Genomic DNA, 72089 nt, shown 5'->3' with positions numbered 1-72089 from the left:
ACAGGTATCTCAGAGTCTAAAAAGTAAACATTTCATGAACTTAAAATTGTCAGACCTATTTATTCTATATTTAGTCACCAGTGTTTGTTCATAATGCATTCCCAAGGGAAGGGGGAGGGAAAAGAAGCACGTTCTAAAGTAGAATTGTGAAAACTGGGCACTATTCCCAGAGAGCTAATTAAAAAATGCTAAAAGTTCTTAATTACCTCTCACTTAGAAACTCAATTTTTATTATAATATTATGGGATGTTTAGTGAGACTTTTCCTGTTACCCCAGAATGACAACCTTGTAGGCTATAACAGAGGACACTTTGGCAGTAAGAAGACCATATTCGTAAGAAGCCTGCCAACAATTGTAGCCAGACACTACTTAAGGGCTTACTAAACTTACCAAGAAGTAACATGTCTGGCCCTGGTACCTCCAACCTAACCCAACACCTAACCTCACCTAGCTTCTAGTATGTGTAAGGAAACTACAAAGGAAAGTCAGAACAACTGTTATAGGGGTGATTGGTCTTGTATGCAGGCATCACCCAAACAGCATAAACTCTGGCCTTGGCACTAAATCAAGGTCCTGTACACTCCACCCCATCCCACCATGCCAGACTTTATTACTATATTTGTTCATTCATGGATGACATAGGGGTGAGAGATTGAGCTGACCAGGGTAGAGAAGCACTGGTGAGGGAAGCGGGTCAAATTAAGTGGCTATTAGCCAACAAGTAAGGAAGTATTTTAATATTTCAACAGTGTTTATCAAAGTGAGAAGAATACTGGAATTTGGAATACCACAATTCTTCAGAAATTGTCAGTGTATTGCAGGACATTTAATATCTCCCTTCCCTGGATACTAAGTCAACATGACTACCAAAATTGCCTGCACACATTTTTAAAGCCTCCAGGTTGGCAAGGTAGTACTAAACGCCTTGAAAACCAATTCCCCATTCCCCCACACAAAGGAGATATATAATAAACAAATCCATTGGGTTTGTAAAATTAAAATACAGACCAGAAGGGAACCTGTATTTTGATGCCTTCCTTGAAGAGACTCTTGATGGCCAGGAAAGGGCCTTGAAGGAGTAGAAGTAGTACCTCTGCCAGTTCCTGCCCTGCCACTCCTAAAATACCAGGGTCCCAGCTTAAGTTGGTGCTGAAGGGGACAAAAAGGGCACTGATAGCTAAATAACAGTTGAGGTCAAAACTATAGACTGGATTGAGTAGTGATAACCAAAAGTCACCAGAGTTATAGAATCTGTCCAAGACCTCATTAAGGAACAAGAAAAGGAAGATTCAATAGAGGATGTTTGAAGGAAATGACTGAAGAAAACATAAAAACCATTTCATGTTTATATCTCAATGAGTTCAGACTTCTCAATAAACTGATTGCAATGCACCTTTAACATTTCATTTATTCCTTTAACTTGGCTCTTTGCCTACAGATTTAAATATATTATTAGACTGAAATGTGATTGAAACTAAAGATTTATAGCTTTTGAGAGGCTGCCATTTTTCTTTTCTCTCAGTGGTATTAAGTTTTTGAGACTTATACATCTTATCAGTATCAGCATCAGCATCAGCATGCTTGACTTTCTGTTTTCCTCTCATTGTGTTAGCTAATAAGGTTAAATAAAGTAAATGTAAAGAATTCAAATAGCTCTACAATGAAACCCAATGGTTCACTAAGAATTGCAACACTGCTCAAATTGAACTGACATTTGGTTGTAAACGCCACTGTGGAATATCTTAAAATATATTGTAAAGTATTTGTTTTTTGACTGTTTTACTTCACCTAAAAATTTGATAGGGATTTAAGATTAGAATTTGTTAAAGTATAAATTAGGAAAATGGTGAGCTATAAAAAGTGAAGACCATGTACTGTTATTAATGTACCCCCCTGGTGTGATTAAGGGGAGAGAACAAAGACCCCACCAGCTAACTCAACCAGCAATAGTTACCCAATAAGATGAATCTGAAAATCCACCTGCAGGGCTTTATTCCTATAAATTAATATTTGAATCTCCTTACTATTCAACTCCCATTAATTCAAATATGTGACATTAAATTAATAGTCATTTTTATTTTGAAGCAGTACTTTAAAAAACATGTTTTTGGTCATAGAACTCCATTGTGGATCTGATTAAAATCCTCGCCTCAAAAGAATGGGCACAAATACAATTTGGTTGCAGTTTAAATTCATGATTAGTCCCCAGACTATTCAATAACCTCAATATGACATACTGTATTTTCCAAATATGGCTGCAATGATAAATAAATCATCCTGCTTGTTCTTACAATGTGTGGTTCACACTCCTCCATTGAGAGGATCTATGTTCCCTTCCCTGAAATCTGGGCGGACTGTGTAATGGTTTTGACCAATAGAATGTGATACTGCCTGACTTCCAAGGTTCAGTCATAAAAAGTGATGCAATTTCTATCCAGTTTTCTCTTTCTTCAGATACTCAGCTAAGAATGCAGTCACGATACTGTAGAGAAATCAGTTTACCAAAGAGAAAAGGCACAGAGTGAAGTCCATGTGGAGAGGAACTGAAGCCTCCAGAAAATAGCCAGCATCAACCCCAAGTCATGTAAATGAAGAAGTCTACAGATGGCTCTCCCTCCCAACCTTCCAGTCTTCCAGGTGAGTCTAGTCATTGTGGAACAGGGACAAGTGGTTTCCACTGTGCCCTATCTGAATTCTCGTCCCACACATGTTGCTACAGATAATAAATTATTGTTACCTTAAACCACTAAGTTTTGCGGTAATTTGTTACACAGCCATAATAATTGGAATACCAGTTTAAAAACTTTTGTTTAAGAGGGAATGGGTTTCTACTAGAGCAGATCAGAATGAGATTGGGAAAAGACCAAAGACATTTGGATACTTACTTGAGAAATTGGAAAGAAATAAAAAGAGAATATCAAGAAGTACTACAAAATTAATTGATTTTGTCCTTGAAATTTTCACTTTAAGCATTTCTTGCTTAGTTTATCAGTATTATATTTGTTGAACTCCCAGTTCTGTTTGTAGGCTATTAGAAGCAAATAATTAGGGAAGCAGATTTGGCTCAATTGATAGAGCATTCATGTACCATATAGGAGGTCCAGGGTTCAAACTCTGAGCCTCCTGATCCATGTGGTTAGCTGGCCCACGCACAATGCTGATGTGCACAAGGAGTGCTGTGCCACGCAGGGGTATCCCCTGTGTAGGGGAACCCCACCCACAAGGAGTGCACCCTGCAAGGAGAGCTGGCCCACATGAAAAAAAGGACAGCCTGCCCAGGAGTGGCACCACACACATGGAGAGCTGACACAGCAAGATGATGCAACCAAAAGAGACACAGATTCCTGGTGCTGCTGACAAGAATGCAAACAGACACAAAAGAACACACAATGAATGGACATAGAGAGCAGAAAATGGGAGGGGGAAAGGGGAGAGAAATAAATAAATAATAAATCTTTAAAAAAAAAGGACAGACAATTCCAAACAATAAAGATCAAGGATCAATTCATGAAAATTCTTAGTTATTATCAGATGCAGTAGAATAGATATAAGAACAAGATATGAGGTATTGGCATATTTGGAACAAGAGCTTGTCTTTGCTACAATGAGCTATGAAAGAAAGACTTGAGGAAGAAATAAAAAAACTCTTTATTCCCAAATAATCTAAAATGATGTTTAAATTTTATTTTTGAGGCTGTTTTGTCAGTCTAGTTTGAAAAATATTCAAACTTATGGTCTTTAAAGATATTCTGCCATAACCCACTGAATCGACTGGCAGAGAGTATAAATTACAACACAAACTATAATCCATGCTATGTAGCAATGCTTCAAAATGTACTCATCAAGTGCAATGAATGTACCACACTAATGAAAGAAGGTGTCAATGTGGGAGGAGTGGGGTGTGTGGGGATTGGGGTATATGGGGATCTCTTATATTTTTTAATGTAACATTCTGTGTGATCTATGTATCTTTAAAAATAATAAAAAATTAAATAAAAATTTAAAATTTAAAGGTAAGTTTAAAAAAGAGATATGAATATAGAAAGATTAAAAATAAAGACATAGATAAATATATACCATACTAACATTAACTAAAAGAAAGCCTATATAGGTATACTATATATAATATGAAGTTGATATTAAAGCAAAGAGCATTACTAAACATAGAGAGGGCTACATTATCATGATATAAGTTTCAGTAAACTAGCAAATTTTGACAATATAATTTTGTATGCCTCCAGTAATATAGATTCAGAATATATGGAACAAAAACTGACAGAATCTTCACAAAATACTAAAAAAATATAAACAAATCCAGTAGTATGTAATAATGATTTCACACCATGGTCAAATGAGATATATCTCAGGAATGCAATCATGGTTCAACATACAAAAAGCCAAGCAATGTATGCAATGTAATATATGATATTAATAGAATAAAGAAAATAAAAGCACCTGATCATCTCAATTGATGCTGAAAAAGCATCTGACAAACTAGATAAAAAGAATCAACAAACTAGGAGTAGAAAGGAAATTCATCAACCCAATAAAGGCCATATACAAAAACCTACAGGTAACATCATACTTTATGGTGAAAGACTGGAAGCTTTCCCCTAAGGTCTAGGATAAGACATGGATGCCTTCTTTAACCACTTCTATTCAATATTGTACTGGAAGTCTGAGCAAGGGCAATTAAGTGAGAAAGTGAATAAAAAGCCTGAATATTCCTTAACCAAATGAAGATATTGATTCAGTCATCCACTAAACAATAAAATAAAAGATTATTCAAATATTCCATAAATTCTTCTATAAAATAGAAAAATAGTAAAAGGAAAACATCCTAACTATGAAATCCTAATAAGAAGAGAAGGAAAAAGAAAAGTCAGTTTACCTCATTAATATAAAAATCATAAGCAAAATATTAGCAAAGTGAATAAATCCATATAGAAAAAGGTTAATACATCACAACTAAGTTCACTTTATCACAGAAAGACAAGGCTTTTTATTATGAGAGGATCAAATAACATAGATCACCATAATATTAGATAAACAGATAATAGGTGAAGAAAATTATTTTAAAAAATTCAATATCCACTCGTGATACACAATAATAAAAATAATAAATCTCTCAGCAGACTAAGAATATAAGGAATTCTGACATAGGAATCTGCAAATAACCAAAGCAAACCTTCATTTATTGGTGAAAAGTTGAACTATTTTCTGTCTAAGAACAGAATTAAAATATATAGGATGGTATTAGCTTGGTATTAGCACCTATATTCAACAGAGTACTGGATTTTCTGGCAATTGCAAAAAGCAAGTTAAAAGAAACAAGGGATGAGAAGTGAAGAGAAAGGACCAAATTGTTATGTGTTTATGCTTAGAGAATACTAATGAATCTATAGGTAAATTATTAGAATTTATCAGCGCATAGCATGGTTGTGGAAAAATAGTACTCAACCATTACATTCTATTATATATCATACACATTAATATTCAAACCTTGCAAATTTTTTTTCCAATCTCTGCACCATTTCTTTCCGTTCCTTCCCTTCTCAATATGCACACAGTGGAATGTTATATAAACTACAGCCATGTATTAAATTCAGTGAAGAATTTCACAAACCAAATGGAGGGTTAAAAAAGCAAGATGAAAAGTTTATACTCTATTCCATTTAAATAAAGTACAAAAACTGGCTGAAGCAAACTATATATTTAGGTATGCAAACAGAAAATTAGACCATAAAGATAAACAAAAAATAAGAATCATAAAAGATCTTAAAATAATCGATGCATGGAACAGGGTAGCAGCAACAGAGACGCCCTTTCATTTTGGCTCTGTGTTGTTTAAATCTAATCTTCTGGGTTGTTTAAATCTATTACAAAAGAATACATATATGTAATCTATTTTTTTATTATAGAAGTTGTGGATTTACAGAACAATCATGGATAAAATACAGGATTCCCATACACACCCTCACCACCAACATCTGACATTGGTGTGGAACATTTGTTACAACTAATAAGAGACATGTTTTTCTCTCCCCTTTCCCATCCCCCTCAGTTGTCTGCTCTCTGTGTCCATTCACTGTGTGTTCTTCTGTGACTGCTTCTATCCTTGTCAGCGGCACCGGGAATCTGTGTTTCTTTTTGTTGCATCATCTTGTTGTGTCAGCTCTCCCTGTGTGAGGCGCCATTCTTGGGCAGGTTGCACTGTCTTTCGGGCTAGATGGTTCTCCTTACGGGGTGCACTCCTTGCACGTGGGGCTCCCCTGCATGGCAGGGCACTCCTTGTGTGCATCAGCACTGCGCATGGGCCAGCTGCACACGGGTCAAGAAGGCCCGGGATTTGAACTGCGGACATCCCATGTGGTAGGTGGACGCTTTCCAATGATGATAGACATTTTTATAATTGTAGTATAAACTAAAATCTATGGTTTAACCTAGGGCTCCCTGTTTGTTCGTGTAGTTCCATGGGTTTTTTTTTTTTCATTTTTATTCTTTTACCTTATAGACAACATAACATTTCCCCTTTTAATCACATTCGGGTACATATTTCAAAGCTGTTCATTGCATTCATAATATTGTGCTACTATAACCACAATCCATTAAAAAACAAGTCCATCATTCCAAAAAAGAACCATTAGATTTTAAGCCTTAACTTCCCATTCCTTATTCTCCGCCACATCCCCTAGTAACCTATATTCTAGATTCTGACTCTATGAATTTGCTCATTCTAATTCTTTCAAATCAGTGAGATCATGCAATATTTTCCAGTTTGAGTTTTCCTTATTTCATTCACCATGGTGTCTTCCAGTTCAACCATGTTTTTTTCACATGAATCAGGACATCTTTCCTGTTTATGGCTACATAATATTCCATTTAATGTATATACTACATTTTATTTATCCATTCCTTGGCCAATGGAAACTTGGGTTGCTTCCATTTTTTGGCAATCATGAATAATGCTGCTATGAGTATCGATGTGCCAATATGTTTGAGTCTCTGCTTTCAATCCTGTGGGTATATAGCAAGTATTAAGATTGCCAGGTCATATAGTATTTCTATATGTAGCTTTCTGAGGAACTGCCAAAACTGTCCTTCACAGTGGCTGCCCCATTCTACATTCCCATCAGCAATGAATGCATGTTTCTATTTCTCCACATCCTCTCCAACATTTGTTATTTTCTGTTTTTTTTTCTTTTTTTTTTCTTTTTTTTTTGTTTTTTTTTTTTATTTTCTGTTTTTTAATAGAAGACATTGTAATGGGTATGAAATGGTATCTCATTGAGGATTTGATTTGCATTTAACCAATGGCTAATGATTTTGAACATTATTTCATGTGATTTCTGCCCATTTGTTTATCTTCTTTGAAGAGATGTATCCAAACTTTTGCCCATTTTTTAATTGGGTTTTCGTCTTTTTGTTAAGTTGAAGGATTTCTTTATTGCTTGATATTAAACGTTTATTGAATTTATGGTTTACAAATATTTTATCCCATTGTGTAGGTTGTCATTTTACATTCATGATAAAGTCTTTAGAGGGGCAAACATTTTAGAATTTGTTAACGTCACATTTATCTATTTTTCCATTTGTTGCTTATGCTTTGGGTGTAAAGTCTAAGAAGCCATTGCCTAACACAAGGTCCTGAGATGTTTCTCTGCATATTCTTCTAGAAGTTTGATAATTATAGCTCCCATATTTAGGTCTATGATATATTTTGAGTTGATTTTTGTTTAAGGTATGAGGTATGGGTCCTCTACAAATAGAGATGCAGTTTTCCCAGCAACATCTATTGAAGAGAATAATCTTTTCCATTTGAGTGGTCTTTGACCCCTTGTCAAAAATCATTTGGCAATAAATGTGAGAGTTGATTTAGCAGCTCTCAATTTAATTCTATTTGTTCATTGTATCCTTGTGCCAGTACCATGCTGTTTGGATTACTGTGGCTTTCTAATATGTTTTAAGATCGAGGAGTGAATCCTCCTACTTCATTACAATTTTTCAAGATGGCTTTAGCTATTCAGAGTCCCTTACCCTTCCATAAAATTTTGATGATTGGCTTTTCCATTTATGCAAAGAAGTTTGTTAGAAATTTGATTGGCATGACACTGAATCTACAAATTGCTTTAGGTATAATTGACATTTTTTTTAATTCTTAAAATACTTTTTATTCTGATATATACTCTTAAATATTATGGATAATTTTAAAATGGAAAATTACATTATGAATTGGGTATAAGGAGTTACTGAAACTTATTCTGTTTAAAAAACCTTTCGTTAAATACTGTCTTTATTTCTCTAACTTGAAGATGATCCTAAGATTATGAATCCAGAAATAGGGTGGACAATTCAAACCCACTGCCCCAGAAAAATTTAAAAATGAGTTTTTAAACTCATGAGAACCCAAACTTGCACTTTTATTCATGGGATCTTCAAACAGTTTCAGTGTAAGTTGTTCATGGAGCATGTGGGCTGCAGCATACACAGCAGCATAGACATTGTAACTCTGAGGTGACATTTTCATATCGCAGAAATGAAGAGGTCTAGTCTCCAGGGTGCCTTTTTGTTCAGGTTGACTCAATACTCTGATTGCACAGTTATCCAAAATTGGACATTCAAATAATATAGACTATACATCCTGAATAAATATGTCCTGAGGCTATTTTGGAGACAAAACACTTTGGAGAAAAACATTAAAACCAGGAATTTCATCTATGAAAACAGAAAATGATAAGCCTCCTCCAAAATATCTGTAACTGAATCTTTGTCCAAAGGTGATGTAGATATATCTCAAACAGAAGTTGTGACACAGACCTGAAGGATAGCAAAAATATGGTATATACAAGTCTCATTAGAGAATAGGTACTTCCAAATGCAACAATGACATTTATAGTTATGAATCTTTCTTTAAAAAGCAGCCTGTTAACTGCGTTCTTAGAAGGAAACTCTGAAATCCTCTCTGTAAAGGCAACACAAAGTCCATTGTTGACCATTTCCTCTGTCATGTCCCTGAGGAAGTTATCCCCTCTGAGGTCATCTGGAACCACAAGATCAACCCAGACCCAACCAAAATGCAGATCAAGTCAAAAAATTCCTCGATACACAAATGTAGTGCTCAAAGGGAATTGGTAAAGAGATTGGAACTGGACTCTGTCCCTGAGATTGCAATCAAATTAACTATAGCTGATCTAAAGAGAATACAAAGTTACTGATTATATAACATTGTGATGTTTCCTCTTGAATCATTTAATTTATCCTATCTCTTACATGCACTGTAGAAGAAATGTAACAAAATGAATAAATAACTTTACTAAGAAATGGCAAAATGCTGCACATCATTCATCACTTAATTTTCATTACTTACTGTTTATGTACTTAATATTCACTGCTTACAGTACATATAATGTATCCATGGAGCTATTTTAAATATATCCCAGTGAAAACCAAAGAAATTCTCCTCTCCTGATTGACTATGGTAACACGAATCTTCAAAGATTATTTACAAGCCCAAAATTTCCCATATTGAGCAGTATCCTGTCTTGATTGTGAATATAATGAATGTTAACAATCTAGACACTTTTTTCTTGAAGACACAAATAAATCACAAAACTAACAGAATAGAAGAAATATATTTTCTTTATCATTTAAAAATTCACTAGATAAAGAGATCTGTATTTCTTTGGGAATTGACATCTTAACGATATTTAGTCTTCCAATCCATGAATATGGAATGCTCTACCATTTATTTAGGGCTTTGATTTTTTAAAGCAATGCTTTGTAGTTTTCTGTTTATAAGCCCTTCACATCCTTGGTTACATATATTCATAGATATATGGTTCTTCTAGTTGCTATTGTGAATGGACTTTTCCCCTTGAATAGTTCTTCCAATTGTGCATTGCTTGTTTATAGAAACACTACTGATTTGGGGACGTTGAATTCTTTTACTAGCTCTCGGAGGTTTGCTGTGGATTTTTCAGGATTTTCTGTAGACAAGATCATATCATCTCCCAATAGGGAATGTTTTACTTCTCCCTTTCCAATTTGGATGCCCTTTATTTATTTTTATTGCCTAATTGCTCGAGCAAGAACTTCCAGTACAATGTTGAGTGACAGTAGTGACAGTAAGCAAACTTGTCCTTTTCCTCATCTTCGAGGGAAAGCTTTCAGTCTTTCACTGTTAAGTAGGATGTTAGTTGTGGATTTTCATATGTGCCCTTTATCATGTTGAGGAAGTTTCCTTCTATTTCTAGCATTCTAAGTGTTTTTATCAAGAAGAGGTTCTAGTAGGTAGTTTGGGTATTTCTAAGAATTTGTTCATGTTATCTAAGTTAACTATTGTTTGGCATACAGCTATTCATAGTATCCTATTAGAGTCCTTTTATTACAGCAGGGTTAGTTGTAATGCCCCCGACCCTTTCATTTTTTATTTTTTTCTTTGCCAGTTTGGCTAAAGGTTTGGCTTTTTTTTTTCTTTTCAAAGAGCCAACTTTAGGTTTTGTTGATTCTTTCTATTTTTTCTTATTTGTTAGTTTTCTATTTCCTTTATTTCCACTCTAGTCTGTTGTACTTCCTTCCATCTGATTGCTTTGGGTTTAGTTTGCTTTTCTTTTATTAGTTTTTTTCACATATTTGGTTATGTCTCTGAGTTTAAATCTTTCTACTTTTTAAAATGTAAGCATTTAGAGCTATAAATTTCCCTTTCAGCCCTGCATTTGATGCATTCTGTAAGTTTTTGTATGTTGTAATTTAATTATCATTTGCCTAATTTCACTTCTGATTTCCTAATTTAATTTCTGATTTCCACTTTAACCCATTGATTTTTCCCCACCTATTTGTGAATTTTCCATTTCTCCATCTGTTATTGATTTCTAGTTTCATTCCATTATGGTCAGAAAATATACATTGTATGATTTCAATATTTTTTAACTTATAAGACTTGTTGGAGGATGTAACATGTGGTCTAACTTAGAGAATTACCCATGTGTAAATGAGAAGTATGTGTATTGTTTTGGTTGGGTGAAGTATTCTAACATGTCTGTTATACCTAGTTGGTTTAGAGCATCATTTAAGTATTGCATTTCTTTATTGAACTTCTGACTAGATGTTCTATCCATTCTTGAGAATGGTGTATTAAATTAACCTACTATTATTATAGAATGGTCAATTTCTTTCTTCAAATCTTTCAGTATTTGCTTCATGTATTTTGGGTCTCTCCTCTTAGATGCATATATATTTATAATTGTTACATCTTCTTATTGAATTGTTGTTTTTAGCAGGATATAATGACCATCTTTATCCCTCATAACAGTTTTTGACTTACTGTCTATTTTATCTGCTATTAGCACAGCTACCTCAGTTCTCATTTGGTTACTGCTTGGATGGCATATTTTTTCCATCCCTTCACTTTCAACCTACTTGTATCTTTGTATGGTGAGACTCTTATACATGGCATATAGTTGGATCATACTTTTATAACCATTCTGCCAATCTCTGCCTTTTGATTGGAGAGTTTAATCCATTTACTTTTTTTTTTACTTTTAAAGACATTACTGATAATGCCGAACTTTTTTCTACCATTTTGTTACATAGCCTTTGAGAGTCATACCTTTTTATCTCCCTCATTTCTGTTAATGTCTACTTTCATAATTATTTGTTAATTTGACTGTACCTATTAAGTGCATTTTCACTTGTATCTAGATATATTTTCCTATATTTTCCTTTGGTTACTATGGGGAAATTTTTAACATCCTAAATATATAACAATCATATTTGGTTTGATACCAACTTAACTTTAATAGCATGCACATATAACTTTCCTATACTCTCTCTTCCCCTACCTGTTTTTTTTTACTTGTTACCACTTATATCATTGCACATTACACATTGAAAAACAGATTTATTATTACTTTTTATAAATTTGCATTATTAGCACCTGTAGGAAGGAAGAAATAGAGTTACACAGAAAACAATACACTACAATATACTGGAATTTATAATTCCCCACATGGTTACATTTAGTGGCAGTTTTTATTTCTTCATGCTGCTTTGAACCACTGTCTAGAATCCTTTCCTTTCAGTCTGAAGAACTCGTGTTAGCATTGTTTTTAGGGCAGGTCTAGTGGTGATGAACTCCCTTAACTTTGTTTATCTGAGAATGTCTTAATCTCTCCTTCATTTTTTAAGAGTCTCGCTGAATATAAATTTCTTAGCTGGTAGTGGTTTTCCTTCAGCACTTTATTTCAACCCACTGCCTTCCTGCCTCCATGGTTTCTGATAAGAAATCAGCACTCAATCTAATTGGGAGTTCCTTGTAGGTAACACATTGCTTTTCTTTTGCAGCTTTCAGAACTCTCTCTTCTCATTTGCATTCGATAGTGTGATTAATTTATGATGGGGTGCATTTTTCATGTTTATTCTATGTAGTATTCTCTGGGCTTCTGAGATGCTCATATTCACACCTTTTGTTAGGTCTGGGAAGCTCTCTGCCATTATTTCTTTGAAATTTCAATCTGCGCCTTTGTCCCTTTTTCTCCTGGGATACCCATAATGCAAAAATTGGTGCACTTGATGGTGTTCCATGTGTCTTAGCCAATTTTTTGCTTTCAAATTTTTTTTTTTGTTTCTATTCCTTGGCCTGACTCATTTCAAGTGTCTTGTCTTCAAGTTCACTGATTCTTATTTCTGACAGCTCGAATATGCTCCTGAAACCCTCTTGAACATTTTTCACTTCAGTTATTGTGGCTTTCATCTCCAGTAATTCTCTTTGGTTCTTTTCAAAAAATTCTATCTCTTTAATAAGATTCTCATGTTGTTCCTTCATTGTTTTCCTGATATCCTTTAGTTCTTTGTATTTTCCTTCATCTCCTTGAGCATTTTTAACATTTTTTTTTTAAGTTTTGTTTTGGTATGTCCACCATTTTATCTTCTTCATTGGTGGTCTAGAGTTTTGTCCTCTTCCTTTGAAAAGACCATCATTTCCTATTTTGTTTTCTACTTTTTTGTTGCACACTGTATATTTTAACATTTTAAAATGTTAACTCTGGAATTTCCCCCTAGAATATGTTTCTTAATTTTGTAACCTTTTGGTAATAAGACATATCTGCTGAGGGTGAATTTAATATGCAGGATTTTCTGTGTCTTGCTGGACCTCTGTGTTTACCTGGGCTTTAGCTTGCTCATGATTTTGGAATTCTCCCATTTACAGGAATTTGATTGCTGCCCCTGTTATCCAGAAGACAGAACTCCCTCTCCCCGGTGTTTGAGGCCTTCAGATCTTTTCCCCAGACTGGCTCCCTGTATAGCTTTTTACATTCCTTTCACTGTCTCAAGCTTCTTTTACCTGCAGGCCACATACTGGGAGGAGTACCACACCAGAGAAGACTTTCCAAATCAGTCTTTCCCAACCATACAGGGCCAAGGACCCAAAAAGAGGGAGCAGAGCATCTCCAAAGCTGGTATGGGGATCAGGAATGGTTCCAAGAGCTTCTCGAACAGCTCTCCAAAGTTGAGTTTTCCTGGTCTGCCCAGCAAATACAGCCCTTCAACAAACTGCCCCACAAAGTGTTGAGGAAACACAGTGTCTTTAAGTCTCCATTGCCAATCCCTGTCCAGGATGGGGCTGAAACAATGGCTGCTGCTGCCTTTGTCCAGGTGGTTGACACAATGCCTGCCCTCAGAGCCAGGACCCCAGAGATCTGAAGTCACTAATCAAAAGCCATGATCAATGATCAGCTATATCCACTCCTGGTCTTGGAGAAGATAATATTTTCGTCCTTTTCTGTCATCAGCCAGTTAACCAGGGGCTAAACTCCAAGGCACCATCTGCAAGAGCTGTAGCAGCCATACAGAGAGAACAATTTACTGTACTTTTCTCTAATTTATCGGTCTCTTCCTCCCACTCTTCTTTGGATGCTATACAGCATTCTTCTGACTCTGCAGTTTCAAAATCCTTGTTTCAGGCAACAAGTTTTCTGAAAGAACTGGGTCCTCGAACTTCCACAGCCATCTTCCCACAATTCTTCTGTATAATCTATTTTAAAATGTCAATAAAGACATTTTAAAAATTGTAAAGATAATCAAAAATTATTTGTAATAAATTTTCAAAGAAAAAATGTTTCTTGAGAGAAGACCTACAATGGATACAGACAAAACAAACTAATAAACAAAATGCTGAAACATTTGAGTGCCTTGAGGTAGTTTGTTGTAGCTCGAGCAAAGAATACATGTGTGAATGAAACTGAGCTGTCTAGAATCTGATATCAGAAGGGCTAGTGCTGTTGCCATTTAAATGTGGTTGGAGGTCACACTGACTCACATTTGAGTATTCTTCTTACTTTGACGCTGTGGCACGGACGATGACCTAAACCCCATCAGAACTGTTAATAAATTCCACAATTATTAGCAATTCTAACTACAGAGAGCCAAGGAATTGATGATGCCAAGAAGAAAGTTCTGCCCTTTAACCAGAAGCTATACATTCAAGTCATCTTTAAGGTGATTTTCTGGGGCAGCCTACTCCCCATGCATTTATATGTGTTTAAAGAGTAGTAAAAAACCCTTTTGAATGCTCAGAGAACCTTTCCATTTACACACAATTAGGATGAAAATTAAATATGCAGGTTAACATTGAATGACAATCTTCTGTTATCTTTTTTCTCATACAACATGTGTGAAAACCAAAGGTTCCTTTGTCATAAGAGTCTAATTTGATTAATCTCCCGAATTTATAAACTTGCATTTTTAACCTCAGAATTCTCCATGTCTTCTAAGCTATTGAAAATATCCCAGAAAGTGTTAATTGAACAGACTGCATGTATACTCAAAATTCACAGTAGAAGACTGGTAGGGAAATTTAAGTTTGGAGGAGGAAGTATGAAAGATAAATGGTAAATGTTTAAATTGGCAATTGAACTTTAAAAGATATGTGTTTGTCGGGGGCAAAGGTAGCGAGCAAACTTTCCAAGTCCAATTTAGCTTTAAGTCTGCTTGCAAATTAATGTGGATATGAATACAGTACTTAAAGATATCTTGCTGAGGAAAGAGTAGCATGGAAGTGGTGAGCTTGTTTGCAGAAGGTAAATTATAGGAACTGTGATATCAAATCTTCAGTTCTCCCAGTGTGGGCAGGCTAGTGGAGTGGTAAAGAAGAAAGGTACTGCAAACAAGGTGTCTGGGTTCAAATCCCAGCAGGAGCACCTTCAACAAATGAATCCATATTTCATGGCTTCGATGTCATGACCTACAAAATGCTTGTTTCATAGGGCTACATTAAGGCTTAAAGAAAATGAAAAATGTGCTTCAAATGGTGCCTGTTAACATTGAAGGCATGCATTCCATGTGACTTGTGATCAATAGTGTTAACATATATTATGAAGTGCAAAATGTAAGTCATGAGAAGATAGAGGATTTTTTTTTAATTAAAAAAATGGCTTCATATGTGATTCTAGTTAACCAGGCATTTAATGATTTGTTCCTGTATCTGCTCTGTATCTGCCCTTTCAACTGTTTCTAATTAAACCACCCAGAAACCATGGGTTTCATATAAAAAGCTTTATGAATACCTCATGGAATTCCTGAGTCTTGTGCCTCGTATTTCCTTCTGCCCTCTTTGAACCACTTTTTCATGTCTTTGTAGTATATCTCTGTGTAATTGACTATGGAGCTGGACTCCAAACCTCTAGGATGCTGTCTTTGCTATGGCATCCATTCAGCTTCTAAATTCCAGCAGGGGAATGCAATGCCCTAACCTTCACCTTGTCCAGGCCCATGAAGGGAAAAGTCAGACCCACAACATCATAGGTCCCCACAGACACCTACCTTCTCCCCTAACAGTCCAAGGAGACAGAAACTGAATAAGCTCTGCATGACTTCAAATTTCAAATCACTATCTTCTAAAATGGGGATTCTCATATTATAGCCCAAGTCAAAATCCAGCCCTTGGCCTGTTTTCTATGACCTTGAGGTAACAGTGGTTTTTACCTTTTTAAGGGATTGTAGAAAGTGGAGGAGGAGATATAGGAGGAGGAGGTTTAGGAGCAGGGTAAGCAGGAGGAGGAAGTGGGGAGGAAGATGAAGCATCAGGAACATAAACCATGTACAGCCTGAAAAGTTTAGTATGTTTATTTTCTGTCCCTCCTTTTACCTAAAAAAGTTCCCAACCCCTCTTTAAAACACAAATTTCATCTTTTGAAGCCTTTGTTTAAAATCCTTCCATAGTTTTCCATCACTCTTAGCATGACATCTACACTCCATCATCTGATGCTGCCTGTCATTCAGTCCTTATCAACTTGGCTCATTCATGTCCTCTCGATTCAAGGAGCCCTGAACTATATTGATATAGCCTGTGCATTAAAAACAAAATTATTTCCAAGAGTACCTAGTCTCCAAGATGGCCAGATAAGTAATATAGGCCCTATAGTCTTTGAATGTTCAGAAGGGATGTGAGACTGAGTGTGTATTCAGGGCTGCCTCCAGACTATGTGGAGCTATGCTAATCCAAACTGGCTTGGATGTGGAGAATATGTAACTCACCTGGAGGAAATAACCTATCTGATACTAAGATCTGAAGAACCTAACCAAAGGTCTGTTTACCATCACTGTTAGTCTTCCTAATCCTATATCCTCTGTATAAAAGGGTCTGGAAAAGGCTGTTCGGGGCTCGGTTTTTGTTAGGACAAGAGTCCGCCGAGCCCGGCCGGTCGAAATAAACCAACTTCCTTCTCGGTATTCTCTCATGTCCTGGCCTTCGAAACCGCGCCTATCCGAATTTCTCCACTACAATATGAGGCACTCACTCATTTCCAAGAAATCTGATGATATGCTCTGAGATCTATTACCTGAAATATCTACATGATGTAAGCCATAAAAGGGGAAATGGATGGAGATAAAATGAGTGACAAGATGAAAAATTCCATATGAATGTCATTCAGTCGTAAGGACTAATTCAATCCTTAATTAAATTTTGGTACATACATACTATTGGATTCTATGAAAATGTTCAATAAACTGAAGAGTTAATATGGAAAAAAGTCCATATAAGAAAAAAGTAAGTTGAAAATTAATATAAACTATGACATTTTGCATGCAATTTACTGAGAAGAAAAGACAAAACACCTCTTGTGGTATGTGTATATGTGGATAGATACATACAAAAAATTGTGGTTAGTATGCTAGGTTAGCAAACATCAAATGTGAAGAAAGTGTGATTGAGGGTGGCAGTGGTGGGTTTTGGGCACCCAAGGCAATGATGAGGCACTTTATCTGTTAACTGTGAAGTGATTTCTCCTTTTTTTTCCTCTCTATTAGAGACTTTGTAAGTTTATAGAACAATCTCGAATAAAGCACCTTGCATTAGTGCGGAAAATTTGTTAAGATTGATGATAACACATTTTTATAATTGTACAATTAACTATAGTCAATGTTTATAACTTTGGGTTCACTGTGCAGTGTAGTTCCATGATTTTTTTTAAATGTTATTCTGTTATCATATATGCACCCTAACATTTCCCCTTTTAACCATGTTCAACTATAGATTTCAATGCTGATAATAATGTTCATGATCTTGTTCTACCATCACCACCACCAATTACCAAAAGATATGCCAATTCTCTGAGAGTGGAAGAAAGAAGATAGCTTTTGAAAGTAAAATATCACCAGGAAAAAAGTCAGTATTTTTGAAAGGAATGTATATAATAATAATATAAATATAAATAATATAAGAATTTCAAAACAGCAGCATTAAGCAGTGAATGTTTTCTTATAAGTCAGAGTTTTTTTTCCAAGGTTTTCATAATCATCCTCACTTTGTATTTGCCAACCATACTATGTGTGAACTAGGCATGGACTCAAATGACTGATGTGGCCCATAGACAGGGCTCTTAATCCAGATGTTGTTCATCAAGTTTTTATCTGTATTTAATTCTCTATGTGGAGACAAACAGTTACATACGAGATCAAACATAGACTTTTTGTGACGAAAGTTGAATTAAAATTGAGACTTATGTATGTAAATAAGATGCATTGGTTATATGTAAATGAAAATAATAACTCCTTAAAAACTATTTTTATGTGAAGCTTGTGGAATCAAATTTTCAAAACAAACACATATATGGTCACAGTTCTTTTAAAATTTGTATATTGGAGACAATCACCTAGAACACAAAACATTATTGTGAAAAAAATGTACAGGGTTCGTATTTTGATTTTGTTATTGTAATGAACACACTTTCCTTTTGTCTATTTAAATTAAAACAAAAATTTCCATTTGAATTACCTCCAGATCCTGCAACAGACAAGACCTAGATATGGCCTAGAAATATAGGTGATATATTCTAAATTGCTTTAAAAAGATCTTTCTTGAATTTTAAAAATATATAATCAAAGAAACTCACAGGAAATCCAGGTCTCAAGGACAAACTAAGAAAATCAGAATTAAAACCAGACAGACTAATGCACAGTTTTTATTAAAGTTATATGCGACAGGAGATAAAAGTCAGATGACCATACAACCACAGACATGAACACATGATAAAAAATGGATTTGAAGATTTGCTATAATTAGTGATACCAGATGTCTAGTTTTCCAGGGTTATTGTTTCACAATTTTAGAAGCAAGAAGCCCAAAATAGAAGTCTCAAAAGGTCATGATTTCTTCTGGAGTCTACATTGTTCTGGTGTTGGCTTGTTACAATCCTTGGGGTTCCTTGGCTTGCATATCTGCCTCTCCTTGGTCTCCTGCAGTTTTCTCCAACGTGTTGCATCTGAATGATTCAATTTCGCCTCATCTAAATAGGATCTTCGAATATCCTATTCATCTTAACTAATAATAACATCCTCAAAGGTCCTATTTAAAAATGGGTTCATACCCAAAGCAATGCAGATTAAGACATGAGTTTTTTTGTGTGGGACATCTGATTCAATCTCCAATAGCTAGTTAGAATGAGCCTACAGAAATATGTTTTTTTCTAACATCAAATATTAATAAAGAACAACTTGCAGGGAAAATGGTGAAGTAGAAAGTTCCAAGACTCAGTCTTTCTCACAACAACAAAAAACTATTAAACAAGCAGGAATTGCCTAAAACAACTATTTTGGAACTCCAGAGGCCAGAAGAACACCATACACCATCCAGGGAAGAGTGGGAAGAAGAGGTTGATAAATCACGGTAAAGAACAGAAAATTGTTCTCCCATGCAGGTACCTGTGCCCATCCCCACTCATGGCAGGCCACTACAGGATCCAGTACTAGGTTAGCAGCTAGTGGCAGAAAGGGACATAAAAATCCTCCTCCTCCAACATAGGGATATGCATGACTGAACATGGCTTTTGATTAGTGACTGCAGATCACTGGGTCCTGGCTGTGGTGCAGCTATTGTTTCAACCCTCCAAATACAAAGACAACAACAGCCATTATTTCAACTGTGCACCAGAGAAAAGGGTGAGAGACATTTTTTGCGAGCCCACCCAGGACAGGGGCAGCCAGTGAAGACTTAAAGACATTGTGCTTCCTCAAGGCTGTGTTGGAAAGTTAGCTGAAGGGATGCATTTGCTGGGCAGGCCAAGAAAATTCAGCTTTGAGGAGCTGTTGGAGAAGTTTTGGGGACCTTTCTTGACCCCCTCCAAAGAGTACTTTGGAAATGGTCGGTGCCCCATCATGGGTCCCTGGTTCTGTTTTGGCTAGAAAAAGCCCTAATTGGGAACGTTCTCCCTGGGCTGACCCTCCTCCCAATATTTGCCCTCCAGGTAAAAGCGACATGAGACAATGAAAAGAGTATACAAATCTACTGAGGCCCATGTAAATGCAATGCCTTCCCCCCAGCGTGGGACATGACACCCGGGGATGAGCCTCCCTGGCAACGAGGGACCACTATCAACTACCAACTGATGATGCAACTGGAAAATGACCTTATACGGAAGGTTCAATGCGGATCAGCAGAATATCCATGTCTACATAAAATAACATGACTTTAAAATGCTGTTTGACCTAAAGTAAGGGGGAAATGGAAAGGAGAAATGAGTTTATATGGCTACGAGTTTCTAAAAAAGAGTCTGGAGGCTGGCAGAAGGTTTGCCCTCATGCACAACTGAGCAGAGTCAGAGAGACAGATAAAGCAGATACAACCCCCAGATATTGGTTCCTTTGAGGGCTAAAGAGACCCATGGGAGTTATGGTCATGGCCGATGGGGTTAACTACCAGGGCAGATGGCCCCTCTTTGGAAATGGTGTTTATGTGTGATGAATCTGGACTCAGATGGGATCTCCCTTCATAAGACTTTCATGCTAATGTGCTGGAGGTGCAGTTAATGTTGGGGTTTAAGATATATTTAGGGGATTTGAATCTCTGGACTGACAATGTGATAGCCAGATCCTGAGCCTCAACAGACTCCAGCACCTACAATCTGATTTATTGGACTTACCACACTCAGCTAAGATGGAGGTGAAGAAGGACAACCACCACACCATGGAGCCTAGAGTGATTACAAGTGAAAATGGGAGGATTGCATCCAGCATCCAGGTGGAATCTGAGCCTCCTCTTGACATAAAGGTGCAATGGACACAACCAATCCAGTGTCCACATAGAAGAGGTGGCATTGGATTGGGAAAAGTGGACATAATGGACAAAGGGTATGGGGAAAGGCAGGAAGAGATGAGAGGTGGAGGCGTCTTCGGGACATGGAGCTGCCCTGGATGGTGCTTCAGAGGTAATCACCGGACATTGTAAATCCTCACAGGGCCTACATGATGGAATAGAGGAGAGTATGGGCCATGATGTGAACCAATGTATATGAGGTGCAGAGGTGCCCAAAGATGTACTTACCAAATCCAATGGATGTGTCAAGATGATGGGAACGAGTGTTGTTGGGGGGGGGGGAGAGGGGGGGTGGGGGGGTGGGGTTGAATGGGACCTCACATATATATTTTTAATGTAATATTATTACAAAGTCAATAAAAAATAAAAAAATAAAAAAAAAAAAATCTACTGAGGCAGACAATCTGGAACAAACATCTGCTGGTTTCTGATACCCAAGAGAGTAAGATTGGTCCTGTGGGAAAGAGAGGAGACAATCAAACTCCTCTAAACAGGGGAATTCCAAAACAACTAAAAAGCAAAACCCCAGAACAAGACAGAAGCCCAGAAAGGCATAGAAAACTCTGCATACTGCATTCTCCCAGGGAAGACCTTCCTGATAGGAGGGCTGATGCTCCGGAAAATATGTTTACTATCACTAGCTGTTTACAAAACCAAGAAACAGATATCTCAGGAAATAAATTCCAGAGTTAACATTTTAAAATATTAAAATGTAAAATGTGTAGCAAAAGATTACAAAACAAACAAAGAAACAGGAAATGAAGGCCCATTCAAAGAAAATAAAATTAAAATACAGAAAACACCTACAAAGAAGATGAGAATGTGGGCACACTGAATAAGGCCTGTAAAAAATGATGATAGAAATGCATAAGGAGATGAAGGAAGTATAGAGAAAGAACTACGGTATATCAGGAAAACAATGTATGGGCAATATGAGACTCTAAATAAAGAGATAGAAATTTTAAGAAAGGAACAAAACAGATCTACTGGTATTGAATATGGCAACAACTGAAATGAAAAATGCCCGGGAGGCTTCAAGAGCAGAATAGAGTTGGCAGAAGAAAGCCTCCATGAATTCTAAGACAAGACACTTGAAATGAGTCAGGCTGAGGAGCAGAAAGATAAGTGTTAGAAATAACAAACTCCTAGAAGCAAACATAGGAGAGCATCTTTAGGGCCATATATTAGGCAGTGGTTTCTTAGACTTTTATACCCAAAGCACAAGCATCAAAAGAAAAAAATAGATAAATGGGATCTCATCAAAAGTAAAAGGTGTTGTTCTTCAAAGGACTTTATCATGAAAGCAAAAAGACAACCTACACAATGAGAGAAAATATTTGGAAACAACATATCTGATAAAGGTTTAATATCCAGAGTATATAAAGAAATACTTGAACTTAACAACAAAAGAACAAACAACCCAATTTTAAATGGGCAAAAGAGTTAAATGGACTTCTCTCCAAAGACAGTATAAAATGGCCAGAAGGTACATGGGAAGTTGCTCAACATCATTAGCCATAAGGGAAGTTCAAATCCACTTGACAATAAAATGCCATTTCTCACCCATTAGAACAGCTGCTTTAAAAAATGTATACTCTCACAAGTGTTGGAGAGGATGCAAAGAAAAAGGAACACTCATTCATTGTTGGTAGCAATGTCAAATGGTGCAGCTTCTGTGGAAGACAGTTCGGCAGTTTCTCAGGAAGTGAAGGATAGAACTATGAAATGACCTATCAATACTATTACTGGATATGTACCAAAGCGAATTGAAAGCAGGTGGTTGAACATATATTTCCACACCAGTGTCATAGTGGCAGTATTCACACTTTCCAGAAGGTGAAGAAACTATCAGCCAATGAATAGGTCAATAATATATGGCATATACACACAATCTAGCCATAAAAAGAAATGAAGTACCAATATATACAGCAACGTGGGTGCACCTGGAACCTGTTGCCATGTTGAGTAAAATAAACCAGGCACAAAAAGACAAATATTGTATAATCTCACTGATTTGAAACAATTAGAATGAGCAAACTCATAGAGTCAGAATCTAGAAAATAGGTTACTAGGGAAAGGGTTTGAGATAGGGAATGGGGAGTTCCTATTTGGAATTGTGAACATATTTTGGTAATGGATAACTTTGATTGTAGCAAAACATTGTCAACACAATCAACAGTACTGAAATAGTACCTGAATATGATTAGAAGGGGAAATGTTTGATTGTATAAGTGGTAACAGAATAAAATTGAGAAAAAAAATCCACAAACTACACTACGTAAATAGTGAATCCTAACTAAAAACATGAACTTTAATAGTACAATTTTTAAAATGTGCTATCATTAGTTATAACAAAATTTCCACACCAGTGTCAGGTGTTGGCATTTGGGTGGTGTATGGGAATCCTGTATTTTATGCATGATTTTTCCATTAACCCACAACTTTTCTAATAAAGCAAAAACCATGTTAACAAAAAAAAAAAGTAATAAAGCTGTACCGTTAACTCCAGCATAGCCCTAAATTCAAATGTAAAGTCATCTTTTCCTCTGTGATTCTTTAATTCATTTATTCCTTCCTCATTCCTCAAAGAGTTACTGTTTACATATGCTGGCCATACACTCTGTTTGGTGTGAAGGATCCAGAGAAGAAATAACTCATGCTCTTTCTTGCTCTTACAAAGACCAGCCTCTAGTCACAGTCTCTATATTGAGGCCATAACCTCTAAGTGAGTCACTGGCTCTCTCGGACCCTATTGATCTTATTCATTCTTTTTAGAGTTGATAGAGATTCCCCTTAAATATAGCACACATTAATCAACTCCTTTTATGTAGCAAGGACTTCATTATGGAGAGCAACTGTCCAAAACCCATTTACCCCCTCTTCTCAAAGCCGTAGCTCAGGGTTTGGCAAATCCCTTCTTTAAAGGACCAGATCATAAATATCTTAGGTTTTGTGGAACAAGAGGAAAAATCCAGTTTGCTGTGTAGGTACTAATCCCGTCATTTAAATGTAATAGCCATTCTCAGCTTGTGAGCCCTACCAAAACAGACAGCACCCTATATTTGGCCCAACAGTTGCTATATTAGTCAGGCAAAGGGGTGCTGATACAAAATACCAGAAATATGTTGGTCTTTAAAAAGGGTATTTATTTGGAGTAGAAGCTTATATGTACCAGGCCATAAAGCATAAGTTACTTCCAGCACCAAAGTCTTTTGCCACATGTTACAGCAACAGGGCTGCCAACATCTGCAAGAGTTCAGGCTTTCTGGATTCCTTTCTTCCCAGGGCTCGTTTCTCTCTGGGTTCAACTGCTCTGCTCTCTCCACAAGCCCAGTTGTAGACTATCAGGGGAATGGCTTGTCTTTCTTCGTAGGGCCTCTTCCTGTGTTTAGTGGAGACTTTTCTCCTTCCTCAAGTACCTGCTCTATCCCATGCATTTACTTCTTGGCCTCCAGCTCAAAACTCCACCCTCTCTTCTCTGCGGTGTGGTTTCTCTGAGTCCCCACCCACCAAGGGAACTGAAGCTCAATGTCCTACTGACAAAGCCCAATCAAAGCCTTAATCATTATTTAATCAAGTAAAAGTGAAAACTCTGAATCCAATACTCTCTAATACACCCATAGGAAAAGACCAGTTCACAAACACAATCCAGTACCTGCTTTTGGAATTCATAAATAATGCCAAACTGTTACAGTTGCCCACCCCTGTTCTAGCAGAATCAATGGGAGGAAAAGGGGCAGCAAAGTTGGTCTTTCTATCACTTCCGGCCAGGTAGTTAGATAAGCTCTGGTTAGGCAACGGAGATGAAAAAAACAACAACAACCATGGTCTTTGCCCTCACAGAGCTTACAGAGTAGGTGCACACCAAACTCAGAAAGAAGTTCCTTGTACCTAATAGCAACTCCTGACCCTTGAGAATATATGCGTATTCCATAGCCCCTTCATGTCACAGCTAGAGCAGCTTTTTGAGTGTATCTTCTATACTTACCCCATTATATTAAAATGAACTGTTTTCATGTCTACATCCTAACTAGGTAAAACCTCTGAGGAGCCAAGAAGCGTGTTTTATTTATCTTTATATTTTTAGCACCTTGCCTTCCTTCCCCTAGTACATGGTATGCACTCAATAAATGCTTGTCAGGCTGAATGCAAGGAACTGCTTTTTGTCACGTTATTTGGGTTCCTTTTTAGGTGGCCACTTTTCCTTTTGCTAGATTTAGCTGTGTTGTAAGAAAGACTCTGAATTCAAAGCCTTCACTTTTGCGAATGGAAGGGGGCGTATTTTCACTGCAGTTGACATCATCATAAGGTCTAAAAAAATCTTTGTGCCATGCTATATTTTCAGCTGAGATTTGCAGCAAACTATTGTTTTCCTTTTCTCCAAGAAAATCTCTCTACCCAACCACGATTTTCTTGTTGGTTTCACCAGGGGTCTGCTTGTTTGCACACTCCTCTTCTGAGAGCGATCATGTCTTACATCTTTTTTTTTTTTTTTTGGCCTTTATTCTTTCATAAAGGAAAGGACAGATTTTTTTCTCACATTAGCTGTTCTGTCTTTGAGCCCTGTAGGTACAACTGAGTACACAAATAATGACTACTCCAAGGCCCATTTGGACGGCTGAAGCAGACACTTGTCTTCTAGTTAAACAGGTATGAATCTGAAATTACATCCCTATTAGCACAAAAGATGCAGATGCTTTTAAAAGAATATGCTCTTTCTACCAGTTTATGAAGAATTCTTGTTCGTTGTAGAAAATGTGAAAATAATAGAAAAAAGGAGGCTCTAGATCATGCATTTTCCTAAATCTGACTATATCTACTCTAGCTTTTTACTTCACATTTTAAGCCTTAGGTGCCTCAGTTCCTTCGTTTATAACAACAGCACTTACCTTGCAGGGTTGTGATGCATGTTAAAAGAATCAGTATACATGTAATGCCTAAAAGAGATTCTGGCACATAGTATGTACTCAAGAAATGTCAGACGAATAGTGCTCATCAAACTGAGTATTACCTTTAAGCACTTTAAAGTTTTTACTTATCATCGTAACAGAATGTGTGATTAACAGAATTTGTGATTAAAATATTTTAGAGAACATAAATATGACCCAGTGTCGCCAATATATTGGGAGAAGTATTAATAGTTCAAGATAACCTATATAAAAGAATCCCTGTTTTTTGCACATTTTGTAAAATAACCTGAAATACATCTATAAAATCCATGAACATCAGAAAGATTTGAAATCTTAACTCATCCACACAAGTGCCAGAATCCCTTAGAAAAGCCTGTTCATGAAATATTTACAGCCAACACCCACATTTTCAACAATACCTAGATGACTCTAAAACCGCTTGCACAGAGAGCATGCTTTGAAATGATCCAAAGAAATCTTCCTTTTAGCTTAGCTTCAAATAAGTAATTGAACATTTGAATATGTACAGAAACTGCATCTGAATATTCAACTCTAAAAGAGTGCATCACAGTTACTATAGTAATAGCCATAGTTATTTACGCTGCTGTCATAATACTCTGGTGATATTTTCTTGAATCACGAAAAGCTGGAGATTATTGTTCCTCACTTACTAGCTTCCTTAGTGGTGGCAAATTTAAAGTCTATATACTATTTTTCTCCACCCTTCTACTTAATTTTCCATTTCAAGAATGATTTACTTTAATGACTGCAGTGGCCAGAAGAGAGGAGTTACACATTAAACTTGTGTATATGAATGCAAGGGTAACAGATAATTGTGGTAAATACCTAGATGAGAACCATGTGCATGATGAAAGGTGAGCAATGTCACCAAAATCCTAGGTGATAAATTATCAGTTGACTTGAAAGTGTTAGTTCTCACAAAAAAGTAATATATAAGAAAAATAGGTTTACCATGGTTAAGGAGGTAAAGAAAATGTAAAATTCAACAAAAATGAGACCCCAATTGTATGTAGTAAAAAGCAGAAATAAATAATAATCCCCAAAACTGGAGAAACTGTGAGCAGAGATATGTTTACTTATGACTAGCACTATTATATGTTATTATGGTCCTTTCAGTGGATAATTTAGCAGTATATATCAAGAGTCATAAAATAATCATACCGTTGGTTCAAAAATTGCACCCATGAAAGTTTACTCTAAGTGAACTATCAAAAAGTTTATATGGGGTTGCTTTATTAAAATATCTAAGGTCACCTTATTTATTATAACAAAAAAATCAGTAAAAAATTCACATGCTCAGCCAATGAATTTGCAAGAATTGTAATGGTATCATCTTAAGCAGTTATCATAAAAATACATCTGAGGATGATGCAAAGGCTTGAAAAATTACTTGGAGTTAATATTTTGTGAGATACAGTAAACCACAGAATTGGGTTACAATAGATCCTTTACATTTTCAAAGAGTCAGGTCGAAGACTTAATATATTCCATCTTGACAATCCTTTACAACTGCTTGTTGAGCAGTTTCATGAATTGTTTTTTCTCTTTCCCATATTGAGTATTTAGTGGCCCTGCTCATACCATTCATTCATGTTGGCACAGAGTTCCACATAACATCATTTATTTTGTTCCAAATTTCAAATGCATGCCTCTGCTACATGTCCATGGATCAAAATTTTGCCATTCCTAAAACATGCCAAGCATTCTTATTCTAGAAACATTTCTTTACACATGCTGCTCCCTCTGCTGGAGTATTCTTCTCCCCACCCCTCACATCAAACTCATATTTATACTTTAAGTCCAAGCTCAAGCATGACTTCATTCTTTTTATGTGCTTTCCCTGGCACCTTCAGGAATGGCTAGTCCTTGTATCATGCCCATGACATTGGGCATGAGGTGAGTACACAGTCATGTCCTGAACTCTGAAAGGTCATGACAGAGCAAAACCAAGGATCTATTTCCAGTTTCAATTGAAGTTGAAATAGATGATTTGGTATGAGAGTCTTGAAACCTTTTCCACTCTTGTGGCTTTCAGAGCAAAAAGACACTAGTCCTAGAAAAATCAGGCTAGAGACTGAGAGATGTAACTGGAGGTGGCCATGCCAAGGTTTGGTAAGCAAAGGTAAAGAACTCTGAAGATCAGTAATCAGGGTCTTCAAAATGAGATGTGGCTATTTCAGTGCAAATGAGTCTTCATGGGACAGAAGAATCAATTCAGAAAGGATGAGAACTATTCCCCTTGTCTCACTGGAGACTGAGATTAGATCCCTCTGACCTCTTGCAGAGTTTATTATAGATAATTATGTCAACTAAGATATGCAAGAGTATCATTCCTGAGCAGGGACACAGTCACTCTCAATAGACTTTATATCATTCTCAAGAAGCCTCAAGTTACAAGGGGACTCCTTAACATATTGTAATAAATAGATATCTGGATTGAGGCAAACCCACTGGTCATATTCAAGAATCTGGTACCAGAGAGCACAAAGCTACATTAATTATCCCACATACACACACACCCATATACAAGTGCACATGCACACATACCAACAATTACAGACAATAAATTCCTATATTAGTGAAGCTTATTTCTGTTTCAGTATGTTATGTAGTGCCTCAGTAACATCTTGTGCTATTCTCTATACAAGGTATTCTTGAATCAATTGTACTAACTTCTGCACATGCCAGGCTGACATGTGTATTTGCCCTTTTAGAATATGAGCATTTTATTTCAGTGCAAAGTCATGCTTATCTTCTATAACCTTAATAAATATAGCGATGTATAATGCTATAGGCATTCACACAATGAGGGAGAAAAGGAAGACATCTATCATAAGATTCATCTTCCCTTAGGGTTCTTTTAGTATCTTAGGGACCTAATCCATGACAAAGTTGGCCAATGACCACCATGCTCTATCACTGTTGTAAAACTACTTTTCTCCCCTTGGAAACAAACCTTTGCCTTTAGTGCCCCCACTGTAAAGCCAGCGAAGGTTATTTCAAAAAGAACTTTGCCAAATACTACAGGAGAACAAAAGGAAAATAAATTGAGAAAATACTAACATCAGATTTCAGAAGCTAGAACAATCTCAGTCCACATGCTCGGATATGCAAAAATATGCAACCTTACTTATTTCTCCGTGACTCAGTACAACTTTGATTTTAAGTTCGCCTTTCTTTTTCTTAAGTAAACCATCTTGGGAGAGTCAAAGTTTCTTCCTGCCCTGCAGTTGCATCTGGAGTGCTGACATCTAGCCAAGATCTTTTGAGGTGGAGGGTGCAGCTGATCCTTCATGGCATATGTCCATGCAAATACCCTGAGACATTTCTGACCACATGTGGTCCTTGGCCATCATCCCAGATGTGTGCCTCTGAGATGACCCTTCTTCCATGCACACGGCTCCTTTAGGTCAAGCAGGACTGAGCTGTGCTTCCATTTCATGCCTCACACAGGCCTCTCTGCTGTCTCTCCAATACTTATGTGTGGATTAATCTCTGTGAGGCATTCTTTATGATGGTTTGAAGATGGATGGACCACAGAAAATTACGTTCTTAAAGTTAATCCATTCCTGTGAGTGTAAACCTATTATAGGTGAGACATTTAATAGGGTTACTTCAGTTAAGGGTCTTTTGATGAGGTTACTTCAGTAAGGCATGGCCCAGGGTGAGTCTCAATCCCCTTACTGGAGTCCTTTATATGGGAGATAAATACAGAGAGAGACACAGAGAGAAAGCCATGAGAACAAGAAGCTGAAATCAATGGAACACGGGTGAGAGGAAGTTACTGAAGCCAGAAGCTGAAAGCAAAAGAAAACCCAGAAGGGAAGAGAGAGACCAACAGATGTCACTATGCCTTGACATAAGACAGAGGCAGCCATTCTCTGGAGGGAATGCATCACCTAATGACATTTTCACAGCCTTAGAACTGTAAGTTTATAAACTAATAAATCCCCATTGTAAAAGCCAACCCATTTCTGGTATATTGCATTTCAGCAGCCTAGCAGACTAAAACACTCCCTAAGGCCCCCAGGCACCTGAAATTAGCAGACGGCCATCCATTCTCTTAGGTTTGACACCTCCCCTGGGCTCTACCTGAGAAGCAGAGTGGCAACACTCTTGTTCTGGGATCCAATATGTCTCCTTCCTCTCTACCCAGGGAGATCTATTCTAGCCTCTGGGGAGAAATCTATGTTTTCTCAACCCTCCTCTTCATATTCTGCTATATGTTGTTTTTCCCTCCCTCATAATTCTGTTTTTTCCTATGTCTGTCATCATCTCCAAGCCCTAAGGGTATAAGCTTTTAGAAACCAAAGCAAAGAAACCATAGTTTCTATGCTCTCTGCCTTGTCACATGGTTCTGCTGAATAGTGAACACAAAAGGGCTTAGCTACATGGATTGGGATGGGAGGTGGAAATAAAAACAAACTATTGAGAGGGGCAGAAATGATTGATATTATTCTATCACATTTCAAAAGACTCCTTCAGCCCCAAGTGTCAGTACAACTTCATAGGCACTTGGTTGACTGTTCTTCCCTTCTCATGGTACCTTGGATGAAATGTTAAAAACTCAAAGGAATTCCATTCTTTTAAGGAATGCTACTGTGAATCCTATTGTAGAATGATTTTTTGCATGTAAAATTTTTTAAAATTACCTTCTAATTTTTCTTAATATTTGAGAGTTTCCTCAAAGTGAAGCATACCTGCACATTCATTTGGCTTGCTACTTAGGTAATTGTGTGTGGATTTATCATTGGCAACCAGGGTTACAAATCATAATAAAAGCGAGAAAGCAGATTTTTACCTCCACATTACATGACCAAGTCATTAATGGAATTAATGCCTTAAGTTAAGAAAATATCATTTTAAATAATTGTGCTCAAATATTTTAATTCAATTATAAATGTGTGAGGTCTTTGCTAAGATAAATGTCTACCCTAGAGGTTCCAAGGTCTCTACATGGCATATTCTCATAACTATCAAACCTATTAGAATGTAGCTTTTCTTTGACTGAATTCATAGCAAAATTCACTTTCATTATCTTTTTTAGGTATGCAAGACTTTATGTAATTTATCTCTTCAGGATACATTTTTATTATATATTTTCATTGTATAATTCAGCAGCAAAGTGCATGCCACCTGGTGGCTGAAAGAAAAATATAACATAATATATTGTGAAAATACTTTGTGGAAAACTTAAGGTTCCAAAATATCACTTTGAATCAGTTTCTAAAACAGTAGCAAACATATATTTTAGGGCAAGGCACACCACCGTGGGAAATCTTGCAGTTTTCAAACTAGACACTCAATGGGGGCTTTGTCAAAAGGAAATATTTATCGGCAAGAGTCAATTTTAGTTATTTTTATTTCTCTCCAAATTTGTTTTGCATCATTAAATATTTTATTGCCATTATGTCATATGAATTTTACTAAGCAGGAGTCAAATTATCTGTATGCAGAAATATTTGTTCTGTGCACACCTAGAAGACTGAAGAAAATTTTTTTTTTCCCTTCAGCAAACAAAGGAGGGAACTGATCAGGCATTGTAGGAGACATTCGATTCTTCTGGAATTATTACTGGAATAGTCCCTATGTGTCAGATGCCAAGGCTAACAGAAGGTAAACTGGTAGAGAGGAAACTTCAGAAGAACTCCCTCTGGATTGCAAATCAGAAGATATAGCTTCCAGCTCCCAGCCAACTGAGGTGTGGGAACTTTGGCAAGTATTAAACCACCTGATGCACAGATAAAAATCACAGATGCATGCCCTTGTATTTAGGATTTTAAGGCGGGCTGTTTTGTTGACTGTGTATTTTGTTCCCTGTGGCTGTGATCCACAGAAGCTCAGAACACTATCATATGAAAATCTAGGTTTAGATGTGTTAGCAAATAACCTTTTCTTAACAACCTGATTTAATCCTAGGAAAGGAAGCTGGTAACTTTGTGCAATGATTCAACTTTCCTTGCTTACCTAATAGCGTTTATTCCTCACCTCCTCTTCCTTGTTGATCAGGACAGATTCAAAGATCTCCAACATTCATCCTTCACACCAGAATGAGCTTATTAACAACTGATTGAAACTCGAAGCCACAGTGGTTTACACCATAGAAGCACTATCCCATTTATTCGCTATTTGTGCCCTTTATTCTGGTTAGCCAGATGCTGCTTCCTCCTTGGGTTAAATTAACCCTGTGCATGAGCTGCTCTGCTCCTAGCCAATTACTAACCTTTCTAGGTATTGTGGAAGCTTCTTTCTTAGGGGTCATGCCTGATCACCCTGGGCTTGACCCCAGGGCACTGGACACTTTCCATCCCTAAGAGTTCCGAAAAAGAGGTCCTATCAAACGTAATGTTTTAGGGAGTCACTGTACTATATAGTGCAGTCTTCAAATGTACATACAGTTAGCTGAGATGAGAAAACTTTGCCCCCTGTCCCCAACAGAAATCAGTGAAATCTGTGCTACAACTATCTGCAGCAGGATACAAAGGCAGCCTGAGTCATTGTCTTCTGTTGTGTTCAACAGTGAGTACCACGAGATTACCCAAGAGGATGCATTCACCAAGGATGACAAGGAAATGCCATCCAAACATGATCAAGAGATTTAGCAAGTCCAATTTGGTGTAGCTTTTAGGACTAAGCCTTGAGCCATGGAAATAGTGTCTTAGGCCATTTTATCTAAAAAACTTATTTAGTTGATTGTTCCTTGGTTCCTCTGATGTGCTCACCAAATACTTGAACAAAATAGAACCACAATTTGAATGTGATCATGTTTGCAAATGTAGATAGTGACGATGTCTACTGTTGGGTGATAAGATCGCTAGCTGACAAATTGTGTACTGATTAGTAGTACAAAGATTTTGAACAGCAGAACTTCATCAGAGTTTTAAGAATGTAAATAGATTTTAAAATGATTTGGGAAAACAAACAAATATGCTACTAAGATACACCCGCCCAGGGGCTTGAATATGAAACTCTCCCAGCCACACATTTTTCGAGGAGTAGGCAGGTTCTAGGAAACCAGCGTGCATTAAGAAACTATTGGGAAACGGACTTTGGCCCAGTGGTTAGGGCGTCCGTCTACCATATGGGAGGTCCGCGGTTCAAACCCCGGGCCTCCTTGACCCGTGTGGAGCTGGCCATGCGCAGCGCTGATGCGCGCAAGGAGTGCCGTGCCACGCAAGGGTGTCCCCCGCGTGGGGGAGCCCCACGCGCAAGGAGTGCGCCCGTGAGGAAAGCCGCCCAGCGTGAAAAGAAAGAGCAGCCTGCCCAGGAATGGCGCCGCCCACACTTCCCGTGCCGCTGACGACAACAGAAGCGGACAAAGAAACAAAAGCAGACAAAGAAACAAGACGCAACAAATAGACACCAAGAACAGACAACCAGGGGAGGGGGGGAAATTAAATAAATAAATAAATCTTTAAAAAAAAAAAAAGAAAAGAAACTATTATATGGTAAGTGCTTGCATAGATGACTTCACGTAATTATGATGAGAAGCCTGTGCTGTAGAAAGATCATATTATCCCATTTCAGACATGAAGCTATTGAGGCCCCAAAATGTTATGTGTCCAAGGTCACACACCTAGTAAAAGGAAGGGCCAAAATTAAAACCCAGGTCTGTACAACTCCTAAATTAGTGTCATTTCCACAATACCAAGGATTACACTGGGATGCCCATATGGCTGAAAAATGACTGAGTTTTTAGTATGGAGAATTCAAAAATGAAAATGAAGCTGATGCTGAATATTTGGAATATTTGTTTCTTCAATTTTTTTGCTAAAGATTTCCAATGTGAATATTTTATTATAAATATATGCATATATACAATTCACAGCATGAATATACATGTATAGATTTGTTACCTAAGCAACTCAACATTTTTTTAAACACTCTATGTATTTTGTCCTCTAGCTAAATAGCTTTTTAAGGACAGGGTCTGTGCTTGCTACAGAGTTGACTTGTTGTCTGGCTCATATGGAAATGTTTTCAGGCACACCAAATCCCATGTTTCCCACGGGAATAGCGAGAAAGGTTAACACTTGCTTCTTATGTACCCCAACTTAGCTCCATACAGATCTTGGACTCAACAAACCCCTTCACTCGGCAAATGTGGATAGACTTCCCATTTTGTGCAGTGAACTGTGCTAGGTGCAGTAGGAGGTATACAATGATGAAAAACAAACATGGCCTCTTGAGTTTACACAATTCTGACCTACTGATCTTGCCTGAGAATTCCTCAGAGTTGTCTTGAGCTAATCAGATTCACCACAGGAGATTGTTAGGGGGATTAAATATTACAGTCAGCCACTCTCATGTAATTTTCGGGGCTCATACCCCCACAGGAAGTATTAGAGTATAGGAATTGGACTTCGACTCATTTATAATTATTATTGCTATGACAAGAACATCTTGAAATTTCTCACTGAACTACCAGTGGTAGCAGTTTTACTCTTTAACACTAAGCAGCATTTAAGGAATCATATTAGGTATTCCAACAATCTGTTTTAATACTAATTAGCTAATAAAGTAATTAGCAAAGTAAGAAATATATTACTATTATGCTGTATTATGATTTAGCTGAAATTGCACATGCAGATGCATAATGTGGAATTTCTAAAAATTCCATTTAGAAAATTTAGCAGTGTATTTAAATATTTCTCATTCACAGGCAACCAGCTGTGATGAAGGAAGCTGTATTTAAATAGTTAGTCAAAATTGAAGGTGCCAGCAGATTTCAAACAGAACACGTGAAAGGGAACTTTTTTTATAAACTTTGTTTTCCTTCTTGGCGTAGATTATCACAACACACGGAAATTGAGGTGTTAGGTTTATTTTAACCATCCATGTATATTTAAAAGTTATGTAGCACATTCTTTTCTAGGTCCACAAGTGTCTGGTAATATTCACTGAAAGTATCTGTGCACCTCTGCCAGGCACTATTGGCATTAGTGTACATATTAAAGAATACCATTTCACCTATGTCTTAGTTTCCTAGCTGTTAAAACAAATATCATTCAATGGATGGGCTTAACATCAGGAATTTATTGGCTCATGATTTCAGAGGCTAGAAGGTTGGCTTCCCCCAGCTGTCAGTATCTTCTGACTGGCCAGCAATATTGGAAGTTTTTTGGCTTTTTGCTCATGGTGGCATCTTCTCCTTTCGCTTCTGGGTTCCACTGACCTCTACCTTCTGGCTGCTCCCAAGGCTTCTCTCTCTGTGACCTTCTTTATCAGCCCTCCAGTAAGAAGATTAAGACACATCCTGATTCAGTTTGGCCACACCTGAACTGAAGGAATCTCATCACAAGGGTCCATACCCACAGGAATGACTTAAGTCTAAGGACATGTTTTCCTGGAGTTCATAACTCTAAGGCAACACAGCCTGGAACATAGCTTTACCTAGCATTTGGGCATAGTTATTCAAAGATAACGTGCTTTTCTTCCTGGTATATATTTATATCTTTGGCCCAGAGTCTGATTTTTACTCCATGAAACAGGAAGGCAGGTTTTAAATGCATTATAGCATTGTCATGACATCTGTGCCACTAAAATCACAAGCTTTCTAATATTAAGGCAGCAACAGAATAAACAATGCAAGAACACTGTGAAGGATTTTTTAAAGAAAACATGAAGTAACAAGTCATAACAGTGACATTAGGACAAATACTAATTCAGTCAAATCTATTATAGAATGATGAAGCAAACCTCTTCTATCCACCAATAGAGTAAATTAAAAGAAATAGAACTACTACTTTTCTTTCGAAAAGATGTGTTCATCATATAAAACTATTAGGACTCCAATTTTGCAAGGCCTTGTACAAAGTGAATCACATAGTTTCACCTAACAACCTGTATTAGACATTAAAAAAGAATTGAAAATACAAAAAATGCAACCAAACCATGAAACTAAGACATACACAGTATGAAAGGAATACAAAAGAAACACTACCAACAGCATTGTGTAGACTGTCAAATACAGGAAGAAACTCTATGACCAAATGAGGACAAAGGAGCTCAACAATTGGCTCTTCTCTAAGCAACCTGGGGAAACTGCAGAAATGGTGGCACTCCAAGGGTGTTTAGTGGTCTGGGAAAGCCAAAATTATTTAACGTATGAGGACACAGTTTATGGCAAAATAGAAATAGAGAATTATGAGTGAAATGGAATCTGTTGGGAACACACACAAAAAAATATTTTGTGCTTTGTGTAGAACTGATTATTGCAAAAATTTATTTGCTGAATCAAGTTGTCATTTTAAAATGCCTAAATAAAAAAGGTAAATAAAAATATATACAATAATAAGACAAGTCCTGGCCTTAACTTGCTCTCCTACTTAAAACATTTTATGATCTTCCCAACTGGTCTTGCCTTGATAACTATCATAAGCTGGAAATAAATGATACAACAAAAACACTGAAAGGAAACAAAAAACTGGAAGCCAAAAATATATTAAAAATGTTGAAACCTGAAGATTCCTCAAACCACTATCTTTGACATTTTTAATTGCATGCAAGTTTGTATGATGTTGGCTGATTAAAAATTATTTAAAGAAAGATGATTAAAGTACTTGGTGAATTTACCACCAGAAACCTTCTACAGTAATTTGCGTAGAATTACAATGGGACTTATTTTGAGGGGCAACCTAAATCATTTAAAATTCTGATTCTGTTACTCCTATCTCCATAATTCACTGGTAAGTATTAGAAGTTACTACGAATCAGTATTTTAACCTGCTTTGTGAAGTACAGTCTTCATTTAGTATGAGAATAGGGTACTGTAATTATTCAACGATTGGCAAAAGGAACAATACAACAACTTCTAGCAGGTAATCCAACCAAATTCAAACAAACTCAAGCAAAGAAAAATAAGCCCTTGCTTATAGATATGAGCAGTTTAGGTGTAAAAACCCAAACCAGCTCTAACTTGGTTCCTTTTGTTTCCAGTTCTTTTTCTGGGCCTTTGTTTCTGTACCTTGAGGCAGAATTCTAAAGAAAAGTCTTCAAATATCGATCATCCTAAATGAGGCTCAGGGACAAAGGTTTTCTTATCAGTTGTCACCGGCTCAGTTTCGTATCTTGTCTTAATCTTAACATCATAACTTAACTCTCTCTAATTCCATTCGATTCAACAGACATGGATTAAGAACTGAAAATGTGCCAGACACTGGGTTATAATAACCTATATGCTATAGGTGGGGATGGGGGCATAAATACAATGATGTACAAGACAACAGTCTCACAAGAAGTTTAAACTTTGATAGGAAAGGATATTGGGTATGGTTGACTTTGAAAGATAGCAAAACACTTACACTGTTCTGACGGAGCACAATTGATGGAAAAGCTCAATTAAAGGCTCTGTTGAGGAGATGGTATTTGGGATCTCGCTTGAAGTGTTAATCCCCAAACTAATAGGCATGGATGCAGCTGGGTAAGATTTTCAGGAAATGGGAGCAGCAGTTACAAATACCTGGTAGTGGGGAAAAAGAGAAATCATGGGGGTGGTCAGCTTTGGCCAAAGCATGAGAGAAAGATCAAATTGTGAATCCGTTGAGATGAGGACTGCTAACGTGTAGAATCTGCTTATGGGAAATTATTACATATAACAAGTGACATTTATTGAAATCCTAAATTCTAGGTACTTTTCACACAACAGTGCATTTCATTGGAAGTGGTCTCCTCTTCAACAGTCCCCAAAAAGTGGTTGCTCATCCAACTGAATCCCATAGGAGACAGGCAACTTCTACTCTGATGTGGGATACCATTGTACTTTAGGTCTATTCTAATCATAATATTATACCTGAATGTGAGTTGAGATATTCCTCTTTTTCTCATGTATCTACTTTCCCTAACCTCTGTAAAAGTATAGGAGAAATCAATTCTCTCCTCTATAAAGTATCTAGAGTCAGCTAAACTTCCACTTTTACAAGTGAAATACCATTAATCCCTTCAGTGTCTTTTTATCTATCATAGGTTTCTAGATCTAAAGGTAAGCTACCCTAGCTGCTCCTTCCTGGATACTTTCTAGTTTTAATATTTCTCTTGAAATATAGTATCCAAAACTGAATATACCATTCCAGATATGGTATGGCCAACAGACAACAGGGAAAAGTGATCACCTTCTTTGTTATAGAAAGTTCATTTTCATTAATGAAGCCTATTTGCATTTATGGCAACCACATTCACTATTAACTCACATTGCTCTTGTATTCAGTTCAATCCTACATAGAACCCATATATTTCAGCCAGGTTTTAATTGAACAAGATTTTAGAAACAAGCCCTTGAAAAGAAGATGCCAACCACTGTGATTACCTAGCCTCCATGTGAGCTCACCTCCCCCTCTCAGGGCCTCAATTTCCTCACTTACAAAATGGGAATTAAAAAAAATTACTTTCTCCATAGGGTTGTTGTGGGAAATATGTGGTGTTATGCATGGGAACCACCTAAAAGAGTGCTTTGATGCAAATCAATTTCAATAATTTTTTAAAAGAAAAAGGCAGAGAAAGATCAGGTCCATGGATGAAGGTCTATTAACCTAGTAGAAGAGGTGAGCCACAATTTATCTAAACAGAACCATTCTTAATATATGGCTAGTTAATTTTTTTCAAACCTTTCAAGACAGAGGCCTGAAACAGGGAAGACAGTAGGACTTCTTGGATCTGGGCCCAAGGAGATTTCCCAGGAGGGATCAAAGAAGTGAAGGTACACAGGAAGGCACTAGCCTTAAGTAAAGAGGTCATAAAACTAAACTTTAGGTGCGAGAGGGGCACATACTCAAATTATGACAGTGATCCTGGAAGAGAATAACATTTCTACTAACTCAAAACTATCACCAGCCATCCCAAGAATATGATGGTGCAAGCCTGAATCTACTTTCGATTGTAGTCTAAGGAGCTAAGTTTAGCATCCAATGCCATATGACCATAGGCTGCAATATTTTGTTTGTTTTTTTCCTCAAGAAATTCTGATATCGAATTCTCTCTCTTAATACCTGTCTAGGAACCCAGATTTTTTTTTTTTTTGCTTAGAAAACACAGACACTATCCTAATCTAGCAAAAGATTGAAAAAACAAGGCAAGGAACAGTGACTCTAAGGGACAGTGACTCTAAGAACTTTGAAAGATGCCTTAGATCAATGTACTCACCATCATATGATTTCCTAGAACTATTGTCACTGTGAGGGTACAGACTACTTAGTTTCACTGCTGAAATGCTAGCGCTTAGCATAGTTCCAGGCACAAAGTAAATGTTCAAAAATGCTTTGCTGAATGAATAAAACAATCATATTGCGATTCACTCCATTATTTTTCTTTATAGGGATGATCAGGAAAGCACTTTAAAGATGAACATTGTGGGTGACCTAGAGCCGAGAAAGTGCTAAATCCCATTCTATGATCAGTCTCACACTGAAGAAGACCCTCAGGGGCCACAATGTATGGCAGAAATAGTAAAGATTAGAGAAACAGAGGGAAATGTGTGAAGCCTGTGTAATGGAAAAAAGAAGTGGGCTCAGAAAACTTGTCTGGACCAAGGACGTTTAACTTGTAGAAGGCCAGTGGAGTTCCCCTAGGTTGATCCATTACTGAATTGTCAAGTCTCCCTGTTGTCCTGTAATCAACTAGACATAGCATTGGCTTCTTACTATTGCAAATGAAAAGTGGATGTAATCTAGGGAATCACTTCAATTACTTTAAAATTCAATTGAAAAACCTCTAAACAAAATCAATTGACTGAGTTTTCCACATTTTCCACCAGGCCGCCTAGTACAATGTGGGCTCCTGTTTATACGTTCATTCTACTGTGCTAGTCTTCAGAATATAGCCCATTTTGCTTCCAGTGGTCCTAACAGACCAAGACATCTGGATGTTTGGCATCAGTAGCAGGTGTAATTTAGTAAACGATGATAATATTCAACAATAGGCCTATGAAAGTCATCTGCCACCTATAGTTTGGCCATCGCAGAAGATTAATCCTCATTTCCAAGGGGAAATATGGTTGCTGCTCCAAAATGTAAGTAGAAAGACTATATTTGGAACTGCCTTCTTAGTACCTTAACGCCAAATAGAAAAGGTTAATGGGAAATGAATGGAAAAAAAGAGGTGGCAGGACTAAGGATTCAGACCATGCAAGAATCAAGATTTGGGTCACTGCACCAGGGAAAGAACACAGACAAGCTGAGTCCTGGCATAGGGGAAAGGAAACATAAAGGAGACAGTAGACGAAGGTAGTTAGAAATATTATTTACAGCATCATGAAAGAAACAGTAACTTTAGCAGCTATGCCTATTTTCTTCTTTGCCTGTCTCGTGTGTGTATGTGTATACACACAAACATATATATTATATGGTAACTATTTTACACATACACACACAATTTCTTTTTCCCTTGTTATTTTATAGAAAGATTGTTGCTGGTGATTGGTTTTATAATTCAGTTTTTCGAATATAGAATGTTCAGGTAGGAGTGTGCCTGAACTAAAGGCGCATTTAACATCACCTAGAGATGGCCATCACGACGGCTAGGACTTTATGTCACCACTTTTGGGGGAAAGGGGCATGTATGTTTGTTTGGAGGAAGGATAGAAAACATGGAGTTTTGTCATACAGAAGTTAAATTGGTGCAAGATGAATATGCACACTAAGCAGTCGAGTCGCCAGTGCTGGTTATCAAACTGTTGATTCTCAGCTCCAAATACACACTTCCATAAACTGCTTTGTGATACTAGTACTTGTACTCCGCAAACCTCATTTCTCCTTGGCTAGGTGGCTCCCTGTTAGGTTTTACCAATGGGGATCCTAGAGGAAGACTGCCAGGGAGGAGGATGAAGAAGGGTCCCCAACAAAACTACCCTTTACCCTGGCCGCAGCAGTTGGTTCTTGTCTCCAGTTTCATTCAGCAGTCCCAAAACCATTTTTCTGCTTATGAATGATGGCTATATTACAGTAATTTGCCTTATGGAGTCATAGAAGAATATTTTAGTGCATCAGACTGAGAACCAGGAGACCCAGTTTTGATTTTGTAAGTTGCTGTTTGATTGTGGGTTTTTTCTCCCTAGCATTTAACTTATCAGCTAAAATAACCTTAATCGAGTAAGCTTTAGTCTGTTTCTTATATTATAAATGAGGTTACTATAGCATCTTTTTTTGGTAATCTACAAGACTGTTGTGAGCATTAATAAGAAAAAAAAATCTGTGATGCTCCTTCAATATGGAAAAGGATATCATTTTGAGCTAAGATTCAATACAGCCCAAGAAATAATTTTCCATATTAAGTCTTTTGGAAAATGTACAGGCAACAATCCAGATGAATGACTAATAAACTGAAAATCAGTCAAATAACACTACAGCAGCAACAGCAGGGGACAATTTTTTATCTTCCCAAATTATTTCTTTAAAGGGAAAAAATAAACCTCAAGCAGATTGAATAGCAAAAGGGAATTTCAGTGTAAGATGTCGCACACCAATGTTTTGGAGTGGTTGCTTTTTGCTTTCTTTCTTTTTTTATTTTGGAAGGGGGTGGGGAGGGAAATTGTTTGTGCAGTAAAGCAATGGAACTGAGAAGAGCAATAGCAAATCCTGACTAACAAAGTTCCAATGGAACCTCAATGATTGTTTATTGGTAGTGGGCTGAGGAAAAGCACTAATTAAGTACAATGTTAGAAAAACAATCAGAGGAAACAAAAAAAAGTGCAGTCTCCTGACACCCATAAACAACAATTAGAAGGCATCACTGTCAGGCAGAGGAAGGAGTCTCAAGGATAAACAGCTGTAAGAAGCAAATCTACAGTCTGTTTTGACCTACTAAAGCAATTTTAAAAATATATAAAGTAAAACATTTTTCAGCCTTGGTAAAATAATTTCAATAAGATTCCTCTATTTCTTCAAATATTTGTCAAACGATCCATTTAAATATTATGGCACATGTGTGTAGATCTGTAAAAATATAAAATAATGTGAAATTAGACCCATTTATCTTTAGCTATTATTCGCACTTGCCCTTATTTCCTGAGAATATATGTAATTTTAATTTCTCCATGACCAGATACACTCTAAGGAGAGAATGATTGTTGTATTTCACTCTCAGTTCTACTTGAGAAACCAAGTCCCTAAAGCCTATATAATCTTCTCATTCCTGAGAACAACCTGAGCTTCTCTTCCTTTCCATGTCACCCTTCTTGAAGTGATCATGAGTTGGAGATCTAATTTGAGAAGATTCTTATATTTTGGAGGTTTCTTTCATTTTGTTTTGTTTGCTTATGTTTGCTTTTCAATTTCTGCCCCTTCCAAATGATTTAAAATCCTTACTTTATAGAATGTTTCCTGTTAATGTTCTTTTCAAATATGCCTGGCAAAAGGTAAATTTTGACTCTGTGTTCTGGAGGAATTCCAAAATTTTGGACTGTGTCATCTCTTAAAGGACATGCAAGTTGTTGACCTTGCCATTTGATGGAAGGCAATGTTCTAACTTTTTAAAATTTCCTTGAATAGGTGCCCTGGATGCCTACCATTATTGCCTTGTACTATAGTATTTCACAATATTGAATAAAAGCAAAAACATTGGTCAGTTTTAAAGGTGAGCATTCAGTAGATCAAGGGCATTTCCTTTCAACACGTTATAGAGTTCTATTTATTATATCTGTTTTATCACCAAACTAAAAGATCTTGGAGGATAGGGGAAATTTCTTTCACCTAGATATCCAAAGCACTATGGGTAATATGTATTTAAAGTAAGATTTAGTGAACTGAAAGCTATGTAAAATATTTGCAGTCAGGCTACCTTTACTAAGCTTCATATGTTCTTGAAATCCTTGGAGTTTCTTGGAGTCTGGAAGGAAGGGCAATTGTCTCTTCCTAGTACACATAGAGGGAAACATGCTAGTTTGTTTTCAGTATACCTCTTGGCTCTGTCAATGTGCAGCCATTGAAGCAACTATTGGACTGGGATGGGAAGGGGCAGTGGTATTGTTTTAATTGTAGAGAGTTCTATGTCTGGCTGGTATATGATACAACATGGCTCTCTAGGGACTCCAAAGATCAAACTTTTTTTTTTCCAGAAAGGCTCAGTGTGCAAATGTCTTTAAAACAGAGTTAGCAGTAAGAGAGAAAGAAGTGGGGGGAATAAACAACCTTGGTTAAAGAAAACGTAATTGCTTAAATGGGGTAATGATTCGAATGAGGAATAAAAACCTACCCGAAGGAAGAGGATTTGGCTCAAATGATAGAGCACCCACCTACTACATGGGAAGTCCAAAGTTCAAACCCAATGCCTCCTGACCCATGTGGAGAGCTGGCCCACCTGCAGTGCTGATGCGTGCAAGGAGTCCTGTGCCACACAGGGGATCCCCAGGTGCAAGGAGGGCACCCCGTAAGGAGAGCCGCCCCATGCGACTAAAAGCACAGCCCTGCCCAGGAGTGGCACTGCACACACAGAGAGCTGGCGCAGCAAGATGACACAACAAAAAAGAGACACAGATCCCTGGTGCCGCTGACAAGAATGAAAGCAGACACAGAAAAACACACAGCAAATGGACTCAGAGAGTAGACACCGGGGGAGGGGAGGGAACAGGAGGGGAGAGAAATGAATTAAAAAATAAATCTTAAAAAAAAAAACTACTGGAGTGTTATGCATAATACATGTAACATATGAGTGGCTAAGCTAAAATGTATAGTTTCTCCTTTATCCATTCTCCCCTACAGGCTAGTCTGTACTTGCCACTAGTCTTAATAAATTATAAAATCAGAAAGTCTAATGAACACTATTCTATAGCATTTAATGATGAATTGTAAAAGAGACCCAAACACATTTACCTTTTGAGTTAAAAATCCACATATTTGCCAGTTATTGCCAGTCTTTTTGTCACTATGGAGATAACACATAAAATTATCTCCTTATAGTTTCACTATGTTTGACAAATTGCACTTCTTTACAGTAAGACACCTCTCTTTAGAAATATCTTTTATAAAATCTTACAGCCTTTTACAAACTCTTATTAACCAAAGAGAAGCTCTTGTCAATATATTTCATTTCAAGTTTAAACATCAGTGCTAACTTAGAGACATTCAATTTTTTTACAGGTCCTTGGGTTTGACAAGACATAACTGGTCGACTGACCTTCACAAGTCTGGTCATGCACGAAATATAAAGCTGGGGAATGGCATTCCCTATACTTTCATATGGAAACCCTTTTTAAGAGTACATGGAAAGGTAGAAATTGAAGATCAGACTTCCAGGACAACTGCCCTATCTAAGAATGTCCTGCCATATGCTGTGTAGGACAGATTCTGAAGTAGAAAATCACAGTGCTTATCAATGGAACTCTTCTCCCTTCAAGGCTCAGGAAACTCACATCTCTTGAAACACAGGCAGAAGAATGAGAGAAGTCAACATTATATGGTCCAATTGTAATTTTTTTCTCATTGCCCTGAGTTCTGGGATCATATAGTTTTGGTTTTCTGGATATTGCTTCATCTATAATAACACTAAAAATGAAATTGTATAGAATAGCTTCAGCTACAAATGGAAGAAAGTGCTCGACAACCTTAATTTTGTGCAAAAACAAAAAAACAAAAAAACTTGTACATTTTTTACTTTAGGATATTTTTAATATTGGCAGGTAGAATTAGACTCCAGATAATAAAAGTAAGATTTCAACAGCTCCAAAAATGAATGTCTAAGAAAACTCAATTAACATCAGCTCAGATATATGCCTATTGACATTAAATCTGTTATCAGATGATTGCGATTGAATTAGTTTATAATTTATCACAACATGGCATATTGCTTCATATCATGTCAGGTCTGACTTCCTTTTCTCTGAAAACAACATATGTCACTCTTACAACAAAATATTCGTATGGGTAGAAAAATTGTGGTCCTTTATGTCATTAAGTTTCTAAAAATATATGTTTTCTACTGAAAAAAAAACCACATAAAATTGGTGCCCTTATGTCACTGGAAGTTTTTTCGCACATATATTACAAATAACAATGCTATCTAGAGTCTGGTTTCTTTCTTTCCTTTTCTTTCTCTCTTCCTGTGGGTTTTTTCAGAAAGATATTCAGTAACAGGCTTCAGACAAATATATTTTAATATTATCTCCAGGGCCATTATGAATAACTTTGTTGAAATAACGGCAATGCCCACTTCTACTGGGTCTGGCATTCAGAGGATGAGAGTCTAGACTAAAGTCTGGCAAGCAAGACCCTTTTAAAAAAATAATGATGGTCCTTGTTGAAATTAGTTTTGAAAAAATAATAGATGAAAATGGAATAGGAAAATTTAAGAAAGGAGAACAGGGAGTGTAAGAACATGTGGATTTATCTTAAAATAATGGTCTGTAGCTTCAGAAATAATTAAAAATAAGCAAAAGAAATAATCCCCCCTCTCTTTTCCACTCATCATTTTTAGACAGACTTGGGTATGAAACGAATATATAGTTTGCATTCTTTGCTTTTTGTATATATAAAATATGTATGAACAAGACAACAATAATACTCTGTGCCAGAAAGGCCCCACACTAGGTGCTTTGCAAGCATCATATTATTAAATCTACATAAAAACCAGGAACACTGAGTTTGTCATGCCAATTTACATATGAGGTCCCAAATCACATGCTACTAAATAGTGAGGCAGGAATTGCTCCTCAGGTCCATCTGGCTCCCCAAGTCATACAATGTAGAATCTTTTCGGGTCTAATTTTAGGTAGCTTTTCCATTTACAAAACAGCAAAAATTTCAAAAATTCTGTAATTAATTTTCCAGGTGATACACTGGAGCATCTAACCTCAGTGAGTTCCCTGTCGTACAGCATATTCAAGCATCAAGTGTTCACTTGACAGGGATTTCAGCTTTCACTATGAGTAGTTAAACCAGAAGAACTTTAAGGTTCCTTTAAAACCTGGAATTCCACTATTAATAACAATACTGGGGAAGCAGATGTGCCTAAAGAGATTAGGCTCCCGTCTACCATATGGGAGGCCCAGGGTTTGATTCCCAGGGCCTCTTGGTGAAGGTAAGATGGTGCACATGACAAGCTGGCCCAAGTGGCAAGCTGGCCCAAGAAGAGTGCTGGCCCACACAGGAGTGCTGGCCCACGTGGCAAGCTGACCTGAGAGGAAAGCTGGCGCAGCAGGATGACACAACAAAAAGAGACACAGAGGAGAGACAATAAGAGATGCAGCAGATCAGAGAGCTGATGTGACTCGAGATGGAGCACCTCTTTCCCACTCTGGAAGGTCCCAGAATTGGTTCCCAGTGACACCCAAAGAGAAAGACAAACAGAAACAGAAGAACACAAGGCGAATGGACACAGAGAGCAGACAATGAGGGGATGAGGAAAATAAAGAAATCTTTTTTAAAAAAACAATACTGTGCATATAAAAAGTAGAGCATAATTTCTCTGCAATTACAATTTTTCCCATAACATGATCCCTTGGCATGGGGCCTGAGGAGCATTTTCTCATGAAGACCTTAAGTGGATAGACATTACTCAATTTGAGTCAGATCAGGGAATTAGAAGCTCCAGTTTCGAACTGGAAAAGAAGGTAGTCAATCACAGTCGCATGACACTAGCTTACACAGATGTTCTGGTTTCCTCTGACTCATGCTTTTAGACTCGGGAAAAGATACATTTTATTTTTGATAGAGTAATTGGGGCACCATCAAACCATAATAACTCATGTCTTCATATTATCCCTTTTCTTTAATGCCCCTCTCTTCATCCAAGCTTGAATTGCCCAAAAAGGGTCTGTACAAAAAGAAAAAGAAAAAGAAAAGGAGGGGCTGGAAACAAGATCCATTTTGAAGGACGGATTTAAGTTTATACTTCTAAGGAACAATACTACGAACAAAAGCATTGAAGAAAAAAAGACCCCCAATAATTTTTTTTAAAAAGAAAAGTCTTATTGGCTGGCGACAGCCGTGTAGTTCCCTAGATAGAGTTGAGCATGGTAAAAACATAAAAATTCTCATCAGCGTTCTGTCTCTCTGACATAGCTTTGGTTGGTGTTATGGAACTTGTAAAACCCATGGGAGTAATTCTCACTGTAGATTGTTTGGCTATTAACTTCCTATTTTTTTTTTATTTCACCATCTTTATTATCTTTGAGTTGTCTGAGAGCAGTTAAGCCTGTTTCTGGGCTGTAATCGATGACAGTGAGCAAGAAAGATGAGCTTTCTCCAAGTTAGAGAATACACAGAAAGAAAATATGTAAACAGAACAGGGACAATATTATATCAGTATCTGTGACTTAGCAAAATTGTATTCTAGTCAATATAGGGAGTACAAGTGCGTCATATGAACACATTCTCATTAGGAGACAAAATTACAAAGACCCATAAAAACAACACAGCATTCTTTCTTATCTCTCCAGAAATAATAATTTGTGAATGAAAGATGATGTGAAAAACCAACCATTGCCTGGAGTGCAGAGACTTTAGAACATTAACCGCTGAAACCTTCACTTCTGAAAAAGGCAACTGGTTACTAGCTGCAATAAAAAGCAGCAGTATGGGACAAGTGGAAGATCAGGTTAGGTGATATAAAGAAATCAGTTCATCGACTAATCTCACATATTCCGATTCTTTTGGCATCCTCTTGGTTAACGGTTCTTTTTTCCTCAACTCTGGAATAAGTTTAGAGATAAACAGTACTGCTTCACATGGCTCCACCTGGCAGTAGCAGAGGCTTTTAGGGACAGTTGAGACATCATTGCAGGTTCAGAGTCAACTCAGGTATGAGAGCTTGAAGAGCAGGATGGATGGAATAAGCCAATTATTGATAAAGGGTAAAATGAGTTGATTTAAGTGATTCCATCATGTATCCTTGATGTGAACTGTTTTTCCTGTTCTTTACTGGGTTATTTTGGCGTTGAATATTGATACTTTGATACTCGAAAATGTTTATGTCCCAAGTGATTCTCTTTGCAGAAAAAACCTATTCTGCTTTAACAGTTTAAAGTGACTTAATTCCTCTATGGAAAACGAAGATACTTGATTCTCTCTTACCCACTGTGTGACTTTGGACAAATTTCTTAACCTCTCTGAACTTCATTTTTCAAAGGTGCTTAATAATCCATCTCCTGTAAGACGGTTCAGAGAACTGGATGCAAAAATGTTTTTGAACAAACTGGCTAAGAAGAGTTACTCAATAAATAGTAGCCACAATTATATGGATTAGGTTATAGTATGAAAGCTCCCTTCCAGCTCCTAAATTCTATAAAATTTGTAGGAATGAGCAGCAGTTAGTACAGGTTTCTCAAAGAATATGTGCTATAAAATTCGAAGATGGATTCTATGGTCAAATAAGTTTGATAAATGCTACATGCTATTGCCCTTCTTCCTTGGAAAATAGAAATCTGTTTTTAACATAACTAAATGTGCCAAGAAATCCTGAATTTAAAAAAACAACAACAACACATTTAGCTTTATGGAACCAAAGGTTTTCTTAACTTATTTGATCATAGAAACTTCTCTTTCCAGATGATCTATTAGCATCTTAAGGGCTTCCTTATATTCCACCTAGAGAAATGTCAAGTTAGTGATTGTTTAAATGCGAGAGTATAAATAACTCTTCTATAATTAAAAATAAACTGAATGGTCCATGATATCTGGATACCAAAATTCAAGCTAATTTGATTTTATACAGCAGGAAGACAAGGCAGAATAAATGTGAACTACAATGAAAGCGAAAGTCTACTGCAGGGTCTAGATTTGTTTGGTGTTATAATAATGTTTGGTTGATAGTGTTTTAATGACTAAAACTGCCTTTGAATTTAAAGATATATAGGAGCTTGGTGAAATTCTTGATGCAGTTGTTTATTTGCTCTGATGGAGGGAGTCACAGAATATCAGAGTAGCCCTATGGTCCAACTGTATTCCTTGCAAGGCCAAGATTAAGTACAGTAAATATTTAGAGAAAAACTACTAGGCTATTGCAAATCCATCTCCTAACCACAATATTTATGTTCATATATGTTAGGAAGAACATCAACTTTGTTTTTCTTTCAATTGCCATAAATAACTGGACAATTTTTTTTCTTTTTAATTTTTAGCACTTTTATTTACTTATCTATGTACTTTCTTTTTTAAGTTAGGAATTTCCCTTAGTTTACTTTTTGTCTGCATGTATATCACCTGTAGTTAGTTCTAGGAGGTAGAAAGAGGCTTCAGGACTAAAGGATTGGCTGTTAATTGCTTTGAAAGCAAAAGAAGCATAAATCAAGGAGGCTGTCGTTTCTGTTTTGTTTTCTGAGTGTCATCCTTATCTTTTAAGGCAACAAAAATATTTTTACTTTAAAGAATTCACATTTAATGAGTTGGATATTAATCACCAAAAACATCTTAGCACTATTAGTAACTATAATTTACCGATGATCTAGCTGCACTTGCATTTAGATTTCTGTTTCTATACCCATATGTAAAAGAACATTCCACAGTTATTGCAGTCGAATATAATCAACCCTCAGTACAGTTTCTAAAGTTGAATAAAGATAAGCATTTAAATAATCTGATATTTACTGTCCAAATCTGGCCTTTTCAGCTATCACAGTACTTGGAATATGCATTTATTTTCAGGTACAATATTTTCCTCATTCTATTGAATCCTGTTAACATTTATAGTAAAGGACAAACAATTCACCTATAGACTAGCGTCCTGAATTCCTTACATTTAGAATAAATGCCAACTTGTTTTAGTATCCATTAACACTTTCAAATTGCATTATGCAATATAATGCAAATGTGAGTTCTTAATTAGCAGGATCTGTTTTGTTCAAATGTACAACAGTAGAGGGATTTTTCAACACACTGCATCTGTTACCTATGGGGGAAACAAATTTCACCTTACTAAGAGGAGCTGCACAAGTACATATGTGGTTATGGACAGATCCTTTAGTGTTTCCTTAAGCAATGCTATTTTATAATGGATTTCACATTGAAGATAGCAAATTTTGCCATTGCTGCCCACTCGATTTTTGCCTGTGGGTTGGTTTTAAAACAGAAGATGGAATTTTTCAGGGAAGCAGGGAGTGGGGGTGGGAAAAGGGTTCTTTATGAAAGATACAACATTTACCAAGGTCACAAGGATATTTGCCTATATGCACATATATATTTAAATATCCATTAAAATATTGTATGTGCACCTCTTTATACATGCTGTGCCCAGCAAACATTTGCAGGAATATAACCAGAAGGCAGCCACATGAAATGACAAACATGAGAAAAAAAGAAAAACTATTTTTGCATAGATATTACAGAGAGTATAGAAGATAGGATGGCATCCACACAGACCATATAATAAATGCTTTGCCCATCAGGATTTTTTGCCTAGATTTGGGGCCTTTAAACATCAGCCAATTACTGTAAATGTATAACTGTAGGAGTTCAGGCAGACAGCCAAATTCTGGTTGCAAAGCTATGGCTAGTTTTAGCTTTAGGAGTTTTCATTTTTGAACAAAAGCATTTCTGGATACTGGCTATACCCTACTGTGGCTAAAGCCACTAGGAATTTGAATTAGTGAATTGGGCAGAATATGGGTCCTGAAGAAGTAAGTGGGGCAATATTACCTGAAATGTGGGAAAGAATGGGTACTATGAGTACTAGGACAATATTTCCCATTTCTAACTTAGCTCTCTTTGCCTAAAGCCAGTTTATTCCCAGAGACACAAAGTAAAAGAGTGCCTTGTCTTGTTTTTCTTAGCCAAGCATCTACGAAACATCAAGGTTAGGGGGAGGGGGGGCAAAAGGAATGTTTTAGCCTTTTCTTGTTTAGGAAAGCCAGGTATGAAATACGTACAAGATAGCCAAATTCCCGGCCACCCAGGTTCATATGCTTTTCTATCTAGCTTATTAACTAAACTACCGATGTACATGAAACTGGTTTCAGTGTTAGACCCTTCACGCAGGACATGCATACCCTCTTGTGGAAGCACAAATAGGGAGAAGAAAGGGATATAGGCGATGATGCACAGACTAGATTTGCAGTCACTGGATAGTAGAGACTCAGTTGCTAACACCTCGGTGGTGTAGAAACGACAGTGAAGGGCTATGAAGTGACTTTTCCTAGTCCATCTCCTTGCTTCCCTTCTGTCTCCACTGGGTACCCTGTGGGTCGCTTTCCTTTCCCTCTTCACAGTCCCTCCCGCACTGTCCGAAAGCGCCAAACCTTGACCCTCTTCCCAGATGTTTCCCATTCACCCACCCCCAACCAAATTCCCCTCCCGGTCACCACCAAAGCCTGGAGAAGTGGAACGCACACAATGCCTCCCTTATAGGGCTTGAGCTGGGGGACTGGGCATGCTCAGTAGCCAAAGCAGATTTTTTTTTTTTTTGGTCGCAAGTGCGGCATCTTTGCCAGTCCCACACCTCTCTTTCCTCTACCCCTATCCCCGCTCCCCACCCCCTGCTCCTTAATCGCCCCGCTTAACCCATTCTGCGCTGACGACCCGCGGAGTTCTTGAGGTAGAGAATTAACCCGCCTCTTCCTAAGCCCGCTAAATTGTCTCACTTTGGGCTAAAGCCTCACACTTTTGCCTTCAAGACCCTGGCCCCTTACGCGCAGACAGGTAGGGGGAGTGCGAATACTACCGGATCCCAGGAAACTGTTCCCAAGAAGGAGCATCCAGGATCGCCCGCTACCAAGAAGTATTCCCGGAGCCCTCTGCTCTGCGGGGTGACAATTAGCTAAAGGTACCGTATCCGCGATCCAAAACCCAAGTGCGAATGTTGCCTTTGAATGTCATTGTTGTTGACTCACCCCCCTCCATCCTGGAATTATTCAATTCCGCGTAGACTCGACGTCCCTATCCACCTCCCTCGGTCCCCTTCCCCCGGGCTCTCCGATGTGTCTTGGGCTTTGCCTGGGTTCTTGGTTGCTCTGTCACAGGAACGCCCCGTGTGTCCGCGCGTGTGTCCGTGTGTGTGTGTGCGTTCGTTCGTTCTTAGGGGACTGGAGGAGGAGAAAGGACTCGTGTGTGCGCATATGTAGTGGGGGGATGGACGCCAACGCGCCCGCGTTAGGGAACCGGGGTCTCTACGTGTGAAGAACGGGGTCGCTCCCCACTAGGGGGTGTTTTAGACAAAAAGAGGGGGCGGATGCCCGAAGGAAAGTGCACTGTTTTTCCGGGTGTGTGGGTAGAAGCGGAATCGAATGAGGGTGTCGGAGTGGGAAGTCGGGGGGCGCAAGAATGTGCGGGGGTCGAGGTGGTTGGGTGTCGGTGCGGAGAGGGAGGAGGGCTGAGTGGGTGCCCGGGGGCGGGGGCGGGGGCGGGGGCGGAGATTCGGCGCGTGTATGTAAAGGTGCAGCCCTTGTGCGAGGGACTGGGTGCGCGCGCGGTGTCTGGCCGGGTGCGCGCGCGCGCGCCGCTGCCCGCCTGCCCGCCTGCCCGCCTGCCCGCCTGCCCGCCTGCCCGCCTGCGAGGGCTGCTTGGTGGGTTTGACGGGCGAGCGGGCGCGGAGGAGCCCGAGCCCGGGACCGCGGGGAGACCAGCGAGGAAACCGCATCGCGGATCGCGGCGCCGCCAGCCCTGCGCGAGCCCCCGGGCTCGGGAGGTGGGTGACTCTTCAGCGGGGGCTGCGCGAACTGCACCGACACGCGCTGCCTCTTCCCAGCTCGGCTCGGCATCGTGTGCGTGTGTCTGTGTGTGTGTGTGTCAGTGTGAGTGAGTGTGTGCACGCGCGTGCGGTGGGGTACAGGTAGCTTATTATTTTTAGTTTTGGGGCATGTTGGTTTAGGGCCGGATGAGTGGCCCAAGCAACCCGGCTGGCTGCCCCCGACCCCCTGCTCTCTATCCCTGTCCGCGGCGCCGTCGCACAGCTCTGAGCATTGAAAGAATCCGGGTGTCCTTAGCCTCGGTGGCCCCCCACCCGGGCAGGGCGGCTCTGGCTGTCGGCGCCCTCGGGCTGGGCTGGGCTTTGTTTTCCGCGCCCCCCCACCCCCTCCACGGACACTCTGCACGGTCTTGAATCTGGGGGCTCCTCGGGATGGTCGGAGATTGCTGGCACCAGGCAACACCGGAATCTGAGTGGAGCTGGAGGGTAATTCAGAAAACCCTGCCGAGCTTGGGGAGCGCGAGCAGCGCGACTTTGCAAGGTGCTCAAATGTTGAGCTGATTTCTGACTTGGTGAGACCAGAATTAGGTAGCCGGCCAGGGCGGGGGCAAGGGGGAGCTTGGATCGCCGCTCGCGACCACAGAGCCCCGGGGTCACTCTGCTTGGGTCAAGCGGGGCAGTGACGCCCCCGGGCTGCTGTCCTCACGGCCGGAGCGGGCCCTCCCCCCTTTCAAGCCCCCGGCACACCCGGGTCTGGAAACTCCAGCTGCTGCTCCTTGTGGGACTCGAGCGCGCGAAGAAATGTGTGCACGGCGGGGCTGAAGGCCCCCGCGCCGCCCCCCGCCTCTGCCGCCGGGCCCGCAAGGTTCCTCCTCGGGCCCCGGACCCGGGAGGGGTCTGCGCGCCGGCTCCCGGCACCGGGATGCGGCAAAACGTTGCGGTACGCGCCAGCGCCAGCAGCCCCTCCAGCCGCGTCGCCTTCAGCCCGAGGTAGCGCACGGGGGGCGGCAGCGGTGGCGTTTCTCCCCGGAACCTCCACCCTCCAGCGTTTCCCCTGCCAGCTTCGGGAGAGCCACGTCGTCTCCCTCCATATCGCCAGGCGGCTGCCCCCGCTGGCAGACTCCTTTTTCCGGGGCGAGGAGAGCAAGGCGCAACGCTCTGACTGATGCGGGATTTGTGGTAAGGCTAGGTTTGTGCAATCGCCGCCGGCCGTGGGAGCTGAGCGTCTTGCCGGCCACGGGGAGAGAGCCAAAGAGACTAACAGCGAAACGGGCTGCTCTGGGCAGCCCGAGAAATGGCTCCTGGTACCCAACTCGTACTTGTTTGTGTGTGTGCCCTTTTTCCTTTTTTTTTTTTTCTCCTGATTTCTAATTTTGCATGTTTTGCTGATACCACGTGAATACGCAGTTTCCTTCGCTTACACCCAATGCCCCTTTACTCTCTCTCTCTTCTCCTAGCTCTTTTTCTCCCTTTCTCCCCTTCCCCATGGTCTCTTGCCCTTTTAGTCCGCCTTCCCTCCTCTCCTTGGAGGGTCGACTCCCCCTCTCCATTGCGTGCTCCTCCAGCTGCCTTTGGCTTCCTCTGTTTCACAGGAGCTGCATTCCGGAACTTCCTAGCTGGTCCTTGCACCTTTTCTCCCCCTTTGCTATTTAAAGTAGAAATTACGGGGAGAAGGGCAGTTCCTTATGCAATTTCAGGTCTGTTGATGCTCCTTTTTTCATATTTTTATACTGAATTCGGGTAATTCAGGATGTTTTGTTGTTGTTTTGTTTTAGTTTGGTTGCTTTCTGGTCTCTGGGGGGAGAAATGACTCAACTGAACCAGAATAGCCGTGGAAAATCACATCTATAACAAGGCAAAAAATTAAGTACAATTTTGCTCTTACAATGAAAATTGGTTTGGGTGATGTCATACTGAAGAATTATTACTTCTTTTTTGCACTGCCAATCATGCTGTCATGGTGAATAGGGGAAACGCATGTCTATATGGCAGAATAGCATCTGGACTGTGCAGGCTGTATTTGCAACCAATCTACTTAAAATGCAAATCTTCTGGGTCAGGGCTAAGGGATTGTCTACCTTGAGACATGTTGGGTTTTACCACTAGCTGGTTCCTCATGGGCAAAATAAACAACGGGGTTTCTGTGTGACACTTCTTTCTTTGCATCATTCCCTCATGGTGTTTTCCTGGGTATTTTTATTTATTTAATTAATATTTGGTGGTAACCATATTGAAATTGCAGCCAACCTCCTATTCAGAATGGAAGAGACTCACATGGCTAAAACTGCATCAATAAAATGCACGTTGCTAGTCTTCTTTTCAGTCTCTTCCATGGAGCTGTGCATCTGTTTGTGTTTGCATGCAGTATTTCAGGAGCTGGCAATCACGGGTTAAATTGTTAAGCATTAAACTCAACCAACAAGTGATTCTTGAGATTTGTTTATAGACAGGCACAAGAGGTGATAATGTCAGGAAGAATGTTTGGGAACTCATGATTTTAGGGCAAACAGTTTGCTTTACTGAACGTATCTGGTGCTACGGATTAAAAATAATAATAAAAATCCCAGGATTGTAGTATGCAAACTCCTCTTCCTTGGCAGTGGCAATCTGTGGTCAAAATGAAGGAGAATCAGTCAGACTAAAGTTCAAAACGGCACATAAAGGAATGGGAGAGAACTAGGCAGGTGGGGAGACTGTTTTGGAGGCCGAAAGCTGCCCGGAGATCAGCTAAGCAATGGAGGAGCAAGCAGGTTCTAGTCCTGTTTTCAGGGACGTGAAGATGAAAGACATCTTCCCCCCCCCCCCCCCCCCCCCCCCCCCGTTTGAGAGATGACTGACAGGGAACTAGATAGGCATATAGACCTGAAAATAAAATGTGGCCAACCCTCTACTCAATTCTTTTTCTAGAACCCCACAGGGGCATCTTTGCTTTTCAAGGCAGCAGTGTACAGGAATGAACTGATTCATGGCCAACTGCTTAACTGTAGGCTGAAGCTCAGGCATATCACTTCCCAAGGCTCCTTCCACCTTGGTCTTTTAACTGGCCCCTACCACAGCAGCCCAATCCTTCTTCCATGGCCACAGTCCTCTGACCCCAGGATCAGATAACTTCTCTGCTCAGACTCCTATGGTGCTAAGGCCTCAAGATTAGAAACCCATAAATTGACATAACTTTTGGTGCTAACTCTGAAGGATCTAGCATACTTGATGGTTTCGGGTCATTTGAGTTGCTTGGGGTCTGTGTTCACTGGCAGAGTTTGGTGGTCCATGTGTAGAAAATATATTCAGATTGTTAAGGGTTAGGCATGGTTAATAATCTTTTCTTCCTATTATTGTGTGTTCCATACTTGTAAGTTCTGTATTAACTGCGGGTATCGAAAATAAAATGTATGACATTTTTGGCGGTTACTATTGTTCAACCGAGTGAGACTATGTGGAGGTTTTGGTGCCTTGAAAAGGAAAAGCTAATACTTATTGCCATTTGTTACCTATGGTATGATTGAAACACTTATCATTTTCCAAGTCATGACCATTGAAAAAAATGTTTTCTTTTTATTTTTTAGATTGTTTCTCTTTATTCAGAAGCATAAAGTTGTTTGCTGATTGCAAGAAGATGTTTCTTTGGCTCTTTCTGATTTTGTCAGCCCGGATTTCTTCTACAAATGCAGATTCTGACATATCGGTGGAAATTTGCAATGTGTGCTCCTGCGTGTCGGTTGAGAATGTGCTCTATGTCAACTGTGAGAAGGTTTCAGTCTACAGGCCAAATCAGCTGAAACCACCATGGTCTAACTTTTATCACCTGAATTTCCAAAACAATTTTTTGAATATCCTCTATCCAAATACCTTCTTGAATTTTTCACACGCAGTATCCCTGCAGCTGGGAAATAATAAACTGCAGAACATTGAGGGAGGAGCCTTTCTTGGGCTCAGTGCATTAAAGCAGTTGCACTTGAACAACAATGAATTAAAGATTCTCCGAGCTGACACTTTCCTTGGCATAGAGAACTTGGAGTATCTCCAGGCTGACTACAATTTAATCAAGTATATTGAACGGGGAGCCTTCAATAAGCTCCACAAACTGAAAGTCCTCATTCTTAATGACAATCTGATTTCATTCCTTCCTGACAATATTTTTCGATTTGCATCTTTGACCCATCTGGATATACGAGGGAACCGAATCCAAAAGCTCCCCTATATTGGGGTTCTGGAACACATTGGCCGTGTCGTCGAATTGCAACTGGAAGATAACCCATGGAACTGTAGCTGTGATCTTTTGCCTTTAAAAGCTTGGCTGGAGAATATGCCATATAATATCTACATAGGAGAAGCGATCTGTGAAACTCCCAGTGACTTATATGGAAGGCTTCTAAAAGAAACCAACAAACAAGAATTATGCCCCATGGGCACAGGTAGTGATTTTGATGTACGTATCTTGCCTCCATCTCAGCTGGAAAATGGCTACACCACACCCAATGGTCACACTACCCAAACATCCCTGCACAGACTAGTGACCAAACCACCAAAAACGACAAATCCTTCCAAGATCTCTGGAATCGTGGCGGGAAAAGCCCTCTCCAACCGCAGCCTCAGTCAGATTGTGTCTTACCAAACGAGGGTGCCTCCTCTTACACCTTGCCCAGCGCCTTGCATTTGCAAGACACATCCATCCGATTTGGGACTGAGTGTCAACTGTCAGGAAAAAAACATACACTCCATATCTGAACTGACACCAAAACCTTTAAATGCCAAGAAGTTGCACGTCAATGGCAATAGCATCAAAGACGTGGACATTTCAGACTTCACCGAGTTTGAGGGACTAGATTTGCTTCATTTAGGCAGCAACGAGATTACAGTGATCAAGGGAGAGGTATTCCACAACCTCACTAATCTACGCCGGCTCTATCTCAATGGCAATCAGATAGAAAGACTGTATCCTGAAATATTTTCCGGCCTTCACAATCTGCAGTATCTGTATTTGGAATACAACTTGATTAAGGAAATCTCAGCAGGTACCTTTGACTCCATGCCAAATTTGCAGTTACTGTACTTAAACAATAATCTCTTAAAGAGCCTGCCCGTTTACATTTTTTCTGGTGCGCCCCTGGCCAGACTGAATCTGAGGAACAACAAATTCATGTACCTCCCTGTCAGCGGGGTCCTTGACCAGCTGCAGTCTCTTACACAGATTGACTTGGAGGGCAACCCTTGGGACTGCACCTGTGACTTGGTGGCGTTAAAGTTGTGGTTGGAGAAACTAAATGGAGGGATTGTGGTGAAAGACCTGAGATGTGAGACACCTGTTCAGTTTGCCAACATTGAATTGAAGACCCTCAAAAATGAAATCTTATGTCCCAAACTCTTGAACAAGCCATCAGCACCGTTCACAAGCCCAGCATCTGCCATTACATTCACTACCCCGCTGGGTCCCATTCGAAGTCCTCCTGGTGGCCCAGTGCCTCTATCTATTTTAATCTTAAGCATCTTAGTGGTCCTTATTCTAACTGTGTTTGTTGCTTTCTGCCTTCTTGTTTTTGTGCTACGCCGCAACAAGAAACCGTCGGTGAAGCACGAGGGCTTGGGGAATCCAGAGTGTGGCTCCATGCAGTTGCACGAAGCCAATAAAAAAGATGGACTGAGTACAGAAGCTTTCATTCCACAAACCATAGAACAGATGAGCAAGAGTCACACCTGTGGCTTGAAAGAGTCAGAAACCGGGTTCATGTTTTCCGATCCTCCAGGACAGAAAGGCCTTATGAGAAATGCTGCCGAAAAGGAGAAAGATTTATTGCATGTGGATACCAGAAAGAGACTGAGCACAATTGATGAGCTGGACGAATTATTCCCTAGCAGGGATTCCAATGTGTTTATTCAGAATTTTCTTGAAAGCAAGAAGGAATACAATAGCATTGGTGTCAGTGGCTTTGAGATCCGCTACCCGGAAAAACAGCAAGATAAAAAAAACAAGAAGTCGCTGATAGGTGGCAACCACAGTAAAATTGTTGTGGAGCAAAGGAAGAGCGAGTATTTTGAACTGAAGGCAAAACTTCAGAGTTCCCCTGACTACCTACAGGTCCTTGAGGAGCAAACGGCTTTGAACAAGATCTAGGTCATGCGATCTGACTTCCTACAGAGGACATTTATTTAATGATGAAAGTGCCTTTTGTTGACTTCTAATTTCCAAATACTATATTATCAATAGGCATAGAGGCAGTTGTTTCCAAGGGTGTCTCATTAACTGTAGCTGCAAAGATGTGTCAAGTAGAAGAGAATTTCCTTAATAGATTTTACTACATAAAACCTATACTGTGGAGTCCTGTGGGGATACTGCAAACTCTATTGCCAAAGGGATGCTTTATACACATAATACACTGAATTTAACCTCAAGAGGCAAATCTGTTTTGTACCCCAGATGCAAAACCTTCGTCTCTTTGTGCTTTGTAAAGCAAACTCAAGAAAACTGGTACCAGTGTCTGTACCTCAGCTGGGTCCTTCATCTTGCACGTAGATTAAGTTGGTGGAACTGGAATAGTCCTTTTGATTTGTGGCAATTTAACAACTCTGTGTAAAGATTATCAGAAAAGTATAAAAAAAAGCATGCGAAGAGAGAACAATCGATAGTATTTGTAAATCGGTAAACTTTATGGCCTGCATCTCGAAACCACTGGATTTATAATGTTAAATTGTGCGAATATTGTTTAAAATATACCATGCATTACATAACTATAAAATAAATTTGAACACTCTGCGCATTACCTGTCGATACATAAAAAACTAAAAGAGAAAAAAATCAACGTGAGTTACATAACGTTTGTGGTGATCTGAAGAAATACGTGATGTTTATCAGAATTAAAAATGACTCAAACTATCACTAGAGTTTGTTCTCAGTTAGTGAAATATCCACAATCCTAAAAGGTTGTCCAGAATTAGCAAAGTGCTTACCATGTGAGCTCACCCAAAGCTATTTTTGTAACATAATTCATATTTATGAAGTACTTTGTATACTAAATAGGAAAATATGTACTCCTTAATATGTATTTAATATGCCTGGCTTGTTTTCCTGATCGCACTGAATTTATCAATAAGTATAAATGTAGACAGAAAAATTATGTCAAACTGAAACTGAAGCTGATATGTACAGAAGTACTAGACATTGTGATCAGGCATAATTTAAAAACAAAACACAACAACCAAAAAAACAATGAAAAAAAACAAAACAAAAATACAAAAAAAAACCCACCACAGTTCTGTACTATCTTTGTGTAATTAGCATATTATCTTCAGATTTGTTGCCAACTGTGCATTTGAAAATAGGTTCGTTAGTTTTATGGTATGGTGTATGGGGCAGTTGTTATTTGCCATCAGTCGTCTTGCTTTTCAGGATTCTATGAGCTTAATTCCAATAGTTTTCACTACAATAATTTTTTTTAAAATTGAGTAAGGTTAATAGTTATGTCTCGTATGCATCAGTATCCTGTCCTTTCATCATTCCAATTACTTACTATCTGATAATCAAGTAGAACAGTAAACATCATGTTAGTTTTACATCTATCAAAGCCACACTGTAAAATGCTTTCATGGGTTTCAGATGAGTTCACAGTCTGCAGCTACAAATGAAATGCCACTGTGTTTGTTTGTGCTGTTAAGTTCTAAGCCAAAATTAGTTAAAGGAGTGAAGTACTCGATAATGGGAGATATTTGAAGATTTTAGGAGGTCCCAAATAGCAAAGTGACATTCAGAAACACAGTGCATACTTGGCCTGCTTATATATATATATATATATATCTTATAATTATATTATATATATATAAGATATATGTATCTTTTAATTACAATATTAATTGATAAGATGACCAAAAAAAACTAAACATAGACGTTCTTCATGAATTTTAAGTGGCAGACGTTTTGGTGCAGCTTCCCAAATGATATAATGCTTAAAGTTGTAACAGCAGTCCCTTTATTAATGACTAATTCCAGGGCTTTATGTGTTTGTTCTGAGATAAAATTGTGGCATTCTTGGAGATAAGTATGTGTGTGTGTGCGTGTGTGTGTATGTATGTTTGTGTGTTTGGATATATATGCATACCTATAGATAATTCGGAGATTTTTTAAAAGCAAAAAAAATTTCTCCACATGTATGTGCTGGTGCTCTCAAAATTTTAATGGCTAATTTAAAATTTCATGACAATATCTGTGAAAACTTTATATGAATATAAAACGAATCCAAACATTTGCACTCTGATCTTGAAAGAAAAGACATGAAGATGTGTATCCAACAGCTTGTTTTTGTCTACAATTTCATAAGGAATTTTGGTATGCCATTACAAGGCATCCCTGGATTAAAGGGCTCCTAATGCATACTGACAGGATAAAGTCACAAAAGCTTCAAAGAAAGTGTTTTAGTTTATCCTGTCAATGAAGTATGTATTGAGGAATCTTAAGTAGACATTTATGGGAAGAACCGGAAAGGTCCACCCATGATCTGGGGATAATAGGTCATCAGGATGACGCCTTTTATTCCGTGTAGTGATGTTTTTGAAGATGTCTCAAGGTTGCTGCAGAGTTGTCAATGACAAGAGTACCTGCCACCATCTCAAAGCTTGCTGTAACATATTGGCTATCTCATACTCTTCTGCTGAAAGGTATACCTGTTTAAATTTTTTTTAAAGTAATTTAAATAGATGTGGTTTATTTGGAAGTTCTAATTGTAAATGAATGACAGTAACAAACCATCAGTTAAGGCTGTTATACTTTCCTTAACTAAAGTCATTGTGCCTACATTATACAGTGTATACTATTTTGCACCGGTTTCATCAGTCCTACTCGTACATTTTATGATAGTGTAGTTAGGTGTAAGTTTTGAGTTGAGTACAAAAGCAGTTAAAATACTGTATCTACATTTTGTTGGTTTCAGCTATAACCCTCGTGTTGGTTTAACTCCTTGAGGAATGGTATATATGTTGGTACAGCATTTTTAAGTAGAATTTAGATTCAGATCTAGAAAATCCAGGAAACCCTCCTATTTAATGTGCTCTGACACATCGTGGGATTCTTGACAATGCATTTATATGAGTGGACTTTGTTAGAACAGTTGCAAAGAAAAACAGATGGTATGAAGTCACTGGAAGGATTGAGATAATATATTGTGTCCATGTAATATAAATCGAGTTTTAAATTATTTTTTTATGAATTCAATAAAGATGTTTCAATTCTTTAAAAGTAAATCTTTGTGTAATTTTATGAGAAAGCAGCTATTAAAGTACAGTGAATCAAGTCTATAAGTCAATTTATATTCTATATTTAGTTTTCCATTCCTAAATAATAAACTGAATAAATGTATTAATTAGAAAATCATTTATTTAAGACCAGCTTTCTTTTGTTGCTTATTTTTACAAAATTTTTTAAAGCCATAAGGATGCATAAATTATACAGGGCATGGCCTCATGAGTAGTGTCAACAAATATTTCTGAGTTAATAGAACACATCTAGAAATGTATGGCGGTAATATTAATCTATATTATCTTTTGCATGATTTGTACATTGACATTGTATGAAATGAGCACAGTGAGTTTTTTTTTATTTACTATTGTCGCATCCAAAGAGCTGGGGAGAGAATATATAAAGAATGTATTTATAATTACTATTTTGAAATAAAGTAAAGAAAGCAAATTGTATTGTTTTTACCCTGACTTGATTATTAGTATTTTAGGTTAATTTCTAAGACAAAAATTAATTAATGCTATATAAAGCTAATGTAAATCACCAACAGGAACTGTTTTAATGACTTTTGCTTTTAATAATATCAAGGTATTAGAGAGAATTTATTAAATGCCATTTTTATGAAAGTATTAATAAAATTATTTACTACAATATTTCTGAAGCCAGAGTTTGTTAAATATATTTACCTTTCCATTATTTTTCAAAACTAAAGCAGTAACCAAACTGATCATTTCACCTAGATTTGAAGGTAAGCTATATAGCTAGAGAATACTGTTTGTATTCAGTGGAATGGCTAAATCTACATTGAGAGGTGCTTTCTTTTCAAACGTCTTTGTAATCTGTGTTCTTTTCAACTGGGAGCCCCTTTGGAGAATAGTCAGGCAGTGCCAAAAGCAATATGTTTTGATTCTTGCCCTTTCTCATTAATCAGTTGGAATCTGACATCACTGTAGATAAGCAAGATATTAGTATTCCACCTTAACTACTTTTCTGAATTCTTTTAGAATGACTTCAGGACCTCTGTAATGCTTGACCAGCTTGACTGGTTACAGGTTGGCTACACATTTATAGGGTGGATTATGATTTTTTTTCTTTCAAACACAACCAAGATCATCAATCCATCACTTCACCAGAGTTATTATGGTTGAGGAAAAAAATGAATCAATTGTGCTGTCATTGATTTGAAGGAAGAAAAGAATATAAACAATTCAGTATTGTATGATAAAGTGGATTTAAGGCATATTTACCTATCAAAAGAGATAGAGAAAGAGTGAATATAAATTCATTGAGATTGCTGTGGCCTTAGGTTTATCTATACCTAGCTTTGCTGAAGACGTGAAGAGTAAAGATAGCATATGCCAGTACTTTTGAACAAAATGTCTCATGTTTCACCAGGAGATGTATCACAGGATTGTGAAGCTTATTTTAGTGCTTTATGAGCTCTGAGCTTTGGGTTTTGGGTCCCAGCCATTTGGTTATGGAGACAAGTGGCATCAAATCAAGGTTTGGCCTCATTTCCAGTGCTCATTCAATTAGTCATTATGGTCAGATGGGCTGAACTAAAATATCCTGTTTGTGGCTTGACTTACCCGGAATAACTGACTACATATTTCAAGTTCACCTGTAATTCTTAACCCTCAATTTCAGATTTGCTGGAGGATCTGTCCTTTGTTAAGTTAAAAACAAACAGCAGCCTAAATGAATTTTAAGAACTTATTTTGTACAAAACTTCCCTTAATCTAATTTTGAATTTAATTTTGTTTTAGTTTTCATTGGTTGATAGTATTGAAATTTAGATAGGGAAATCAAGCAAAGCAATCATGTTGTCTATCTGATATTAAATAATCTGACTTTTTACTTTTCTAAAAATTCTTTTTCACCACTTGTTCCTATGTTTACAGAGGCAAATAAAGTGGGGGCGCTGAGACAACTATTTGAATACTTTGGGACAATGGACTGCTGTTGAGAATGAAAAGATAGAAACTTGTTGTTAATTCGTAATTACCTAATCTACTGGTAGTTATCAGATCTACCCAGGTCCAGAGAGAACTGCTCAGCCCTCCTTAGTTTACTTTTGTAGACACTGGCAGTAATGGGTTCTTGAAAGATAAAATGTGAATGTATGATGAATAAATATATAATATTACCTTAAAATTTGGTGTAGGAAGGAGATCGTCTTTTAAAGTTCCTGAACAATATATTTCTTTTACTTGGCACTTCGCAAATACTAGGTCATATTCAGATGATGCTGGTTCCCATCATAAGGAAGCCATTTTGTTCAGTGGATACCACTCAAAGAAGCCTTTGACAAACGTAGTAAGCTATGTTCGCCCTCCTGAGAATTGCAATGTATATTTTCATCATTTCATGTGAACTGAACAATTGCGGTAAAATCCTAGAGTTGGTATTCAGTAATTTTAATGCTGTTTTCACAAATAAAAGTCTTTCCTTATAGGTCACATTTGTAGCCATTCAGTGTGTTTATTAGTTCCTTATATCCTGCAATTAGTGAAGTTCAAGTCTAAAACGAAATGCAAATCTTCTGTTTCATTGTCGATGTAATAATTCTATCGGTTTACACATGTAGGCCAGATCTACCTGCCTTCACACATGCCCACATACAAGAATGCACACAAATAGTAAAGTGTACCCAAAGACAATTATCTAGACAGTGTCAACAAAACATTTCTGCCTCAACTACCTAGATATTTCAAATCAAAATAGGCGCTGGGATCCAAATGTTAATTGTCATGCTTTTTGCTTCATTTTCAGTGGAAACACTACCACTTTGTAATATACATAGAAACTAGGCCCAGCTTATCTCTCCCAGGGCTTCCTTGAGTTTCAGTAATGGCTACTGTCTTAGGATTTGTTGTGGATTTTCCTTATATATTTTAACTCTATTCTCATTATCATCCTCAGTTTATATACTTCCTAAATATTTGGTACTGTATACAATTCCCCAGCAGTTATCCAAGGAGAAAATTAATGTTGTTACTGCTTTTCACAAACAGTACTCAGAAAACCTTGTGAAGGCATCTAGATCCAAAATAAAAACACCCCCTCAGGGTGAAGTTTTGCTCAGGAAATATTAGAACATGGAAGAATTTTTCAAGAAGGAAAAGTTGGTTGATAGATACTGACTATCAAGACTATGTGCCTATATTAAGATCAGAGGATAAGGGCAAAGGAATGTTAAGAATTTTAAAAATTGCTTATGAGGTATAACTCAGAACCTAATTACTATATAAGAATCATGGCAACATCTGTCAATCTCGGACTTCTTTATCCTTTTTCTCTTCCCTGCCTTTTTTTTTTTTTTTTTTTAGATAGCTATGTAATTCAGTCTGTGCGAACACAGCACTAGTAATTCATATGTTTTTTCAGAACTCTCTGGTCAATTAAAACAAGTAATTACTTTTTCAGCCCCCACGGAATTTTTTTCTTTGGTTGAGTGACATAATGGATTGAGTGGCTGTCAGGCTTCTTGATACAGTTTTAACTGTAAAAAAAGATACATATTATTTCTACTTAATGAGAATTGGAGGTAAAACAAGGCATATCACATATGCATTTTGAGAAGGAGCAAAATAACTTGTACAAACCTTTGAGATACCAATTTTGTAGCCAATAGATGCCAGGTTTTCGGTTTGTATTCAGAAATTTTATTTCAGTAAATATTACCAGGCACATAGTTGAGAAACCATTTCCTGCAAGAACTCACAGGAAACCGTGTATCTGCCATGGATCCCCTTGCTCCATAGCAGGATGTGTCATGTTTGCCAAATCTTTCCTGCTGGAAATTCCTCTCTTCTGCTGTGTATGAACAGCCAACCCTATCTAGGCCACAGGCTAGCTTAGGGGCACTTTTTTAGTCTTGTCTGGTAGTGGGTGGCAATACACAAAAAATGCTAGGATTCTAAATCCAAGCATATATTCACCTTTACAATATTATCACAACTAGGGCTTATTTCAGTTGTGTATATTTTCCACATTGCAGTCATTGTCTTTAGTCACTGTTTACCTTCTAGTCCCCAGCTGCTACTAGTTGTTTTTTTCAAAGTTCTCCTTCAACGTGGAAGGTAATCCAGTCCTGAAAATTCACAGCGATATATAGAAGGAATCATCATACTTCTGTCTGCTAATTTCCTTCCATAACTTCTAGAAATATGGATAATATAGTAAAATCAGTGTTAGATTTAAAACAAAGTCCTACTGATGCAAAAAGCAGTTATGAGAGGAGAGGGTGAATTACATTAAAAAGTCAGCTTCACAAAGTTATTTCTTGTGTTTTAGATTTCCTTGCATGGGAATTGGAATGTAAGGGTTTAGCTCAATGAGCTAGACACGAAGAAATCAGTTTTCATTCCAGAGTCCCTCCAATAACTACAGAAGTATAATATTGCTGACATATGGGCAGGTTTGCCATGTGTTGCCATAAACAAGGCTGCTATTTTCTCCTTGCACTATTTCAGAGAATATTCATTTGCTCAGATGTGACACAACTCCTGAGATGCTGCTGTATCAATTCTTACCATGACAATTCAGAAAGCGTTTTTTTTTTCCCTATATGTAACCAAGCAGTTATACAAAGATGTGTTTTTGAAACTGGATGAAAGCATCAGGATTAAGAGGACAACCAGTGTGTCCTTAAGAAAAGAGGGCTTTCAAGAGAACCATAATGCAGGCATTTTTATTAAAATTCCATTGTGGGAGACCACCTCTCTTTGAACATGTGGGTTTTTTGTAGGCTTCAATGTGTGCATTTTAACGGAATTACAACTCAAATCAGAGACAGCATTTCCATTCTATGTGCAGTCATCTTGGTTTCCTAGACTGTGATACAATACAGAATGCATGAGCACTAACTAGGCTCTTTAATCCCCAAACATATATGCTTTCAGCTGCTTATTTGAATATAAACAAATTGGTGAAGCCTGGTTTCTAATATAATGGACTAACTACAGCCAATTGAGACTGATACTTAGTCATCTTTATTCCATATTAATGGTTATCAGAACTGGAGTAAGCAAGAGACTTTTGATGAATAGCCATCTTCAATACTGAAGGACCATCGTAGGAAGATGGACTATACATGGCAATTGAATTTTCAAGTAAGATCACGTGGGCCAAATCCCGTCCCTTTCTGAAGAGCATTTAAGGCTAGAGAGGAATGTGGCTTGCTCAAGAGCACATACCATGTTATGGTCAATCAAGTCTAGGACCTGATTCTCCTAACTCATGGCATGATGTTATATCCTTTACATTGCTCTAGTTGGAAGTTCCAGATGGGACAATGTGGATCTGTGGGTGGGGTTTCAGAGAGATATTCCAATGCTGCATAAGAATATTTTCCATAAGGTATTAGAGCAGCTCTTAATTAGGTAGTTCCAGATTACAGAGGTCTTTATCCATTTAAGTATCCAGGGTGAGAATAATTCTGACAAGAGAATTGCTGTTTGTCAAGAAAATTTAGTCTAAATGCAAGATTGGGACCAGATGAGCTTGGAAAGCATAAATAACTCTAAGGTGCCGGATTCTATGGTGTACACATTGAATCCATTTATCAAGCAAGTCAAGATTATCCAATATGTGTGTGTGTTTGTCCTAACATTCAAATACTTGATCCATACTAGTTTAATTCCTCATAGATTATATCAATAAAACAATAAACCAAACTGCCAGTTAGGAAGATATTTGACATCACGTTAGAAGAGACATGAAAGACTGCCTAATTTTTAGCATTTTCATTTTTAGTATCAGCTATCCAAAAAGAATAGTCTCTGTTGTTTAAAATTTTTACAAAGAAAAAATAAACTCCTTTGTACATTGCACTGAAGATGGCACTATAGTAACAACCTCATTGTAGAAATGAGACGACGTGCTTGTATTTATTATTTGAATCCTAAATTTTGAGTTTATTTCTTGAGCTTGGCAAATGCAACACAAAGGTTAGCTTATTGTGATATCATCTTCTCTAATTGGAGTTGGGTCTATTTTTTAATTCTTTGCTCTCAATTAAATAGAATTGAAATTTGTTCCAAAGAATGTGGTTCAGGTTGTATCTCAACTGACTATATTAAGAATAGTAAAGACAAATGATCTGAACTGTAAAAATGATACTCTCAGAAATTTTCATCTGAATTTCAATCCACAGACACAGAAAGTCTTCTTTTATAAAAATAAAAAGAAAGGAGAAAGCCTTCACTTCAGATCTCAGGATTTTGGTGTTTTTGTGTGTGTGTGTGGTTGACACTTGTTTTTAAAGATTCTGGGTGCATCCAAGATGTCCCTGAAATGCAACACTGACTTTGTGGTCATTAAATACCATCCACTATAGCCTTGTCAAAAGGGGCTACCATGCATCTGCTGGCCCCTTTAGTCACAGGCACTAGTAAGTCATTCAAAATTATCAGTTTTACACTCGTGAATCATACTTCACATCTGAAATGTCACAGTGTTAAATGCATAAATAACCTCTACCAAATTAATTTTCTCTCTACTTAGAGAAGAAAAGAGGAGGATAAAAATGTTCCATCTGATTTGTGGCTGACATGGTAAGATGTCTGTCTGAGCCAAGCATATACAGACTTTCTTGCCTCCCATTTTCTCCATCTCATGCCCACTGATGCCACCGCTTCCCTCTGCTTAATGCCTGTGCAATCTCATAGTTCCATCACTCAAGTGTCTCTTCTTTGAACAGTTGCCATATGTAACAAAAGTATCCCCACCCCCATCAAACACTGAGTCTGTTTAGTAAATCCCCTACATACACAACTACTTCACATTCAGATACCAAATGCACATACAGCTAATTCGCATGCATGTTAGTATGTCAGAACTCCCAGAGGGAGGTATTTACATTTTAAAGAGAGGATAGCAAGGTGAAGGGAAGGAGATCATGGAATGAATGGTAACATTAAAGGCACTGGGCTGACAACAGCGGGTTAGAAGACCTCCTGTGATACTCTTCAGTTACATGGCATGTAAAGCTAGAGCAGTTTAGATCAGTGGGGACTAGGAGACTGGAGCAGTTTAGATCAGTGGGGACTGGGAGACTGATTTAAACCTACTCTCCTTGAAGTCCAATAAGGCTTTCACTCCGCCTTATGCATGCTGAAGTTGGAGGGGAAGAGGAGTTTATCAGGTAAGGTTTTTCTGTGGAAATGACACTTAAAGTCCTGAAGGGTGAATTCAAGTTAGATGTTGAAAAGTAGAGCTGGGGGAGGGCATTTGAGGCAGAGAGAACAACCTGGATCATGACATCCAAGGTGGGAATTAGCTCATGTGGTGCTGTTGACATTGGCAGGGGCTAGGACAGAGGTGGATGAACTTTCCCTGCAAAGGACCAGAGAGTAAATATATGAAGTTTGTGGGCCATATGGTCTCTGATACAACTACCCAACTCTGACATTGTAGCATGAAAGCAGTCTTTGATGGTACATAAGAAAAATATGCCTCGGTTCCAATAAAACTTTATTGACAGAAACAGGCAGTGGGCCAGATGTGGCCCAGGAACCATTGTTTGCCACTTCCAGGGCTAGATGGCCAAGGGTGTGATAGGAATCTGACCTCTAGGTGCTTTGGGAAGTCAATGAAGGCTTTAAAAAGACTTGGAGTGACATGAGTAGAACAGATTTCTGGCTATTATTTGAAAGTTGGACTAGAGGGGTTGAAGAACAGAGTAGAAGTGGAGAAACCAGCAAGGAAACCCTTGTGTTGGTACTGAAAAAAAGATGAATTTGGTCTAGGCTCTTGATGAAAGGCATATATGGCCATGAGGTATATTTTGAATGAACATTTGAAGACCTTTCCCAATGGACTTGATATGGCAGTCCAGGGTGACAGGGGAACCAAGGAGGAGACTCAGAGTTCTTGGCTGTGAAAAATGGGACTGATGAAAATGACATTTACTGAGAGGACCTCTGGGGGAGGGGAAGAAATTAAGAGAAAAGGAGTTCTGTTTTGGATGTGTTAAATTTGAAATAGTTGAGAGTTGTCAAGATGTTAGGTGGTAGGTGGCTGTCTTTGTCTGACAGAAGCTCTGAGGGACAGCTTGGGACAGAGAGAAAATTGAGAGTCCTCATCATTGACAATTAGGTCATGGAAAGAAGTCACCAAATGAGAAAATAAGGGACAACAATGAGTACAAGTACTTTAGAACTTTTTTCACTGCTGTCTGTGCACTGCCTTCATCAGAATCACTCAAGGAACTTGTTAAAGTGCAGATTCTCAGGTCTCTCCAGTGCCTATTGGATGAGAATCTCTTTGGTCAAGGTCCAGGAATGTGCATTTCTGAAGCTGCACAGGTTATTCTTCTTTATATTAAATTGTGAGAATCCTGACTTTTGAGGTAATTTGGAAGAGAAGGTGACTGCCAAAATTGAAAAATTGTCACCAGACAGCTTAGAGGGAAAACAAGAGATTGTGAGGTCCTGGGAGCAAAAAGAAAGAGGGTTACAAGGAGACATGACCCACCGTGCCCAGGTTTGCTGAAAGACTGCGTGCTATCTAACCAAACTCTTCTGGTGCCAATCCTGCTTGGATTGCATCCAAGACAGATGTCATAACAGCTGTGGGACACCATGTCCCAACAGGAGACAGAATTTCATATGTAAACATAGGGGCAACTGAAGGAAGGGACGGTCTGAGAAACGACTGTAAAATCAGGACCAGAACAATGGGAAAAGTGGAAGCAAGACATCAATGCAAGGAAGAGTTTGGGATTCCAGCGGGGAGCAGTGGGCAAGTGGGCTGTGAGGTCATGGAAACAGCAAAGCCAGCAGCAGGGTCATATCCCAGAGCAGAAAGTCAATGTAAGACCCAGAGTCATAACTGGAGTGCAGTCGGGACTGGCCAGGATGGAAGCACACCAAACTCTAGCACTCTTCTTTGTTTGTTTGTTTTTTCACTTTATTTTTTAAAGCAGTTTTAGATTATAGAAAAGTTACATCAAAAGTCTGGGCGATGGGAGTGGATTTGGCTCAACTGATAGAGCTTCCACCTACCACATAAGTAAAAACCCATGGCCTCTAGACCCATGTGATGAGCTGGCCCACATTCAGTGCTGATGCATGCAAGGAGTGTTGTGCCACGCAGGGATGTCCCCTGCGTAGGGGAGCCTCATGCACAAGGAGTGCCACTCCATGCAAGAAAAGTGCAGCCTGCCTAGGAGTGGCGCTGCACGCACGGAGAGCTGATGCAGCAAGATGACATAACAAAAAGAGACCAGATTCCTGATGCCGCTGACAAGAATGCAAGCAGACACAGAAGAACACACTTTGAATGGACACAGAGAGCAGACAACGAGGGGGTGTGGGGAGAAATGTTCAAAAAGTCTAGGGGATGTGACATTCATGTAATCTAAAGCTTCTTTAAATATAAAAAAAAAGAATTTAAAAACATTATAGGGGATTCCCATATTTCCTCCCCTCCCCTCACATTTTCCCTTGTTAATAACTTCTTACATTACTGTAGTACATTTGTTATCATTGATGAAGAAATATTGAAGCATTGCTATTAACCAAGGTCCATAGTTTACATTATGGTTAATACTTGCCACACATAATTTTATAGATTTTGATAAAATGTATTATGGTCTGTACCCATCATTGCAGTATCATGCAGAACAATTCCAGTGACCTAAAATTGCCCTATGTTCTGACTCTTCTTCCCTCTCCTCCCCTCAGAATCTCTGGTAAGCACTATCTTCATATCAATGTTACTGGTTCTTCTGTTACTACAATAATAATAAGTCCACTTTAGTCCATAGTCGCATTTCCCCCCTTATGTTTGTTCATTTCTCAGTCTTGAAGATTTTGGCCTGGCAATGCACACTCTGCTTCTGATTGAGAGGAGGCTTAGATCTTTGGGGCAGATGGATGGAACTGTCTTGCTTGCAGGTGTAGATACTCTCTTTTGGGGGGATGGGCATTGTCCATCATCATCCTTTTGGTAGTTGTCCTGGATGAATCTGATGGACTGGAGAGTTGGTGTCGGTTGCAACTCTGCTGAGATTCAGAACTCAACTGGCATATGGACAGACTGAAGATTTAAGTCTCTGGGACATTTATTTAATGGGTATAGTGCTAATTATAGGTTCAAATGAAAGGGGCAGAAGAATCATCTGTAGGGAAATTATAAATGAGTCTAATTCTGTTACATTGCAGAGATAGGTTGTCATATGTGTCAAGGTGAAACCCATTGATGGGGTGCTCATTACATGGGGTTGTGTGCATTGTCTACAGTGTCGAGATATATCTAGAGCCCTCAGGAGCACCCCTGTTTGCAGTTTTGTTTACTGTGACAGTCAGTGAGATCCTGCTGATACTTGCATAAGTGTAATCTCTAGAATTAACCTTCTGACTCACTTTGAAATCTCTTAGCCATAAAAACTCATTTGTATTTAATAATATTTCCTCCTTTTGGTCAAGGTCTTTTTGCAAATGCATGATTGTTGGGCACTTGGTGGTAATTCCTCAGTTCCAAGGAAGGTCATCTCTGGGAGCCATGCCCCATGTCAGAGGGAAGGTATTGAGTTTATTTGCTGAATTTGGCTTAGAGAGAGGTCACATTTGTGCAACAAGGTGGTTTTCAGGTGGTAACTCTTAGACATTAGTTGTTATTAGGCTAAGTTTCAATTTTACAAGAATAAGGGTTATAAGTACAAGCACTAATATTGAGGGCTTGGCATATTGGTCTGTTTTCTTTTACTAGACCCTGCCTATGTACTCTAGAGATTCTTGCCACTCTATTAGAGAACATAGCAGGACTCCTCAGGATAGGAATTTAATAATTTGTTGGTTATTG

At 38.3% G+C, this 72089-nt stretch overlaps 1 protein-coding gene across 5 annotated transcripts; it reads left to right on the top strand.

The window, feature by feature from the left end:
* Positions 1-50819: 50819 nt before the first annotated feature.
* Positions 50820-58815, top strand: SLITRK4 (SLIT and NTRK like family member 4). 5 transcript variants are annotated; one of them, XM_071213268.1, is made up of 2 exons: positions 50820-51199; positions 55624-58815. In XM_071213268.1, the coding sequence occupies exon 2, from the start codon at positions 55674-55676 to the stop codon at positions 58167-58169; it is 2496 nt and encodes an 831-aa protein (XP_071069369.1). In that variant the 5' UTR covers positions 50820-51199; positions 55624-55673; the 3' UTR covers positions 58170-58815. The 5 variants fall into 5 exon arrangements, with proteins under 5 accessions (XP_071069369.1, XP_058146907.1, XP_071069368.1 ...); XM_058290924.2 differs by lacking the exon at positions 50820-51199 and adding an exon at positions 51290-53757; XM_071213267.1 differs by lacking the exon at positions 50820-51199 and adding an exon at positions 51368-52060.
* The last annotated feature ends 13274 nt before the right edge of the window (positions 58816-72089 follow it).

This window comes from Dasypus novemcinctus, chromosome X, assembly GCF_030445035.2.
Source record: "Dasypus novemcinctus isolate mDasNov1 chromosome X, mDasNov1.1.hap2, whole genome shotgun sequence".
Classification (NCBI taxonomy): Eukaryota; Metazoa; Chordata; class Mammalia; order Cingulata; family Dasypodidae; genus Dasypus; species Dasypus novemcinctus.
This window is presented reverse-complemented; position numbering and strand designations above follow the sequence as displayed.

What these genes read in the sequence shown, in the direction of transcription:
- SLITRK4 (XM_058290924.2), top strand. Translation starts at nt 53,487, where the DNA reads ATGCCCCTTTACTCTCTCTCTCTTCTCCTAGCTCTTTTTCTCCCTTTC. An exon ending in AGTTCCTTATGCAATTTCAG is followed by an intron (nt 53,758 to 55,623) that starts GTCTGTTGATGC and finishes TTTATTTTTTAG; the next exon opens with ATTGTTTCTCTTTATTCAGA.